The sequence below is a fragment of the Rhipicephalus microplus genome, chromosome 3 (genome assembly GCF_043290135.1).
Source record: "Rhipicephalus microplus isolate Deutch F79 chromosome 3, USDA_Rmic, whole genome shotgun sequence".
NCBI lineage: Eukaryota > Metazoa > Arthropoda > Arachnida > Ixodida > Ixodidae > Rhipicephalus > Rhipicephalus microplus.
In genome coordinates, this window is record NC_134702.1 from 200,833,658 (window position 1) to 200,905,746 (window position 72,089).

The 72,089-nt window shown below is 45.4% G+C and overlaps 1 long non-coding RNA gene and 1 pseudogene across 1 annotated transcript; both read right to left on the bottom strand.

The window, feature by feature from the left end:
* Positions 1-24,990: 24,990 nt before the first annotated feature.
* LOC119170065 (uncharacterized) lies at positions 24,991-47,174 on the bottom strand. Its single transcript, XR_012894136.1, has 4 exons — positions 46,886-47,174; positions 44,535-44,653; positions 34,309-34,418; positions 24,991-26,637 (listed from the first exon to the last, which is right to left on the bottom strand). It is a non-coding gene; the product is annotated as an uncharacterized LOC119170065 (long non-coding RNA).
* Positions 47,175-54,973: 7,799 nt separating this feature from the next.
* On the bottom strand, positions 54,974-66,661 carry LOC142804096 (uncharacterized; annotated as a pseudogene).
* Positions 66,662-72,089: the final 5,428 nt, after the last annotated feature.

Below are 72,089 nucleotides of genomic sequence, written 5' to 3' on the forward strand. Positions count from 1 at the left end.
TTGTCCGCCATGGGGTGTGGACTACCACACAGTTAACATCTGAGTTGACACCTGTGTTCCTTAATCACGTTTATTGCGCCACATCCTCTACACATGGTCTCTTCCAGGGTGGGGCACACGTCAGCTCGGTGACCAAGCAGGCCACAAACATAACATATATCGATCTTTTTCTTGTAGAGCGAACACTTCACCAGGGGACCATGCATGATGAAATTTGGAACCTTGTGACCGTCGAAGGCGGTGATCACCGTGCCGGTATTCTTAATTCTTTAGCCGCAAGTGCCAAGGGGTTTCTTGGGTTGGCAATATTTCTCTCAAGCTCCGCCAACCCGTAGGCAACCTCGATGTTTCTTATCAGTCCTTTGCACGTATTGTCTCATGCAGCCTCATAGGTGTTGATCTCATATTTGCAACCGCCCAGGTCTATTGATTTTATTCTCACGTACCTCTCAGCATTTTCCTGCTAAGGTGTACTCGCCACTATTATTTTCTGGTTGACATTCGGGCAGATTATGTCTGACACCGTCTGGTCCAAGCCCAGCCCTGCAGCTTCTATGATGGCTTTGCCTACCTTGGTGGATCCCATCTTGCTAATATTAATGCTGCCACGTGGTCGTAGGGTGATCTTGAAGTGATCCTTAGGCATGTAGGGCATGCGGGAGGCCCTGGTGACCCTGTTTTTGACCCGATTGCAGTTTTGAAATGTTCTAGACGCCACGTCCGTTTCAGGCCCAGCTCTGGCCGAGTCCCCGCTAGCAGCGCATGGTCGACATTTGCTTAGAAACTGCTGCTTCCCAACCCATACTCTTCGGTACACTCATCGGGAGATATGCTCTCCTCGTACATCATTACTTGCATGTCAAACGCGCAGCCACTCGTCCCCCGACGAACGTCACTTGGTGCACGTCCGTGTACGTTGACCCGGCTCGGCGTAGGCCTACCTTCAAGCACGGCGTCGTCGGCACAAAAAAAGTCACGTAAAATGACAAAAAGTTCACCCACCATAGAAAATTGATGTAGCCTTGTTCTTCTCGATATTATGCATCGATCGAGGTAATCCATTCAATGACACACATTGATCAAATGGCGAAAACATATGTTGAGAAAGGGAGCCGATATTTTCCTTCCACAGTGTTCGGCGCCTAAAGCACCTGCTAGAGATGCTTCTTCAAAGAATTTTCCCGTATCACCGATTAACCAACTCGCCTCACAAAGACCAACATGGAATTTAAGTGGAGAGCTGCTCAAATCAAGGCATTAAAGGAATTGAGACACCTGCAGATGCCTACGATACTTGCACATTTCAACGAATACGCCAATGCAACAATCAACTCCAACGCAAACAGCATAGGGCTGTGTGCAAGCAGCATAGGGCGCCAAAGATCATGGTTCTTCATGTCACGACCTAACCACCACATCAATTAGCACGGCCTCAACAAGAACGCCGGCGTCCACGATACCTGGAAGACTAAATATAGCCTAATTTTATTAGTAAAAAAACGTGTATTATAATGTATATTGTTCTGCTGTACGACCCCAGTGGGTGCCGTCAAGAAATATAAAATGCACCCTCGCTACAGCCGAGGCTAAGTTGGGCGTGGGTGGAACTTTGTGTGAGTGTCGCTCCTTTTGGAGTGCTCATTGCCTTGCAAACACTTCAGCCATGGCAAGCTCACAATGCGAAACTAACTAGCCCAATACCTTACTCCTCTGGTTGCATGCTATGAGCGTTTACCTTTTGTACTAGTTCATATGAATCGGGTTCCCTTCTTTTATTCATGTTATCTATTCTGTCCTTTATATAGGTGCTTTGTTGAAGAGCTAAAAAAGTAACTAATAGTTTGCTTTTTTTTATCTGTACTCCATTACAGGCGTTGCAGACGCTCCAGCCAGGACTTCAATGAAGAATGTCCTGCAGTTTAATGAGTACCAAGGTAGCTCATGGTGCCTCCACCCTGGAGAGTTCATTAAAGGTGCTGTATCATTGTCCATTTTCATATGTGTCCTGTGGGGTTGTTGAATTCCCGAACAGAGCTCTAAAAACCTCGTTTCATTATGCAGGTAGTGTCACGTATCCTGTCACTGACTGCTGAAGACAGGGATGCGGCTATGATGGAACAAGACATCAAAACAGCAGCGGATCTTCAACGCATAGTCAGAGGTATGAAAAGACCTTCGCATGTAATCAATGTACCTGCTTCAACATCGCGTGTAGCTTCTGTCTTGACTATATGCACACTTTGCTTGGTGTTGTCTGCCAGACGGCATGCATTTGGTGTTCAAGTTTGGGCAAGGCGTATTACGTTGGCAGTGCCAGGACTTTGGCGGAAATTGAAGAGCCAAAGATCATAACTGTGCTTCAACAGGGTGCCAAGATCTCTCCAACTTGGGGCGTACCGGAAAGCATTCAAGTGGGAGGCTTGGCTACATTACTGCAGCCTTCCGTGCTTGAAAGGTACCTCAACTACTGTGTTTCTTAAACACTTTGCACTTTTGGTGTCTTCAACAAACACCTTTTGAAGAGCCATGTGACAGCAGATGATGTAGTCTGCAGCACGAAAAAGATACGGAGGTACCTTCCTCTGGCGGGCGATGCTGGATCTCCGGGACCGGCCTGGTCACGATATGAGGGCAAATCAGCGATGCGCCTTGATAGGCCTTTCCAAGAGGCGGACGTTTGCGAAACACTACAAAAGCTCAATGGCCGGTCAGCCCCGGGACCCGATGGCGTAACTAACAAACTGCTGCGCAATTTAGACGACAGGTCGATAAAAGTCATAACGGCAGAGATCAACGGTATATGGGAATCGGGTGTCTTTCCAGATCAGTGAAAGGTTGTGTCCGTGATTCTTAATCCCAAGCCTGGGCGCAGCCGCGGGGCTGAGAACCTCCGGCCAATCTTCCTCACGTCTTGCTTGGGCAAGGTGGCGGAGCATGCGATAAATGATCGGTTCTCTAAGCACATTGAGGACGAGGATCTTTTTCGAAACAACATGATAGGCTTCAGGCCTCACCTCTCTGCGCAGGACGCCAAGCTACTCATCAAGCATGATATATTAGATAGAGACACCCGAGATCTTGATCTGGAAAAGGCCTTCGACAAAGTGTCACATAGGCATATTCTAGACTCGATCTCCCGCCTTTACCTGGGAGAAAAGTTTTACAGATTTGTGCAGTCCCTTCTCGGTGATAGGAAGGCCATCATCAAGTTGGGTGACCTAACATCAAAAGCTTACGATCTCGGGCAACGGGGTAAGCCACAAGGGTCAGTTATTTCGCCGCTCTTGTTTAACGTAGCGATTCAGGGCTTGGCAGTCGAGCTTGAGCAAACGGAGAGTATTGGTTCCGCAATCTATGCGGACGACATCGCCCTCTGGTGCTCTGGCGGGTCGAACGGCAGCGTTGAAGAAGCACTGCAAGCGGCAGAGTATTGCGTCGAGAAACACAGTCAGATGGGCCTCAGTCTCTCACCTTCCAAATCAGGGTTGCTCCTATATCGTCCCACTAGAAGGGGACCGAAGCCTAGAGGGTGGAGGCCTCCCGAGGAGACAGATATTAGGGTACGAACTTCATCCGGGTGCGAGATCCCCAGGGTTCGTTCTCTCCGGGTGCTAGGCATGATTATTGAAGCTAACGGTCAGCACGGGCGTACTATAGATAAGCTTACAGGACATGCTGAAGGAGTACTCAGACTCATTGCAAGGGTTTCCAATAAAAAAGGCGGGCTCAGCAAAGATAATCTACTCAGGCTATTTCACGCGTTCCTCATGAGCCATGTGAATTATGTCACTCCCGTGCACGGATGGCAGAAACACGAGATTAACAAGCTGAACACGCTAACCATGAAGTTTATTAAGAGAGCCCTCGGACTCCCAATGCACACATGCACAGAAAACCTAGCAAGACTTGGCATACACAACGCATTGGAAGAAGTGATTGAAGCTCAGCAGACCGCACATATTTCCAGACTCTAGTCTACGACGGCTGGAAGGGAAATACTGACTAAGGTCGGACTCAGTCCGACGACTTCAAAGGATAGGACCATTCAGCTTTCGGATAGTGTGCGACAGGCTATTACAGTCTGCCCTATTCCAAGGATTGTGCATCCAACTTTCAACGCTGGCAGGAAGACGGCTCGCACCTCCGCGCTTCTGCGGTACGCGCATGCGCATGAGGCAGAGTCGTGTTTTGTAGACGCTGCCCAGTATGAGGTGACTCCAATCACTTTGTTGCTAACGTTGTGGACCTAAGCGGACGCGTATTATCAGCCGTGTCAATCAGCACGTCGTCGGCTTGTAAGGCAGAGCAACTGGCCATTGCACTGGCGATTCTCAGGTCGGACAGAGAAGAGATATTTACGGACTCGAGATCAGCCCTTCGAGCTTTCTCAACTGGGGCTGTGTGTGAGGAAGTTGCTAGGGCACTTGAGGGTAAGGTGCTGACTCATCACGTCCTTACATAATTCCCGGCGCACGAAGGCGCCGAGGTAGGGGGGTTGGCCGTGACTCTCAGCCTTCTGCAGACAAAGTCGTATCCCACACTCTCCGTCTTCAGTAGGTACACAGAGGCCTCTCCTCTGTGTCCAGACTGTGGGGCGGTTAGCGACTTTAAGCACATGCTATGGGCGTGCGCCTCTTTGCAGCACCACGCAATCCACGGCTTGACGAAGAAAGCCTTCTCTGCTTTCCTCATGAGCCACGACTGGTTTGACCAACTCCGGGCTGTCCAGAAGGCCCACGATGGGGCGGTGAGGCTTGCCCTCCCTGTCCCAACGTGGGAGCGGCCCACAGTCTTGCCCCTATAAAAGCGGTGTGAAGATTCTTCCGGGCCCGTATAAAGTTAGCTATCTATCTATCTCGTGAAGGACTGCGTGAGCCCCGATAAAGAAAGGACGGGTACTGCATTCTGTTCTCTGGTAAGCAAGCCTAAAACAGAACGGTGCTCAGGAGAAAAGGGTCTTATAAATAGATTATAGCCTACTGCTACAAAACAATACAGATGGTGAAGACATGAAACAAACTGATAACCACCTCTTCTCATACTTTATCGACAAATTCCGAGCCTTATCACAAGCTATTGTCCTCGAGGTGCACTCAGCTGGTGTAGGCATCATTCAGCAGAAGCAGAAAAAAAGCCTCAGTACAACCATAGCACAGGTATCACCTACCCAGCAAAGTTGTTGAAGCACTTCGGCCAGTGTAGCAACACCAGTCCAATCCTCAACTTTGTGGCAACAAGACACAAAATGCAGCTACAAGTCTTCACTTGTTGATTTGGTCCTCGATTTTAAAGCAGCAGCATGCCTTCATCAAAGAAACAGCAGTGCATGAATGCTGCTTTCATCAAAGAAGTACAATGCAGGCAATTTCGCAGTGCGAGCAATGCGCTCTACAGGCCTAGCTGGCTTGAGTATGCATAGCCGTTCACAAAATCTGTATTTTCTGCGCTACTGCAAGTGGCAACGCTGACACCCTAGCCGGGGGTATGTCTTTGTTTCAGAGCGAGTAAAGAGGGAAACGTACCTGACACGACAAACTCAGCTAGGCCCGAGAAATCTGGTCAGCTTCACCCATGGCATTGACCTCGCAGCCAGCCATTTCTAACATGGGGGGGGTGCTAACTCAGCCTTTCAATGCTAAAGTCTTAGGTGGCCGATTTTTTATTTTGTTTATTTGTCCGGGAAAGAAGTGTCTAGATATTGGAGCGAACCAGCCCCAACAAGCACAAGTGTTTGTGCACACGATGATTAAGCTCATCGAAGCGATGATGGCATGCATTCCATCGCAAGAACTGGAAACAAATTCTCCATAAGAAACGAATAAATACCAAAAAGAGTCCCTAGAATATCTCAACAAGTGAGAAACTTTCTTAGAGCCATTCAAAATTGCCTTCATTTCCACAAGTAGGCTATTCATCGAACTGGGACGCATAGTGTACCGTATGCTATTCATCGAACTGGGACGCATAGTGTACCTTATAAACCGTAATATAAGTTGAGATATTTTCAATAAAATAATACCTTAAGCTAAAGTTGCCCCTCGTCTTCTATAGCGGTGTCTAGCCGAAAGTGCGCCGCTGTCTGGCAACATGTAGCTTGCATGTGCTTGAGAAGCCGGACGCGGCCATATTCGCATCCAAATCCAATCGCAGGCTGTTTTTTTCTTCTCTCTGTCTGTTTACTTTGTGCTCGTGATTTGCTTTCGATCTGTTCAGGGTTTTCGCTCTGCTTGATGTTGCGCTGCATTTTTAGTGGTATTTTGTTTTTCGTTCACTGAACATGAGTAGCGGTACGAGGAGGCGGTACTCAGCTGCGTTTCAACTAGATGTTGTTGAGTTCGCTGAAGCGAATGGGAATATGGCTGCTCAGCGCTGCTTTGGTGTATCGGAAAAAAAGCATGCGCTATTGGAGGGCGCAGAAAAGGAAGCTGCAGATTTCAATCCTCAAAAAATGTCGTTTCGTGGACGAAGTGCTGTTCATACACAGCTGGAGGATAACCTAGCAGACTTTGTGCGGGAAGTTCGTGCGCGCTCGCTGCCAGTGACCGTGGATACCATTCACAAGAAAGCCGTGGAACTCGCTCAAAAAGCTGGGCTCACGAAAGAAGAGTTTTGTGCACCAAACTCTTGGGTGCGTCGATTTAAGCGACACAAAGGATTTTCTCTCCGGCGGCACACATCCATTTGTCAGAAGTTGCCGAAAGAGTTCAAGGGCAAGCTTACAAACTTTCAGCGCTTCGTGAACCGGCTTCGAGAGCAGAACGACTACATGATTGGGCAGATTGGCAACGCCGATGAGACCCCCGCGTGGTTTGACATGCCTTCGTCAACCATGATCACGCAGCGTGGCGCCAAGGATGTGAAGCTGTTGTCCACTGGCAACGAGCACTCGCGCTTCCCCGTCACGCTGGCATGCACGGTAGACGGTAGAAAGCTTCCGCCCTCATCACTTTCAAATGCAAGACAATGCCGAAGGAAGTGTTCCCGCCCGGTGTTGTCGTTCGCGCCAACAAAAAGGGATACATGGACGAGGCCATGATGCTCGAATAGATAAGAGTAGTGTGGAACCGTCGGCCAACTGCTCTGCTGCATCTTCGCAGCATGCTGGTGTTGGATGCATTTCGTGGTCAATTAATTGACGCTGTGAAACGCGCACTCGGCGACGGGAAAACGGACCTCACCGTGATACCAGGTGGTATGACGTCCACCCTCCAGCCACTCGATGTTGTGCTGAACAAGCCATTCAAGGACCGAGTGCGGCTGGAGTACCAAGAGTGGATGTCTGGCGACAACCCAAAGACACCGACGGGCTGCCTACAGAGGCCTCTGCTTGCGACTGTTTGTGTCTGGGTGCTTTCCGCCTGGCGTTCCTTGCCAGATTCCATGGTGGAAAAGGCTTTCAAGAAACGTTACATCAGCAACTCGCTGGATGGTACAGAGGACAACGCACTGTGGGAGGCAGCCAGCGACAAACTCTCGTCTCCGGAAGACAGTGGTGCTTCAATCGGACGAATAGGAGCAGTTGTGATGGTGGTTGAGGGGAGCTGCGACGATCGAGGTGCGGTGCGCCCAATTCGCAAATAAATGTGGTTCGGCAGTTTTGGGTTCTTTTTTTTTTTCGGTAACCTGAACTTGTAGGGTCGACCTATATTACCACTCGACCTATAGTCCGGTTTATACGGTATTTTAAGAACTACTCAAGGCATCACAATAGAACTGCTTACTTTACCATTTAAGACACTTATGAGTAAGCTTGCCAAATTTTATTACTCCAAAGGTCCGTTCACACTTAGCCTCAAAGAGACTAAAAGCAGCAGAATTCACCAGAAATTCACTCGCTTCCCAGCCTAAGCAGCTCGAAAACCACGCCCCAAGGCCAACAAAGAAAATCAGTCCGAGACCAACTTTTCGGCCATGCGATAGCGGCTGCAAATTCTACATGCCAGCAAAGGAGTCGGTGGTAGCTCACTCCCAGCGCATTTGCAAACTAGCCGTGTAGCACGACAAAGCTCACAGCCTCGAGAAGAACGCATTCATCGACAGCCTGGTTTGGATTATGATCACCAAAAACACTGGAAGTTGAAGAATGTGCAACAGCAGCAAGTCGGCATGCTCAAGCATGTCTCGCTTTTGCACGGGCGCCTAAATACGCCGCCGCTGGTTTGTCCACCCATGTGGTTTCTGCTGGTGTATCCCCGAAACAACGTTTGAAAAGACGCAAACTACCGTAAATACTCATGTATAATAACGAGGTTTTTTCCTAATAATACTAGCTTTCTAAATTTCCACTTCGTACTATGTGCTTCGTACTATTGCTGCGTGGCTACGGCTTCGTTTTGTGTACGGGTGGCTACGGCTTGGCTTCGTTACCTTCGCGCTCTCGTGTGGCAATGGCGAGCACTAGCGCCATTTCTTTCTTTGTTTTGAGTTTTTTGAGCGTGTACCTTGACAATGGACATGTGCACATGTGAACCTCACTTCGTGAAGGTGCAACCGTGCCAGAGCATCGAAAACAGAACTCAGCTGCATTCAAGAGAAATGTCATCGCAGCTGCCAAGAAAATCGGCAACAGTGGGGCCAAAAGACAGTCCGGAGTCATTGAGGGAAGTCTCCGTGGATGGCGACGACAAAAAGAATCGCTTTTCGCGTGCAACAGAAAGCGAATTGCAGTCCAAAGAAAGGAGCTTTCCCAGAAATTGAACTCGCACTGACAGAGATCAAGAGCAGCAGGCGACGCACTTGCCAGCCAACATGGAGCTGATTCAGATCAAAGCAAGGGAGCTGGCAAGAGAAAAGAGGATGTTGAGCTAAGACTTCAAAGTCAGCAAGCACTGAATCTACCGTTACATGTGCCGAGCCGGATTTTCTCTGCATCGACGAACCTCCATTTCTCAGAAGCTCCCTGAAGCCTTTGAAAAGCTTGTCTCGTTTCAACGCCACGTTATTACGTCGCGCCGCTCGCAGAACTTCCAGCCGAGACAAATCGGCAACGCCGATCAAAGGCCAGTTTACCATATAAACACGTGTGAGGGCCGCAGCCCGTTTTCTGAAGTACATACTTTTTAAAAATATATATCCGCCACACCCACACTTTCATTGACCCACACGTATTCAAAATGCGGGCGCATGTGACCTATTAAACATTGTCAATAGATGGCGTGAAAAAACCCAACCATCATCATCATTATATTGTACAGCAGCAACCACGGAGGAAGGAAAAGGTAAGGAGAGGCCCTGACGTCACTCGTAGTGAAGCCGCGATGAAGCCGGAAGTCGGCCATATTGACTAGGCAAGTTCTCCTCTCTTGTTTACATATGGATGCGAAGCAGAAGGCGCGACTCCCCTGTCTCAAAAAGCACGTGGCCTGCGCGCCGCGTGCACCAGTGCTATCCGAAACCAACGGAACGGATTTCAACACGCTGTCTTGCCTCGATACGGTCAACGAAATCTCTGCGTATGGCTGTTGTACTCTTGCACTGCCGGCTTTTACGATAAACACGGCAAGTTGCAACTTGCACGTTAAGCTTTTTTTTTTCATTTGATGTGTTCTTTGTGAAAATAAAGATGATATTTCGGACATTGCCGCGCGACGAACCAGGCACCGAAATTCGTACAGCTTCTTTCAGATCACTTTTCCCCCCTTTTGTGCTTCTCTTTAGGCTTTATGAAATTTTCGGTCAGGCTGTGGGCTAGACACAACGATAAAAAAAAGAAAAAATGTCATCCCTGCAATGAACCCGGAGGTACGTAATTATGCCAGTAATGTCGGCGTCGGTGGAGTTTGTGTGCGTGGCAGCCCATTGAGTTTGCGCCGGCCTCTTTGTTTTCGCCCCTCTTTTGTTCGACGTGCACTGGTTCCTATGGATATCCCAAAGGCCATGATTTCATTAGGACGAAAGCAGCGAAGACCACCCAAAAGTGCGTGGGAACACGTCTCCAGTGTGATTCACACGCACTAGTAGCTACGGAGAACGGAAACCAGGATCGCGTTAGGGCGAAAGGTGGGAAGTTAGATGAAGGAATGCGTGAGAAAAGGTCTGCGGGAAGCTTCAGGCGTCGACACAGTCGTCAAGGACAACAGGGAAAGGCAGCCAAATGCGAGGGAAGATAACTCCGGGATAAGTGGCTAGTCATTAGAGTAAAATAAAGAGAAGGCGCTCGTTTCTGTCTTCCTTATCTGGAACACAGCTCAGCGCCAAGCGCCAAGGATGGCGAGGAAGGCCATCCGGCGGAAGGCGATGGAAAAGGAGTTCGGGATAATTGGTTGTATGAAAGAGAGGCGTTTGTTTCTGTTTCCCTTATCGGGGAGGCGGCTAAGCGCCTTGCGATATGTGTAAGGGGTGGTTCACGCGCAAACAGACCCTTCAAGGATGCCCGCCCGGTCCCAAAAGCGCCCGTAAAGAAACACAGCATTCCTCCTTTTTCAACGAAAGCAGGATATGATTGTGCATACCACACTGGAGGATTTCGAGTAGTATTAGCGGCACGTCTTGTTGCGTTCGCACTATCCCTCAAAGCTCCACTGCAAGCACTTCGCTGTGTGCGGGGTCACAGCCACAATGCCCAGATGTTGTGTGCCAGAATGCAAGTCACGCGGGTCGCAAGAAGTACCAGCCACCTCCTACCACTTGTAAGTAAATTTAATTATTCGGTGCATGCGGTAGAGTAGACGCCAAAGTTGAATGTATATGATGCGCATAGTGGCAATTCTTCTGTACATTTATAAATTAACATGTTAGTTACGCTGCGTGTATACTGTGCAACACATATGCAATCATTCATCATCAAGTTTCCCAAAGACGCCGTTCGTCGGACAATGTGGATAGAAGCAATTTGGCCCCCGCATATTCGCCGGGAACCTGCAAGGAAGGCTCATGTTTGTTCGAAGCATTTCTTAGAAGAGCATTTTGATCGCACGTCCGCGTTCAAAGTCCGCCTACGAGAGCATGCAGTTCCTACTCTTTTGGTGAGAACGAATGAAGTTTGGAACCAATTTCCCTTATCTTCGAGCAAATTTTTGATTTATGCTCTTCTCTTTCTGGTATACACTTTTGATACATGTATGTCGCTAGCGTTATAGTGGCAAATAATTTTAAAAAGAATGGACTTACACTAAATGTTATACTGCAAAATAAATAAATAACCAAATAAATAAATAACCAAATTGTCATGCACCAGTTGTATTCATCCATGCTTCATTTTTTTACATCACCAAAAATTATATTCTCATGTTAAAAATTAACAGCACCAATTCATACCTGTTAGTAGTTTGTGCACGAATTGGTGCAATGCAAAAACACTTACGGTAGCTTGCATCTGAAAATTTAGATATAATTGTGCTAATTAAAAGCAAAAGTTTTGTAAGTGCCTCTTGTATCATGTATAATGTTTAATTTATGTTGGTATGAAGTGACGCAACACCTGTGCCATTGTTATTTCGTTTATTGTTCTACTTTTTTCGTCCAATTTGCAATAGTAATATTGAAAGTCTTCAATCCCCCAGCTACCACATCCAGTACAACAAGGTGATAGAGTACCTGATTCAGCAAGCACCGAATCATCCTTTGATTCCCCTCAACTCATGCAAGGTGGTGCTAAAGGCTTGCTGCTGCTTGCACAGGCAAACATTTCACCTGATCATCATATTATGCTTACAGGTCGAGTTGTGCATGAAGAATGCACTTGACAATAAAATAATCTGGTCACACTTGGCATATTAGAATTTAATGTGTATTTGTACAAGGCAATGCAAGTAAAGCAATATGCAGAAACTGAGGGAATGAATACAGTTATATTGACTCAACCCTTCAGTTTCAATGTCTCGTTTTATCTGTATTGTTTTGAACAGTTTTTCATGAAGGCATTTTTAACTAGCAGTCACATATTACTATCAGATTGCTGCAACTTTTCATGAAGGCCTCCAAGCTAGCCTCTGCACACCTGAATCGCCTGACTTAGCTGCAGGCCTCCACGAGCAGTCCACACTCCAAGAGGTGGGCATCTCTTTTCCCCTGTCATTTTTTATCCACCTCATTAGCTTACTGCTTTGAATACCTAGCTGAAGAGCAAATCACTGAATAGCATAGGTATTCTTGCTTTCAGGAAGCCATGGATATAGAGCCTGAAAGTGCAGATCCAATCAGTTTACCCGACCCAGCTTCCTCCGACCTAAGTGCCAGTCATTTCAATGTGTCAGCATTTGTACAGGTGAAAATTTACCTCTTTTTTACTCATTAAGCATGCTTGTCCTCTGTTATAGGTACTACTGTTGCAGTTGGTGTAAAAGTAAGAATCCTAACACGTTCTCTTTTTAAAAGCCTCCCATGGATATTGGTGAGAAGAGTGAAGCACAGGCCAGCATCGCGACACCAGGTGCATCCGGCCACGCTGCTGGTATTCAATGGGAGCCGGTCCATGAGCAGGTAAACCACTTCCGTGCGACATAAGTGTTGAACATTATACCAAGTTATATCTTCTCTAGTTGAGCCTGTACTAACATAATATGCACTTTCTCTTTATTTTTGTTGTAATGTCCTGATGGGAAGCAATGCATGTACTAGCCCAACTTAATTTTTCGAAAAACAGTATAGTTAAAATAATTGTTGTTTTACATTGTGACTTTGGCTTGGTTGTAATCACAAAGTAAATGAAGGCAGCACAAATGTGTAACAAACACATCTTACTTAAATTTAAATAAAGCAAATACTTATTGGAATAAAAATAATTGATCCTATTTCTGAGAAACTCAGTAAATAAAGCATTTTTAAGTGGGTGAATTTGAGGCTGCTGCAATAGCATACCAACGAGCTTACAGAGGTATCTTAAATCTCTAATTGCTTTCTGCCTCTGTTTTACTGCTACTGCCTAATTTAGAAAGACTATATACACGAAATGCAGTGTTCATTTTAAATCCATCATGTCTTTCAGGGTTAACAGAGTTTGAAACCTAATATTGTAATTTAATGTTTACAAAATACTTATCTGCACACTTAATTTGGGGGTACTAACCTGAGGGATGCATGTGTGTGGTTTGGTTTATGACTGGAGCTGTGCGTTTATTGGGCAAATGGGAATAATGCTGATATTTACAATCTGATTTGTTAGCTTTGAGCATTTTTTTGAAATGTACCAGCATGTATAATTGGAATATGTACACACAACTGCCTTGTTCAGTCCCAGACACTTGTGAGTTAGTCAAAATGCTGTTAAGTGTGCAGCAGTTCCTCTTAAGACTGCTGGCTAGGCGAGCCCATGCGAATTTCAGCATTGTGAAAATTACAAATAACTGTTTTTTTATTAAGATGCTATGATCTACTTCCACAGGAATAACAAAGGCCACAATGCATGCTGGCAACATTTGAAACACCAAGAAGAAGAAAGCAGGCAAAGGTAAAAAAGATCAACAAATGCAAGCTATCAGATCAAAGCAATGCACCTGTATACACCAAAGGTAACACAATCAGTCCTAATATTTATTTCAGTGAATAATAAAACAAGGCAAGAAAGGGTGTTGAAGTCAAAGTGCAATCAAAGCAATCCATGTAAATTATACATGCTGTGTTTATCAGCTTGAGATACAAATCCATTATTAACTGCAATGTTAAATGAAATTTGAGCTGTGCTCCAAGTAATAGGAAATGGTTGGCAAATATCAATGGGGTCTTCATAGAGCTGACCAAAATATACTAGTACGAGGTTGTCTTAAATATGAAACTTAAATACCATAAGTTCCAGTGTCAACAGAAGAATCAGGAATAAGGAAAAATTATGGCTGAATGTCCAAATTCCTTGGCTTAGTCATATTGTTACTAGAAGTGGTTCAGCCTTTTACAAGTGACACACCTTACCACCGGACAAATTAGAGTGTTTTGTTCTATGTGGTTTCGCTTTATAGGTCGACGCCCCTGAGAAGGCTTTTCTGCGACCTCGCACAGCAAGACTTGCCTCGTAGCAGCAGAGATCAAAGAAAGCAATAAAAGAACCCCAGCAGTTTAAGAGGCGCCTTAAAAAACAAAACGCTGAATTGAAATCACTTTTGAAAACACTAACTAAAGAAAACATTTTGCTCAGAGAGCAAGTTTCAGTGCTTGACACCCTGGGCACAGCAAATCAGCATCTTTTAAAACGACAGATAGCAAAACAGACAAGACAACACCTGAAAAAGTATTCACTTGAGCTAAGGACTTTTGCTCTTACCTTGAACTTTTACTCTCCTCGAGCCTATCAATATGTAAGGCAAGTCTTTGACACATGTCTGCCACATCCTCGAACATTAAGAAAATGGTACAAGAGTGTTGATGGAAAAACTGGGTTTTCCAAATAGGCTGTGACTGCATTAAAGTTGAAGTGCTTAGACACGTGCAATCGAGGACATCAAGCTGTGTGCAGCCTCATTATTGATGAGATGTCAATTAGACAGCAGGTACAGTGGCAAAGTGGTCACTTTGAAGGCTATGTAGACATGGGCACAAGAACCGAAGGTGACTGCTTGCCACAGGCAAAAGCTGCCTTCATGATAATGGTTGTAGCCATTAATGGCCATTGGAAAGTTCCTCTTGGCTACTTTCTGGTTGACCGGATAGTAGGTGAGCAGCAGGCGAACTTAGTTAGGCAGAGCTTGCCGACAGCTCCTGAGGCAGGGGCCATGATTGTTTCAGTTACATGCGTTGGTGCGCCAGCTAACATTTCAATGTTTCAAGAATTAGGTTGCAATTTCACAAATATTCAGAACCTTCAAACAATGTTCAAGCACCCAGCAACAAACGAACCGATAGCCGCATTTTTTTATCCCTGCCACATGCTAAAGCTGGTGAGAAATGCCTTTGCACACCACAAATATTTTATCAATCAGGAGGGAAAAGTTGTATCATGGGCACACATCGAAGCACTTCATGACTTGCAAGATAAAGAGGGATTACATTTGGCAAATAAGTTGCGAAGGACTCACATCGAGTGGCAAAAACAACCAATAAAGGTTCGCCTGGCAGCGCAGGTGATGAGCCTGTCTGTGGCAACAGCTATCGCTGAATGTAGGGCGATGTGCTTGAGGATTTATAAATTCTGAACCAACTGAGAAATTTTTATTAATTATTAATAACGTCTTCGACATACTCAATTCCCGTAGCATGCATCAGGGAGGGTGGAAGAAACCAGTCAATGAACAGAATGTAAATGATATCAAAACATTGTTTGACAGCACAATTCGATACCTTTCCCTCCTGAAAGAGCCTGCAAATATGAGACATTTCATAGGAGGAACAGCTCGGAAAACTGGCTTTTTGGGCTTCATAATATGCATGAAGAGTCTGTTAGCCATGTACGATTTTCTCATTTGTAAAAAGAAGATACTAAAATATTCCTGGGCATAAAATTAGCCAGGATCATTTGGAATCATTTTTTGGCTTAATTAGAGCACATGGAGGGCACAATGACAACCCGACAGCCCAACAATTTCAAGCAGCATTTAAAAAAGTGATAGTCCAAAATGAACTGTCTGATGCTGTTTCTGGAAATTGTCAAGTGCTGGACCACATTACTATACTGTCATGTAGCTCAACCAGGAGGCATTCAGCAACAGAAGTGCTGAATGCCACTGTTCAGAGAAGGCAGCTCTTGTCTGATGAGTGTATGGAGCAGAGCCATGTAGTCAGCGAACATGATTACTGTGCATCACTCGAACACATCAGTGATTTCGGTAGTCGTGCTGTTACCTACATTGCTGGCTATGTGGCTCACAAGCTGGGCTCAAAGCTGATGTGTGCCCATTGTACTGAAGCATTGTTTGGCACATCCAGAGCAGCAGACACTGCATTCATTCAAAGGAAAAGCAAGGGGGGGCTTCACTACCCATCTAAAAGTGTCCTCGAAATTTGCAAGAAATCAGAATCTCTTCTTCGATGGGCTGTGCACATGAATAAATTAGCATCAAGGTCACTCTTGCAGGATCTTGTGCTACAAATCCTTGAATCACTGCAGCATAAAGAACTATTTGCAGAACTGCACTCACACATGTTTGATGATTCTCCACTGGAGAATCACTATGTCCATCTTTTAAGAAGTGTCGGAGAGTATTACCGTAATGTGCGCCTATATCATGTTGGTAAGCAGACAACGCAAACTTTTCATAGCAGTCAAGTGCGCCAAATGTTCACGAAATTGACCCAGTTTAAAGGGCAATAGCACTCCATATGAACATTTACTTTGCATGGTAACAATCTTCACAATGTCTTTGCGATATGCTCTTGCAGTCCAGATCAATGTTCCTTATGTGTGACGTTGCAAGTTTTTGCCCTAATGCGTAAATGCTGCTGAGTATACTCAGATGTTCTGTGTTTGACTCTTATTTATCTGCTGCTTCGATGACATTGTCCACAACGTGCCGGTTGAAATGTCTTCTCTTACGCATCTATGTGATTTTTACAAGCAAGTTTGCACACACACACTTTGTTCTGCTGCATTCTGTGTTTGCCTCTCATTTGAGTGCTCAGTAAATCAATGAACAAGTTTATAACTGGATAAAATGACTACCATCCCATACCTAAATGGGTGAAATGAACCAAAACTGTGTTTTTGGTACCCTTTATGTTCATTACACTGAGATGATTAAGTGCCCTTCAATGCTTCTCTCAGAATTAAGCATACACATAAGTCTAACACTTGCGTGTACTCACAACTGTATTGGTAATTATATTGCACACCCCTTTCTTGAACTCATTCAACTTACTACCATAGGTGGTCTGAGTAAGTCGTCTATGGTCTGAGTAAGTCGGTGGGAGTAATATAAAAAATTTTTTGAGTGTGAGTCTGAGTGAGGTAGGTTCAGGAAAAATAGTCTGAGTCTGATTGAGTACAAAAAGCGCAAGATACATTTTTTAAGTGAGTTCTACTGTTTTTCAACTATCTACTAATCTTCAGCATTACTATCAGCATCACCTGAATTCACGTTTAAACTCATGTATTCTCAAAGGTATTCCAAAGCAGTGTCGTTCATGCCCCATCGCACTGTGTAATAAACGTATTCCAAAGCAGCGGCGTTCATGCCCCATTGCACTGTTTATTGATCGGAGGCGCGAATTACAGATGGACATGCCTTTACCTAACCACCTCTCCAATTCTTCTAGGGAAGTTCTTGATAAACATATCTTATGTTGCCATGCTTTCAAGAAAAATTACCGTAATAGTTTGCGAGCACTCACAACTCGTATTCGAAGGTACTATATCAATAGGTGCCAGGAAGAGAATCAATTACGCGAGGTATTGATGTCAAAGAACAGCGACAGCATGGTTGAAAAAGCTCATTCTAGGCTAACGAGCTCACGAGAAGACTCACTCTAACTCAGACGAGGCTGTTAAGGTGAATTCGAGTGGGTTGAAGAAATGTTTCGCGAGTGTGATTCCGAGTGAGCCCTAAGTGCAAAATATATTCAATAAGTCAGTTTGAGTGGGCTGCACAAGTTTTGCTGACCTATGTTTCTTACATCTGTATTGTTTAGTCTCTGATTTGCATTTGAATGGTACACCTAGACTCTTCCCAAAGAAGACTTTAAATACATGCTGGTAATGCTCATAGACAAAAGTTTTTCTGTCTTATTTTTTAGACAAACAACGCGACAGTTTTTTTTTATGGCTGTAGCCACATATATTTGCGGTGAAATATTTCTGTTTATATAAAATATTTCGTCATTAAATTGTTCATATACTGCTCATTGTGTACTTCACAATTTTACTACATATTTGCTATTGTCGTAAGTGTCATTAAAATGTGTTTTACTCGTTATATTTGTGTTCTCAAATCACTTGGTCAACATCGTTCGAACGGCTTTGTCAGCTTCTGAATGCACAAGCACGCGCATCTAGTGAGGTGCACCTAGTTACCTTGTGCAGGTGCGTGTAGACATTTTAACGAGTTTTGCTTCAATACAGACAATATTGCGGAGAGTGAGACAATATTGCGAAGAGGGAGCGTCTTAAGCGAAGCAGAACAGGAACTTTATTGCGCAGAAGCATGTGGTAACTATACAGGAACACGAAAAGCAAGATTAGATTACAGTCTAAATAAGGGCCTGTGGACCGCAAATGCATTGTTTGTTGTCACAAGAAGCAACACCGCATAACTGTCACTAACCTGCAAGGCATTCATTGAACTAATTCTTGAGCACAGTCGTTATCTTCTATGATGGATTTTCAGTATAATTTTGACGGACGCTGCAAATTCGGAGTACGTACACGCGCGTTCGTTCCGTGGTTTCTAGTTCAGACACCTGGTTACAACCACCACCGAAAAAAATCGCGTAGCTAACGATGCGGCACAAAGAATGGATGCTGTCGAACACCTGCAGTACGCCATGGTTAGGTGCGAGGACCATGAAAACGCGCACACCGCCACTGGACCGCCTGAACCAGCCTGAACGGTGCCGCACCACACTACAGTTGAATCCCGCTACAACGAAATTGACAGGGCGGGCGCAAAATTTCGTTATCGCGGAAATTCGTTGTCACGATATGATGAAATACATACGTGACACGGGACTTGCTGAAGCAAAAGAACAAGCTTTAATGCCAAAAATCGCTCAACTTCGCCTGTTTCCGCTTCTTGCCAAGCGATGGCACAACACGACTTTCGCACGCTGCCAGTAGAGCCATTGCTTCATCGTCGTCCTGCGACCCGATGCAACGCCTGATGATATCGAATGCGTCCAGCACCTGTGAAGTCAGTGGTAGTGCGGGATCACGTTGCGCGATTGTGTCATCATCGTCCGATGAAACACCATCTTCCTGGACGCTCTTTATGATGTCTGCGTCCGTCATTTCCTTGCGCACCACCAAGCAAGAGTCGGCTTGCAAGAACTCGCTGATATGTACGTCGGCGGGCACATCACTTTCCTGCAGGTCTGCCCAAGCGACTGCGATTTCTTCGTCCTGGTCCAGCAACCTGTCCTCATCGCGGTCTGCGTCGCCATCGTAAGCTTCAATCGCAGAATCGGAAGTCTCGGCGCACTGTACTGCGAATCCGGCATGGCGAAAGCAGTTCGCGACTACGGCTCTCCCCGTCTCGCACCACGAAGCAGCGATCATTTGGAGCGCCATGAACAAGTCGATTTTCGTTTCGCAACCCAACCGAGTGTTCAAAATCAGCCTTTGGATAAGGCGCTTGCGGTACGCGCACTTGACGCTTTGGATGACCCCTTGGTCGAGGGGTTGAATGATGGACGTGCAGTTTGGTGGCAAAAACTTGAGCTGCACGTTCTCGAGCTCCGTGTCCTCAATGGAATGTGCGGAACAATTGTCTAAAAGCAGACAAACCTTGCGGCCTTGCCTGCCCATGTCCTGGTCGAATTCCTCGACCCACTCTCCAAAAATTGCACGGGTCATCCACGCCCGGCTGTTGGCCACGTACTTCACTGGAAGGCGCCGATTTCCTTTGAAGCAGCGCGGTTTTGCGCTTTTGCCAATGACCAAAAGCGGTCGCCGATCTGATCCGTCCATATTGGCGCACAGTAGCACGGTGATCCTTTTCTTGCTGTGTTTACCTCCTTGACAGCGCAGCCCCTTAAAATCCAGGGTCTTGTTCGGTAACATTTCATAGAATAGACCGGTCTCATCGGCATTGTATATGTCCGATGATGCGTAGTCCTTAAGGATGCTTCCAAGGCTGGCCGACATCCACGCGGCGGCGCCGTCTTTATCCGCCGAAGCGGCTTCACCACACAACACTTTGCCGACGATGCTGTGGCAGGATTTAAATCTGTTTAGCCAACCTACGCTGGCCTTGAAATCATCAATGCCGAGCATGCAGGCAAAATCCAGTGCCTTCTGCCGTACAATATCGCCGCTAAGGGCAATTTTCTTGGCCCGCGTCTCCACGAACCAGGTGTAAACAGCTTTGTCTAAGGCTTCGTGCACTGGCTGGGTCACCTTCTTATGCTTAGCGGACGTCCCTGAAGCTAGAGCTTTGCCTATCGCGTCCTTGCTCTTCAATATAGTTGACAGAGAGCTCGCCGCAATCCCGAACTCTTCAGCGATGAGTGCCTTCTTCTTTCCAGCTTCAGCCTGTGCAACGATGCGAGCCTTGTCTTCGAGCGACAAAAACTTGCGCTTTTTCGCCGGCTGCGCCATCGTTGATCGCGTTACTGCACCTTCGGGAAACAATCAAACAATGACCAAAGCGTGCGATCGCTCGTTGCGAAGAAGCTACTAGCCCTAGTCAAGCCGCCGGAAGCGGAAGCCGTCGTCCGAACGCATCGTCGCACTCTACCGGGATTTGCCTCGCATCTCCAATTTTGTACGTACGTACGTACACATAAATTGGAAATTCCTGACATTGAAACCATTCTCACAAACGTTATAAAAATTATTAAAAATACTATAAAAATCAAATTATTGCGTGTTGTTTGTGCACAGACACGATTCAAAACGTTTCCGACGTTTCTTCTGAATCTACATGAGAGCGCGTTGCATTGATTGCATCGCCATCACTATCGCGGTATGTATGGCGGCTTTCTGTTGTTTACATTGCGCAGCGAGTCACCGTCGCGCCCAGTATGCACGCTCTGAGCAACATCTTGTGTGTGTGTGTGTGTGTTTTTTTTAAATGTTATTAAGGTCCATGGTTTGTCAAGGCATTAAAACACTTTTGAGAATTTCTATAAGCTGTAATTTGAGTAATTTTGCTCGTGCCTGTCCCGCAAAAAACTTCGTTGAAGTGGAAATGCTGCCGTGAAGTAGTTCGTATTGGAGGGAATTTCGAAGCATTATACCCTATGGGACATCGACGGGGAATGCAAAAACCTTCGTTGTGGCGGAAATTTCGTTGAAGCGGACTTCGTTGTGCCGGGATTCGACTGTACATCAATAATAACAAAACGCCGCCATAGTGCCTAGTGAATATGGCCACGCGTGACGTAATTTCCGCCACATTTTTTACGCCCTGCGCCGGGTGGGCATGCCCTCTCCTTACCTTTTTCCTTCCTCCGTGGCAGCAACAGTACGTCACTAGAATATTTTGTTGAAATTTCTTCGTGCCAAGGTGCTCATTAAAATTTTGCTAAATATTTCAACCTATTGCTTATACTGCGGTTACCTAAAGGTTAAACCAGGATTTTATCCTTCGCGTCTCGCATTTCTATACAAACGCGCTATCCACATCGACTTAGCATCACCAATCTCATGCCTCCATGTAATACAGTGTTATCAGTGTTGTCTGGTTGAGCCGTCTAGTTGTGCATGCCGTATTGTCACTCGTGCGTGTGTGTACTGCCGAGCGTTTACGTTGTAGCACGATGGGCAAACACTTGAATTGCTACACGGCTGGCTACAAGTTAAAGGTGGTCGAGTTTGCTCTCGAGCACGTGAAACGTTCCACCGGCAGAAAATGCAATGCAGATGAAAAGTGCATTCGACGATGGTGCGCGCAAAAGAAAGAACTGCAAAATACCAACAGCAAAAAGTGCCCTTTCCGAGGAAAGTTGTGCAAGTTTTCAGAACTGGAAGAAGACTTGTTCCGCTACGTGACTGAAGTGTGGAATGACGGATATGCACTGACAACAAAGATGCTGCACGTGAAGGCACTAGCCTTGGCACATGCAAAGGACATACCGGCCGGGACTTTCAAGGCTAGTGCTGGCTGGGTGCCGCGATTCATGAAGAGAAAGAATCTCTCTTTTCTGCGAAGAACCACATTGTGCCAGCGTTTGCCAGAAGACTACACCGATAAGGTGCTCAGTTTCAACAAGTACGTAATCAGCCTTCGCCATGAGCATAATTATCTGCTGTCATAAATAGCGAATGCAGATCAAACGTTTGCGTGATTCTACTGCCCGGAAAATTACACAGTGTTTTCGAAAAGAAGGGCAAAAAGAGCGTCACCGTGCGGGTCACCAGAGCGGAGCCCCAACACTGCACCGTGATACTTCCGCCCGTCCGCTTCTGCGGACGGGCGGAAGCAACCCCCGTACGTTGTGTTAACAAAAAAGAATTCCGAACGAAGTTTTCCTTGAGGAAATCATTCTTCGAGCCCAAGAAAAGGGTTGGATGAACAATGAGTAGGTTCTCGACTGGGTGAAGTGCGTCTGGCAATACCGACCGGGAGCGTTGTTAACCAAACAATCAATTTTAGTGCTAGACAGCTTCCGCGATCAGCTGACCGATAAGCTGAAGAAGCAGCTGCACCGTGTCTGCACAGACAGGGCCACGATTCCGGAAGGCCTCACTGGAATGGTGCAGCCTTTGGGCGTCAGCATTAATCGACCTTTTAAAGTTGAATTCCGAAGTCTCTACACTGAATGGATGGCAAGTGGCAGCCACAAGCAGACGCCGACCGGACGGCTGCAGAGGGCACCGCTTGCTACTGTTCTCAGTTGGGTACTGTCCGCGTGGAGCTCGGTGTTGACGGACGTCGTATCCCAAAGCTTTAAAGTAACCGGCACATCAAACAGTTTTGATGGTGCCGAGGATGACTGTTTGTGGGAGGACGATGCTCCGCAACAGGCCATCTCGGACTCCAAGTCTGACGACTCGTTGAGCGACGACGATATATGCTGCAATAAATGTTTTTCGTTCAGTAGCTGGTACATTCTCCCTCTCTCTCTCTTTTTTTTTGCTTCAAGAAAATTACACATCGCGTGTATGGGCCGCACCTTAAAATTGGTCGTCTTTTCTAGGAAAAAAAAAGTGCGGCCCTTACACACATTTATACAGTACCTGGACATGCCATCACCCCTTAGAGTTCACGAGAAGGGCTCAAAACGTCCGCACCACTGGCGATCAAAAAACGCATGTCACATCCTGTTATCGTGCACGGCGGACGGCCACAAGCTCCAACCTTATGTTGTGTTGAAGCGCAAGACAATGCCGAAAAGGGCGAAGCTGCCAAAAAATGTCATGGTGAGATGTCACGATAAAGGCTGGATGAATGAAGACCTTGTCCTAGACTGGGTAAAGGCCGTGTGGTCCAGACGGCCTGGCACCCTGCTGTCTTTTCCATCCATTCTGGTGCTGGGCGCGTTTCGCTACCATTTGGCCGATTCAGTGAAGGGGCTGTTGCACGACTGCGGCACGGAACTGGTAGTGATCCCTGGTGGGATGACATCTGAACTGCAACCTTTCGACGTTTGTGTAATTAAGCCGTTCAAGGATGCGGTTAAGCGTTGCTACGCCGAGTGGATGCGCTCAGGTGAGCCTGCAGTGACGCCAACCGGGCGACTGCAACGGGCATCGCCGGCCACGCTATGCAAATAGATCGTAGACGCTTGGGCAAGCATCCCAGAGGACCTTGTGCATCATTCCTTCAAGAAGTGCGGCATCTCTAATGCCCTCCATGGAACAGAAGACAAAAGTGCAGTTAAAGATGACAGCGATTGACATGGTGGATGTGTAATCAATAAATGTGCTTTTCGCGACCTTTCCTACGTCACTTTATACGCGGGTAATTTCTTTTTTTATTTCGCGTCTCTGAAACTTTTTCTTGTATTATATTCGGGTTCGTATTATACACGGGTATTTACGGTATTTCTTTATAGTGCTTTGCAAGCATAACTAGAATGTGGTATGAAATTTATTGCTCAGAAAACGAGCAAAATGGAATGAATTCTCAATGAGGTGAAGGCGGTGGGAGCAGTAGTATGTACGAGGGGTAGAAAGAATGTGAATGTTTTTGACGCATGTGGATGTGGTTTTTCGACCTCTCTGGGGTTTTGTTTTCACTTGGCTTCTCAAGTGTGAATGCGCCTGGGCGTGTGGGGGCGGGGCGAAGTCCTTCACGGCGCCCCTCTCCCATGAGGGGGCTGTTTCCCCCCTCTGCCGCTTCGTGTGCATGCCTATGTGAATGGGCCACAAGAACCAAGCAAAAAGTTTTTTGGGATCGCCACCTTCCCTCTCAAGCTGCAATCCACACTGCTTGGCTTTGCATTTGTAGCAGTGAAATGGGACTCTTGTAACTAAGTTCTGCACATGAATAAAGCAAGCTAGCATGTTCCAAATATAGCATGATTCTCTCTAATTATCTTCATCTCATAACACACGTGCAATTCCACTGCAAAAAATGAGATAATACTAAATCCTCAAAGTTTATATCAAGCACCAAATCTCAATTGATGAGTTCATATCAGTAAAAATAAAGAGAGAAAATGTGGCAAATGTTGAGCACTTGAACTGTTATGTGAGGAATTACGCTTACTCAAAATAGAAAAAAAAGTTTTTACCGAAAATGTAGGACTGCCACACAGGGTAATGGTGATTTATATGTCGAAGGTTGTGTACCATGGCTGCTCACTCCCAGTTCCCCTGGCAGCATCAACACGTTTTGGAAAATGTTCTCAGAAGCTCCTTTTCACACCTCACAATTTTCACCCACCCTGACTTGGGCCAACTGGTAGTGGCAACGTGCAACATACTGTAATTATTCGAATCTAGGCCGATAGTTTTTTTTTTTTCAACTTTCTCTTTGTCAAACTCCAGGGTCCGCTTAGATTCAAAAAATTTGAAAAACGTGCCATTTTTCATTGAGAAAAATGGTGCACAACTTGCGCCTCCTAGACGGTATTATAGCCATTAGTAACCAAGCCAACACCTGGCTCAAGTACACACGTGAGACCGCCATATTGATCTCTGTGGCGAGTGTCGAGTCGCGCTTTGAGTGGTCTGTGTGGGGCATAGCTCAATGGCCCCATACAGGCAATGTCATTATATTGCCGCTTATAAAAAAAAAGTTGCCCTAGCCAGGGAGTCAACGTCCAACGTTCGAGACGAGCGGGACTGTGGAGTAGACAAGAAAACTTCCGTTGCTGGAGGGGCTGCAGTGTGGGACGGCAACCCAGGAAAGAAGTGTAGAATATCCAATGCGCTTGATGGCACCGAGGATTGCGCACTGTTTGAAGACAGCAACAAAGAAGTCAGCGACGACGACTCGGAATGAGCGCAGCATCGGCAAGCACGGCATCTTTATGTCGCTAATAACTAGAAGCAGTGACAAAGAAACAACGACAAAGAAACACGGCAACAGGACTGTATACATTTCTTGAATTATTTGCATCATGAACCGACTGCTTTGTTTCATCTTGGTGTTCAATAAATGTTTTCTTTTTGTGAACACTGTCTTCACTGTTTTATACGGCCTACATTCAAGTTTTTTTTTTCGTTTGTTTTCCTGGCTTCGGACTTTTGAAGGGGGGGGTATAGGAGCGGGGTCTACCAAGACCTAGAATGATTCCAAATTTTCGACTTAGATTCAATGTTTCCAATGCATTCAATCCCATGGGATCTATGATGGAATTGACTGAAAACAACGAAGCAACCAGGAAAAAAAGCAGCGGTTGGCAACAAAATAACCGGGTTCTCAGTATTACAGTTGCATAAAACATCGGCGATGCTCGACAAACAACAAATGAGCGAACTTGTGAAGTAGTTCCCACCCAATAGCATGTTTCGTCACAAGCAGGAACTTTCGCAGTCTCATAAAACAAGAAAATAAAAGGTATACTGAAGGGCAGTAAAAGAGAAGGACAATCTTTTCTCAAATCAGCAAATTTGCAATACCAAACGCAGTCAACTCTTGCCAGAAGGAGAACAAGAACACATGCACTATGATGATGCAGCTGGCAATGTCAGTACGAAGTTCTCACATCAACTTCCTGTGATGTCATGGATTTCGACATCGTCTATTATGCCTGCATAGTCTTTAAACAGTTAAAATGAAGTACACTGCCTCATAAGGGGGCCCGAGACATTATGTACCAAGTTTCAGGAAACCTCGTAAAACTACTATGGCCAATATACGAAGAAACATTTTAAAGTCTATGACATCACACTGACATTCATATGCAGAGATCTCAGAGCTAAATTTAAGGACGAACCTTTGATCATTGTCTTTTCTATTATAAACATTTGCTACTGATGATATTTGCGACACAACAGTTCTTAAAAAAGTAAGTTATCAGTCTAAATTCATTCACCATTCAATTTTCGTCTCTCTTCAATGCACATGTGGATTCAACATTTTGATGCAATTTTCTGCGTGCGTACGCAATTTCGTCCTTACGTGCAAATGGGAAGACTAACGGGCGCGCCCGCATGTCCTCTCGCCTTTCGTTTTTTCGTCTATCGTGTGGGCGCATAGATGTTTCTAAGAATAGCCCAATATTCCCGCTTAACTCGGCCCGTTTGAACACGATCGGAAAGTACAAAGTGGCGCACGCGCTTTTCGTAGCTCATCGGTTTACCTACAGAACCACTTTGTCACAGGCACTCCAAAGGCTCGGATCAAAATGATGGCCTGGGAGTGAGATTACTTCCCCGGAGTCCACTTCCGATGACTATTACAGCAACAGAGGGGCTCTCAGTGTCTTCCACCTCCAATCCCAGCACAGCATGAGCGGTGTAGCAAAGATCTTGGAAGCCTCTACACTGTCGTTCTTGTCGAAGAACACTCCCCTCGGAATGTCCACCCACAAGCTGCCCTAAGAAACAAACATAGATGTCTTGCCTTTGGCCACTACTTCAGTGACTTGCGAAGTCTTCTAGCTGAGTCAGATTTTCTTTTATAGCCAGTGTTGCCACTAGCTATTCTGCAGCAGGCCAGCAGTACTCAGTCCACTAAGCTGTTGGACGCGACCTTCGTAATCCTCCTCTTGCCCACTGCCATGGCCCTAAAAGAAGCAAAAAATTATGATGACTTAATGAATTAAAAGACAATACATGCACGGATATATGCAAATGAAAGCTGAATCTCGACTCATGTTGATAAAGCCATCAGTACAACAGCACAGCAGTCAGAAAGCCATGCAGAAGCCTGAATTCAAACAGTTGTCAGATGCTCCACCAGCTTTGTTATAATCACCACACAATTGTCCATTTTGAGATGAAACTTTCTCACTGTTTTCTCTTCAAGAATAAAATAATGCCAATGATTAAACAACTTGCCAGCATTTCTGCATGCCATTCTAGGAATATAACAGGCAAATAAATGATGTGTCAAGACTGAAGCTGGCACCATTGATGGCAATTTAAATCAAGTCCAACAAACTTTGCTGCAGCGATTCTCGTAGATTCGCAATTGAAAACCATAAAAGATATAGTCAGAGCTTAAACTGTTTTACAACGACAGCATAATACAAAGTAAGGCGAAGCTGAGGCGTAAGCAAAATCTTTCCTAGTAAGTCACTCCTGTGCTTCCATGTGGGAACGAATATACTAAAAACGGAAGCAAAAGCTCCACTATAGTTGGGTACAATTTTAGAACTTCGAAGAAAGTGACATCTGTACCTAAGACATTTGTACCACAAGTTTGCAACAATGGGCACATTGGCTATAGACTCACGTTTTGAGCAGACAAACAGCAACCCCACTGTCAGAGAACATGGCTAGGAAGATGAACGGGATTATTTCGCTAGTTGAGGCACACTTCGAGCACGCTTCAATTGATTGAAGCTAGCATGCTTCAATCAATCAGGGCAGCGTCTCTTCTGCCTTCTCCAGTTCTATCACACTATACAATGCCAATTTTCGTTAGATTTGGAGATGTGCTTAAGATATGGTCTTTTCAAGTAGCAGCTCCCCACAACACCATTTAAAGTTGTTTCTTAACTTTCCAAAGGAAAACCACAAAGTCTTTGAGTACAGTAAACTTACCTTAATTCACATGTAGCTAATAAGACATTTAAGTTTATTTTACTGAAAACCCCAAGTTGCAACTACAGATATTAACTGGCTAAGCCACTAAGTAAATTCAACAAATACATGCCCTCATAGTATTACTTAAGAGGCTGGTAAACAGGTAACACCCAGCCAACCCCAATGATGACCCTTGAGGATTATTCAAAAGGTGACACTACAATGCACTTAGCACTGTTGAAGACTGACCTCTGCTAGCCAAAAATGCCACTTTTCTACTAGGAATTGATTAGGCTTCAGGCAAGAGTGCCGCAATCGTCTGAATGAACGACTGCCGCAATGGTCCGAATGCCCGCTACAAATGTCTGAACCTCATTACAAAGTCACCAAAGTACATCGTTATATGCGAATATTCATTATAAATACATTAGCAACACTGTATGACCAGGCTGTTCTTTATTTACAGTCGAACCCGGGTATATCGAACTCGCCAAAAACGTTTATTAGTTCGATATATGGCATAATTCGATATAGGCCCTCTATAGGATTCGACACGAAGGTACATAACAATAAGCAAAGCCCTTTATTAATATGATGGCTTACTTGCATGCCCTACTTTGGAACAAAATAGTCCTGGATTTTCTTCTGTGTCAATGACTTCACTGCCTGCGACAGCACGCAGGCTTCTACGTTGTCCAACAAGTCTGAGCAGGTGAGACCACAACCTTCCAAATTCACGCAATAGCGCCGAACCAACACAAGTGCACTAATCACTTCGGAGGATGTAGTCAACGGGCCATCTTCGATTTCCTTATTACTGTCACTTTGGCTCATGGTCTGCACGATGTCTGCATTGTGGTCTTCATCTTGTAGCTGACCCATGATGGCGACATCATCGTCCGCGTTGACGAACTCGTCACATGTCGATTGATTGATTGATTTGTGGAGTTTAACGTCCCAAAACCACCATATGATTATGAGAGACGCCGTAGTGGAGGGCTCCGGAAATTTCGACCACCTGGAGTTCTTTAACGTGCGCCCAAATCTGAGCACACGGGCCTACAACATTTCCGCCTCCATCGAAAATGCAGCCGCCGCAGCCGGGAATCGAACCCGCGACCTGTGGGTACTCGTCACATGTCGATCCATCAATAACTCCCGGGAACTCTACCAGCTCGCTCTAAACTTCAGCAGAAACACCTGCGGTGTCTTCAGTGCTGTCATCTGAATTTCGGGGAGCCATCACCAGGCATGCAAAAGCCGGCATGCCTAAAGCAGTTGTGGATCGTCTCCCTCCTGACATCTGCCCATGATCTACTCAACATAATAGAAAAAGCTCCAAACAAGTCAACCTTAAGCTCCCTGCTGACACAAAAGTTCTGTAGCAGCCTCTCCACCAGGCGCTTCCGATAGCCAGCTTTTACTGCACGTATAACGCTTTCATCCAGTGGTTGCAGTACAGACAGTGTTTGGGGGCAAAAAATGCAGCTCAATGTTGCTGAAGGTCGTACTGCAGTGGTGAGATGAACAATTGTCCGATTTTTGCCTACCAAAGTATCATTCCACGATGATAGCCACCTGCTGAAAAGCTCCCCTGTCATCCATACTTTTAAGTTTGCTCGGTAGGTAACTGGAAGCGACAGCGCATTTCGAAAACACCGCAATACCGTGCTTTTCCCCTTAACCAGAGGTCGAAACTTTTTCGATTCATCTAAGATAGCTGCAAACAGAACGGACACACAAGCTTTGTTTGCCTTGCCGCCGCAAGTCTTGTCGCCACGTCTTGGAAGTGTCTTGTTTGGCAACATTTGCCAAAATGGAGCAGTTTCATCTCGATTGAAGATATCTTGGGCTTGATATCTTGCTGGGATATCTCGCCAGTTTTCCTCGAGCCATTTGTCTACGCTGTCCAAGTCCGCCGCTCTGATTTCACCTGTAACAGCTTTGCCAACGATGTCGTGCCGTTCTTTGAACCATTGGAGCCAGCCTGAACCATGTTGGAAATCGTTCCTGCCAAGCAGGAAAGCAAGGTCCTTGGCTTTCTGCTCGATCATAGGGGCAGACGCCGGGCTGTTTGCGACCGAACATCCACAAACCATTTGTAAATGGCCGCTTCAACATCACAGCAATGCGCACACGCTGGGCGCCACGGGCCCCTGGCCTTTTGTCCGACTTGGCCCTAATGTATGCCTTGTACTTCAGTATGCTCCTTGGAATTTTGTACGCAACGGCGATGTCGGACTTCTTTTCACCGCACTCAATTCTATTTATGATTTCGTGCTTCGCAGCGAATGACAAATTCTGCCTCTTTGCACAAGCCATGACGAGAGAGTGCCAATAAAGCTATCACAGCACCAACAGGCAACACCACCAACACCGACCACGCTGAATGAGGACTCGAGGAAAATAGGCAGCAGCAGGCACACAAGCATGAAGAAAGGAAAAATGGCGCTCACTTCTACCGCCTCCAGGCTTTGGAGAAAGGACGACTGCTTCCGATTGGCTGCAAGCGGGCCAGAATCCTTTCTTGAAGGGGGGTGTTCGCCCATGCACAACCGGGTCTAGACCCCTTTTTCTAGGGTGGCGCCGGCAGTTTTCCCCGCCACCACGAGGGAAAGCCAACTTGCTGGGGCACTTTTGAGGCACATGGAGTTTGATATATCGGTTGTCATTGCTATTTTTGTTCGAAGTAACAGTAACTTTTGCTATATATTCTCAATGTAAATCACTATTTTCGTTCGATGTAACAATAACTTTTGCTATATATTCTCAATTTAAATTTGCCGTGTTTATAAATTGTTTGATATACGGGATAATTTGATATAAACGGGTTCGATATAGTGGGGCTCCACAGTACTTCGTTATAACTGATAATTCATTATACCCGGTTTCGCTACATCAAGGTTTGAGTGTATTCAGATAGGGTATATATCACTGCTGTACTTTCATACAACATTATTAAAGCAGATAGACACTAAACACGGGTATAAACACGTTCCATGTGAACAGTCTGTTCTTTATTAAATTCCATTCTCCTGTGGAAATAATAAAAGCCTGAAAAATAACAATTAGCAATATTCTAAGACAAAAAAAGACTGAGATTGCAGGGATGGTGCTTTTCGTAATGGTGGAATTCAAAGCCAATCAGAAAGGCTGCATCAGCCCTATGGGACAACGAGAGCTCACAAGGTGGCCAATTTGACATGGCAGAATTTGACATGGTCAAAAAGTGCACTGCTCTTATTATTGACTAGAGAAACGTGTTTCGGTGGCTATCCTGAGCACCAATTTTCGTTCTTTACGTTGATGCCAAGATAGCGGCACATTGCGAAAGGAAAGCCACAAAACCTGCAGTGCAGTGGCAAAATGTTCTCTTTGCTTTAAATGAAAGCACAGCAGTGAAGTGTTGTTTCCACAATTTCTACTGCATACTGTGTTCTAAAACTGCATTTAATTACAACATAAAAAAACATCCAGGCATCACCTAAAAGGTAAGCTGAAAAAAAATTATGGCACCTGTGCACTAGCGGTGCCCAGCCTTAACTACATGCGCAGCTGGGTGGCCTTCAAATTCCATTTTTTTTTAAAGACGATAGTCTTTCTTGGGGACTTCTACAGAAACATTTTGGTCTATCTGTCTGTACACTTGTCTGTTTGTCCGCCCTAACGATGGCTCAAAGGGCACCAAACGGCCAACCCGAATCGCAACACCCACCAATATTGCTCAAGGTTCATAGTTGTGCAATTGTTGATTAAAAAGCATATTGCGCATATCTGAGGCGCCATAACAACACTTCAAAGTTTTGTATGTCTGCCTTTATACTTAGAAGAGGCACACACAAATAACTAAGAAATGTAGCATTTATTGCGCTGCACTGGCAGTGCAACGCGATACTCAAAAAGGTGTTTCCAATGCTTTGCTACGACGTCACGATGATGGCACCTACCCGTGGCTTTGCATTCTACACCATATTACCTCCAACACTAGCACGCATCTTTCTCCATGGGCTGCACGCTTTCGTTTTCGAAGATAACTGCCAGATGGCGCTTGTGTCTAATGTGCCTCGATGCGCTCGTTCATCTCCGCTACACGCTCGAGGCACTCTAACGCAGCGCTTCCAGAATACCCTTCACCGATTTTCTTGAGCAGAACATCAAATAAACGTTTTGTTTACTTTCTCCAGATGCAAGACTATTGTCTTTCGACTACATTTGGGGTGTAACATGCAAATTTGGAACCAATTTTTTTGCTTTCCTTCGCTTTCCTTTTCCTGCTTTTCTATTTTTATCTCTTTCTTTTCCTTTCTCTCTGCTTTTTTTTTGTCTTTTTCGAGTGCTTTCTATGTTTTCCCCTGTATTTTTATCTCGTATTTATTTCCTTTACTTCTCTCTATCTTTTTATCACTTCCTTTCTCTCCCAAGTGTCTTTCTTCCTTCTCTTTCATGTGTTTGACATGCTCCACTGAACTGAGCATATTTTTCATTTAAAGCTTGCTCCCGCTGTATTCAGTAGAGGGGACTTATCTAATAATGTCACGGGCTAAGTAGATGCCTGAGGATGACGACGACGAAGCGCTGACCGTGAACGTGCTCGGACTGCAGCAGCGTTGTACGCATTAGCTCGCCAGTATATTCGCCAGTACGCATTTGCTCGCCAGTGTATACTTTATTCCCCGTAACATCATTGGTGGAGGTGCGGGTCACTCAAGGACCCTACGGGACGCCTTGGTCGCTGGGCGCTGCGCTTACAAGAGTACACTTTTTCCGTATCCTATAAATCCGGACAACTTCACAAGGATGCCGACTGCTTGTCCCGTTACCCAGTCGATCCCCCTGACACAAAGGAAGATGAGCAAGAGGCCCTCGTTCTTTCAATTACCGGCTTCACCGACATAGCTGCTGAACAACGCCGCGACCCCTCTTTGCGTGCTATTATCAATGGTCTGCACTCTCCCCACCCTGACCACTCTTTACAACTGTTCGTTCTTCACAACGACATCTTGCACCGCTACAATGCCCGCCCTGATGGTGCTGAGCTTTTACTCGTTGTTCCTGTGCATCTTCGCTCAGACGTTTTGGCCCAGCTGCATGATGCTCCCTCCGCTGGACACCTAAGGGTGTCACGCACGTATGACCGCATTCGCCGCCGATTCTTTTGGCCTGGCCTCTACCGTTCTGTGCGACAGTTCGTTGCGGCATGCGACCTCTGCCAGCGCCGCAAGACACCTGCTCTGAGACCTGCTGGTACCCTCCAGCCCATTGAAGTACCAGATGAGCCATTTTTCCCGAGTCGGCCTTGATCTTCTAGGACCTTTTCCCGTGTCGGCCACCGGTAATAAGTGGATTGCTATTGCTACCGACTACGCAACGCGGTATGCCGTTACACGCGCCCTCCCCATCAGCTGCGCTACTGATGTAGCCTATTTCCTTCTTCATGACATCATTCTGCGTCATGGTGCTCCTCGTCAGTTAATCACTGACCGCGGCAGCTGTTTTCTATCTAAAGTAGTCGACGAGCTCCTGCGATCCTGCTCTACCCACCACAAGTTCACTACAGCGTACCATCCGCAAACCAACGGCCTCATGGAACGCCTCAACCGTACCCTGACGAATATGTTAGCGATGTACGTCTCCAAGTATCACAAAGATTGGGACATCCACTTACCTTTCGTTACCTTCGCATACAACAGTTCACGTCATGATACAGCTGGATTTTCCCCTTTTTACCTACTGTTTGGTTATGACCCGCCTTTGCCCATGGACACCATGCTCCAATGTGCCCCCTCATCGACTGCTTATGCTCATGATGCCCTGGCCCGAGCGGACATCGCCCGCCAAGTCGCCCGGGATCGTTTATGTGCCTCGCAGCTTAACCAAAAGAGTGCTTACGATCACCGGCACCGCGACGTACAGTACTCTCCAGGGTCACTCGTCTTGCTGTGGTTACCATCACGTCGTGTTGGTCTCTGCGAAAAGCTAATGTCCCGTTACGTTGGCCCCTACCGCGTCATACGAAAGGTCACCAGCATGACCTATGAGATAGCTCCACTTCATACCACGTCAGTACCAGCTTCAGTCTCGACCGATATAGTGCACGTCTCACGGCTTAAGCCATACCGCTCACGTCTCGAAAATTGATCGCACCGGGGGGGTGCTTCTGCCGGCGGGTAATGTCACGGGCTAAGTAGATGCCTGAAAATGACGACGACGAAGCGCTGAACGTGAACGTGCTCGGACTGCAGCAGCGTTGTACGCATTAGCTCGCCAGTATATTCGCCAGTACGCATTTGCTCGCCAGTGTATACTTTATTCCCTGTAACATCATCTGTGACGCTTACCAACCTGCGATTTTTTGCAACATTACACAAACTACAGTAAGCTCCAACAGTTTTGCTGCTAAAGATGAAAAAACTTCTAACAAATTCACCATTCCATTGCCCTACTCCTCCTAATACTGAATTTTTTTAGTTGGCAGTCTGCTTAGGTAACACTATGGGCAGTGCAGACGAAAATCTATGATCTTAAGAGACAGTTGTTCTACTACCACGTTTTGATACTATTCTTATTCACATTGCGAACACCATAGACTGGATTTTTTTTACTCATAAGCCACATAAGGCTTCTTTCGACTCGGCCTAACTCCACATCACCACCAGATCTTTCAAACAAGTCAATACGTCCAAGCTCAGTTACCCTTTCAGACCCACCAGAATCTGGCCATCTACTCCTTGAGGTTTGATGAACAGGTGCATTAGCTGGATCAAAAGTTCTGGCACAGCACAGGAAGACCACTAGTCACTGTCGTCCACTGTCATACCTGTGTACAAACCAAACATGTCTGTTAATATGTAGTCTGCTGACACAATACAGGAAATGTCACTCATAACACAAATGATATGTTATGTAAAGAAAAATGTTCAGATTAGGCAAGTCAATTCCTTGAAGGACACCTGGGAGGCATTAACCAGACAATTTAACCTCATCAGCCACATACATATTGCCGCATTCAACCTGCACGGCTTAAAGAAAGAAGATCTCAAGCAGCAAGAAAGCAAGACAAGGTTCTTGCCCAATCTTCTTTGAGTGCCATGCATATGATTAAAGCGAGCTCTCCTATTTCAGACTTCTGCTGTTTCTGCATCATGAAAATATAAATGACTAATTAAATCTGTGAATTTATATGCAAGAGCCAAAAGAAAAATTTAAAGTGGCAATGTTTACAAGCACAAATGTTTACTTATTTATTGTTACCTGTAATGCCACTTCAGCAATAATTTATTCATTGCATAGCCCCGTACAAGTTTAGAAGTACTGCATGACCATCTAGTTTTGCTAGGTACAGATTCGCCTAATAAAGAGTTCAGTCTCTACTGGGTTGACTGCCATTGTCTTCACTGCCACAACTACGGTGGACTCTTGGTAAACAGAAATTCCTTAAACGGAACTGCTGCTTAAATGGAACAAGCACTTTTGACACGATTGGTTTTATTCTTGCATTCTGCACCACTGATCATCTCACGGATAACACTAACTCTTGTTGAACAGAACATACTTTACTGGTCCCTTCAGATTTAATTTAACGAGAGTCCACTGCACGTGACTGTGAGTTTGCAATTTCCTTTGTCATCCTATACCTTTTGATTCCACCGACATTTCCTCAGATGGTCAACGTGGGAAAGTACTCCATCTCTTCAGTCGCAAATTCACAATAAAAATCTGACCCTGAAAACTGTGCCTTCAGCAAACAGGGGTGCCCAGAAAAGTACCACAACTTGCCTCATCCAGTTCAACTTGTGCCAAGATAACAGCCTAGCCTTTGTTCCAAACAAAGGCTAGGTGTGGGCACGGCGATGTGAAATCAACTATGCTCACCAAGCCCGTCCTATTTATTGCCCAGGTGCTGCTGATCGGTGGCGTGTTGTCTGGCTCCGCTGGACAGCCTCCATCGCCTCCGTTCCTTGGCTCTGCCTTCTTCTGGCTACCCGCTTCGCGCATGCCTGCTTCATCCTCCCCCCGAATCGAAGCAACTTTTGATCACCTGGCCTATCAACCGTGTGAAAACTACGTGACGCTTCGGTCGACTACGTCACCAACGACAGCAGCTATAAAGCATGGTCTCCAACGCTTCTACTTCAGTGGGCACGGCGATGTGAAATCAACTATGCTCACCAAGCCCGTCCTGTTTATTGCCCAGGTGCTGCTGATCGGTGGCGTGTTGTCTGGCTCCGCTGGACAGCCTCCATCGCCTCCGTTCCTTGGCTCTGCCTTCTTCTGGCTACCCGCTTCGCGCATGCCTGCTTCATCCTCCCCCGAATCGAAGCAACTTTTGATCACCTGGCCTATCAACCGTGTGAAAACTACGTGACGCTTCGGTCGACTACGTCACCAACGACAGCAGCTATAAAGCATGGTCTCCAACGCTTCTACTTCAGTGGGCACGGCGATGTGAAATCAACTATGCTCACCAAGCCCGTCCTGTTTATTGCCCAGGTGCTGCTGATCGGTGGCGTGTTGTCTGGCTCCGCTGGACAGCCTCCATCGCCTCCGTTCCTTGGCTCTGCCTTCTTCTGGCTACCCGCTTCGCGCATGCCTGCTTCATCCTCCCCCCGAATCGAAGCAACTTTTGATCACCTGGCCTATCAACCGTGTGAAAACTACGTGACGCTTCGGTCGACTACGTCACCAACGACAGCAGCTATAAAGCATGGTCTCCAACGCTTCTACTTCAGTGGGCACGGCGATGTGAAATCAACTATGCTCACCAAGCCCGTCCTGTTTATTGCCCAGGTGCTGCTGATCGGTGGCGTGTTGTCTGGCTCCGCTGGACAGCCTCCATCGCCTCCGTTCCTTGGCTCTGCCTTCTTCTGGCTACCCGCTTCGCGCATGCCTGCTTCATCCTCCCCCGAATCGAAGCAACTTTTGATCACCTGGCCTATCAACCGTGTGAAAACTACGTGACGCTTCGGTCGACTACGTCACCAACGACAGCAGCTATAAAGCATGGTCTCCAACGCTTCTACTTCAGTGGGCACGGCGATGTGAAATCAACTATGCTCACCAAGCCCGTCCTGTTTATTGCCCAGGTGCTGCTGATCGGTGGCGTGTTGTCTGGCTCCGCTGGACAGCCTCCATCGCCTCCGTTCCTTGGCTCTGCCTTCTTCTGGCTACCCGCTTCGCGCATGCCTGCTTCATCCTCCCCCCGAATCGAAGCAACTTTTGATCACCTGGCCTATCAACCGTGTGAAAACTACGTGACGCTTCGGTCGACTACGTCACCAACGACAGCAGCTATAAAGCATGGTCTCCAACGCTTCTACTTCAGTGGGCACGGCGATGTGAAATCAACTATGCTCACCAAGCCCGTCCTGTTTATTGCCCAGGTGCTGCTGATCGGTGGCGTGTTGTCTGGCTCCGCTGGACAGCCTCCATCGCCTCCGTTCCTTGGCTCTGCCTTCTTCTGGCTACCCGCTTCGCGCATGCCTGCTTCATCCTCCCCCGAATCGAAGCAACTTTTGATCACCTGGCCTATCAACCGTGTGAAAACTACGTGACGCTTCGGTCGACTACGTCACCAACGACAGCAGCTATAAAGCATGGTCTCCAACGCTTCTACTTCAGTGGGCACGGCGATGTGAAATCAACTATGCTCACCAAGCCCGTCCTGTTTATTGCCCAGGTGCTGCTGATCGGTGGCGTGTTGTCTGGCTCCGCTGGACAGCCTCCATCGCCTCCGTTCCTTGGCTCTGCCTTCTTCTGGCTACCCGCTTCGCGCATGCCTGCTTCATCCTCCCCCCGAATCGAAGCAACTTTTGATCATCTGGCCTATCAACCGTGTGAAAACTACGTGACGCTTCGGTCGACTACGTCACCAACGACAGCAGCTATAAAGCATGGTCTCCAACGCTTCTACTTCAGTGGGCACGGCGATGTGAAATCAACTATGCTCACCAAGCCCGTCCTGTTTATTGCCCAGGTTGGTAGTTCCTACTGCTCGGTACGATCTAACAACAGGTTCCTTGTTATCCTGCCGTGCCCACGGACATGTATGACTATGGTGTATGACTGCCTTCTGGTTTGTAAACTCTTGCTCTGCGGAGATATTGAGACTAACCCTGGCCCGCAAGCTGATACTTTAAAGCTCATACTAGAAGGACAGGAAAAAATCTTTAACTCGATATCTGAATTGAATGCACAGTTGCTCGCATCAAACGAAGCTTTAGCCGCACTTAACTCTCAAGTCGCCGAAATAGCCAAGTCTCTTCAGAGCATGAAGTCTATACCCTCAAACAATGTTGCCTTGGATGACACGCTAACGCTTCTACGTTCATCTGTTACCCAACACTCTGAAAAGCTTGTTGATCTTGAAGATCGCAGTCGGCGTTCAAACCTTGTGGTGTTTGGCATATCTGAAGTAGAGAATGAATCCGACGCTGATCTTCATACTCGAGTAATCAGCGAAGTATTTGATAAAAAGTTGGGTGTGAAATGTGCCTCAACTGGCAGAATTCACAGACTTGGAAAAAAAGGTGTAAATCGTCCAGAGGGTGTAAATCGTCCCGTAATTTTGTACTTGCAAGACTTCAACGAAAAAATGAATATCCTCAAAAACGCAAAGAAATTGAAAGGCACCAAGATTTTCATAGAAAACGACTACTCTCGGCAAACGCTCCGAAAAAGGAAGTTGCTGCGGGAAAGTGCCAAACCAGATAAAGACAGTGGCAAAAACGTGTACCTTCTCAACGATAAGCTTCACATTGACAATGACGTGTACATTTGGGATGATGTAAAAAATGCGCGTGTCAAAATTTATTCCACTGGTCGCCCCAAAGTCAGTACATGACAATCTACTGCCATCCCCGCGTATAATTTTTGTCTTTTGAACATCAATGCAAGAAGCATTGTAAATAAAGCTAGTGAACTCGAATCTGTCCTGCTAACCCATGATCCTGACGTGACCGTAATATCGGAGACTTGGCTACATGATGGAATACCCGATTCTGATATTGTTCCCCCTTCCCACCACATTCATAGGCGGGACAGGCCTTCGCACGGTGGAGGCGTTGCTGTTGTTCTTAGGTGTAACGTAAGTGCTGATCCGTTAGATCAGATTGACGGCCATGAAAGTTTATGCCTGCGTATAAGCTGTAATGGCAAGTCATTTATTTTAATTGCGGTTTACAGGGCGCCTTGTGCTGATTCCTCCTTCTTGACTAAACTATATGATCATATAATCAGATTCTCTAAAAGTAACATTATTATTGCCGGAGATTTCAACCTTCCAAATATTATCTGGCCCTCTTTATCTTCCCCCTCTTCCGATGACCACTTGGTTTTCGACATTATGCTTGCATGCAATCTTAACCAAGCCGTAAACATTCCTACGCGAGTACAAGGAAATTCTTCTTCAATTCTTGACCTTGTGTTTTACAGTGCCACCTTGTCTGAAACAGATGTTGCAGTGGTAGACGGTTTGTCTGATAATAAAATTGTAATTTTTACGTGTCAACTGGGTGGACGATTAGGGCATGATTCCGACAAAAAAACTGTAAAAGACTTCAGTAGGTCTAACGACGAAAGTGTTCTTGATTATCTAGACTTTGAACTCGACAACTTCGCCGATAACGATGTTAACTTACTATGGGACAAGTTCCAAACAATTTGCCATTTCTGCATCGATAACTTTATTCCCGTGAAAACAAAGAAGGTGCGCCGCGCAAACCCGTGGATAAATCGCGATATCATTCATTTAGTACGCAAGATCAAAAGGTTGAAAAAACGTAAGGTAAACAATTCGGTATCCAGAAGCCTGCGCCAAACACTAGTGGATAAAATTCGTGCGAGTAAGCAATTTTTCTATTCTACCACCTTGCCTAATTTTATTAAAACTAATCCTTCAAAATTCTGGCGTCACCTAAATGCGAGAGGGCGTGACGACATTAATCGCATAATAATAGGAAATCAAACTATAACCGATAAACAGCTGATTGCGAATGAATTTAAATGTTTCTTTCAATCCGTTTATTCTGATTCAGTGCCTTGTAATGATATTGGAGAGATACGTAATGTAACCGGACTGAACTCTGACTTTATCAGTTATGAAGGAATAGTTGCAATGTTACTTAATCTTAAATTGAAATCCTCTGTAGGCCCTGATAAGATTCCAAACATGTTTCTCTATCGGTATGCCGAATCCATAGCTAAATTTCTAGTTGTTATATTCCGTCTTTCCTTTTCTGAAGGTGTTGTCCCCGCTAAGTGGCGTATTGCACGTACAGTTCCTGTTTTTAAAACCGGCGATCGAGCCATCGTTACTAACTATCGCCCTATTTCGCTTCTCAATTCCTGCAGCAAACTCATGGAGCATATTATTTCCAACTATCTGGTCGACTTTTTAAATTCCCGCAATATTTTAACACCCTTCCAGCATGGTTTCCGTAAGGGCCTATCTACTACCACTCAACTCGTTTCTATTGTGCATACCTTTTCTTCAGTTCTCGACAAGTCCGGCCAAGTTGACGCAGTATTCCTAGATCTAAGCAAAGCATTCGATAGGGTTTCGCATTCAGGTCTTCTCTATAAACTTAATACACTTAATGTCCCGCATCTTCTAATAAAGTGGATTGCCTCCTACCTTGAACATAGAAAACAATTTGTTGATGTCGGTGGTCACGTTTCAGATCTTGGATCAGTTAACTCCGGAGTGCCTCAGGGAAGTGTCCTGGGGCCTTTATTATTTCTGGTATATATAAACGACATAACTTCTTGTGTGCACGAAAGCGTTGCTATTCGTTTATTTGCGGACGACTGTCTTCTGTACAGAGCTGTTGAATCAACTAATGACCAAATTACCCTCAACGACAGCCTGAATTTAATATCTAATTGGTGCGACACTTGGGGAATGAAGCTTAACCAAACTAAAACGGTGTACATGCGCATAACTAATAAAAAATGTCCTCTTATGTTCAATTACTCTGTAAAGGGAGTCGAAATTTCTCAAACCAATAGCTTTAAATATCTTGGCTTAACATTTACAAATAATTTAACCTGGTCAATGCATATCGATAAAATCTGTGCATCAACTCGGCGTAAGCTTGGCCTCTTACGTCACAAACTAAAACAATCCCCCTCCCATGTTAAACTTCTTGCATATAACACGCTAATCAGGCCTCGTCTTGAATACGCGTGTATCGTTTGGGACCCGTTCACTAAAAAAGACATAAACAAACTTGAACAAATTCAGAGGCTGGCTGTACGATTCATATATAATCGTTACCGCCGACATGACTCGCCTACCTCTTTAATGCAAACTAACAACATCATGACCTTACAGAGCCGCCGTAAAATAACAAGACTAAAATTTCTTTATCAGCTTTGGAACCGTAAACTTGCACTCGACCCCTCTCCTTATCTAAACCTTTTGCCCCATAGACCCACCAGGAACTTTCACCCTTTTAAATTTAACTCGATTTTTGCACGCACAAACATATTCAAACATTCCTTTTTCCCGCGCACCATAAGTGATTGGAATGCCTTACCATCTGAAATCTTCTTATCAAATAATGTTCTTCAGTTGTTTAACCAGCTCGCAGAATAAATTTGTAACGGTGCCTTCATCCTGTGATTGGTTTCCCATATCTAGTTGTGTAAAATCTGTGCTACGCTACTGTTATGATCATTGCTGCCTTGCTTCTTGCCATATGTCTGCCTTGCCATATGTCTGAAATATGCACTGATTAGTCCTCTCCCGTTCTCTGGTGTTTTCTTCGATTGTTCATTGCTTATTTCTTCTTGCTCTCAATTTGTATTTCTTTTTTTGTTTAAATCTGGTTTTCATCATTGATATACAAACAAACCACTCCTGCTTGGGCCGCCCTAGGCCTGCAGTATTGTATAAATAAAATAAAAAAAATAAATAAAATCCATGTTCCGAAATCCACCAAACTCGACCGTAGTTCCTTGCCAGGGTCCAGCATGTCAGCAACGCCTGTCACAAGTCAAGTATGCTGTGTCATTAGAACTGTCAACCAACCCTTCATCATCGCTGCTGCACACCTACAACACAAAAGAAAAAACTTTAAAAGCAAGTTCAGCCACCCAGTCAAAAGGTAAGAGCATTGCAGGAATACATGATGGGCTCCTGCACAGTGTTAGGATCGGCACTTGAGCCAAGTAGAGAGGGGTGTTTGCGGTTCTGCGAACACGTTGCCGAAAGGAAGCGGGCCTGCTGACAGCCGTCCAAATATGAGTATTGTCTTAAGAACCTGAGAGCGAGGGGCATGCTGTTGCGGCGCCGCGCCACAAAATTTAAAACGACGACCGAAATGGTTTCGCTCGAGACAGCCTCCTGAAAGAGATGGCGGCGACAGCATGGACGACAATTCAGCTGCGCAGATTGAGCGTGGCGAGCGGGGGTCCTTTGATGCTTCCGGCAATGCGAGCGTGGGTGGCCTGGCACAAAACGGCCTCATCATCCAAAGGAAAAGACAACCTAGCACCAGAGGGGACGTGTGGTTGCTACGGCTTGGTCAAAGACGTCGAGGATCGGCATAATCATGCCCATGGGCAACATTATGCAGCACTGACTTCATCGATCATTCCTCTGCACTGTAAAACGGCAGCTCGGCCTTGCGGTAACGTAGTTTCAACTATTTAGGCAGCCGAATGAGCATTTCCATTTTTCTGTGCTGCCCTCTGCTGCTTTGGTAGAGCTCCTAGACAACCAAGAAAAGCAACACTGCAAGAACAGAAGGCTCCAAGATGAAGGGGCATCTCGCAACCATACCACCAGAGTACCAGTGCATACCTCACTCCCTCCCCACATTGCTATGACACGAGCGGCACATGAAGCAAGCCTCACACAGCCATTGCCTGTGCATACATAACGTAGTCGCCGATGTCGTGTTATGTTGCCGAAGTGGGCGTAATCGCAACGACAGGCTCGACGCACCCATCACTGCCGCTAAAAAGGATGAGCAGGCTGAGTAAGAAACCGAAACCAGACCAGGTGGGTTGCTCTGTACCCTGTGACTTTATTGGAGTATTTATTCCCAAAGCTCTTGCAGCAGCATCTTCACAGTGTACAAGCCTGCAGTTAATTCTCCAGAAATTTTGGACTGCGAAGTTGTTTACTGGCACTTTCAAGGGGCCCTGAAACACTTTTTCTAGTAACCATGGAATGAATCCACTGGAAGAGCTTATTGCCTCACGAATCCCATGCCGCAAAAATTTTAAGAATCCATCCAGTGCGAGTGGAGTTACGAAGACGTGTCACATGCTGCAATTGCATTCTCTCTTCTGTCGTCCCGATGAAAATGCTGGAAGCTAAGCAAGGAGGGGTGGCAGGGGCGAAGAAATTACGTCACCCCCCGCCTCGTGACATTGAGTACTTTTTTTTTTCTTTGAATGCGAGACTTTTTCAGTGTCATCGCACGTGCACGCGTGAACAAGTGACGGCCTCTTGCAGCGATCTCTCTAACAAACAAGCGTGCCATGTTAAAATCAACCAATGGCTGATAGATGGGTTTTTTACGAGCAATTTTTGAACGTCTTCCATGATTTTTCTAGAGAAGAGAAAGTAATTTTAACTGGCTTTGATAATTTATTGTGAATTCCAGGCCGCATGCTGTGCTATAATATTTGGTTTGCGTGTTGTGAGGAGCCTCTACTACCAATTTGCAGCGTTTTCTGACCATGCTCAAAAAGTGATGCAGGGTCCCTTTAAAGGATAACTAGAGAGAAAAGAGACTCTTAGCAAATTGTTAAATTACCCTTTCAGAATACTAAAAGCCTACCTCTCACCAAGACGGAGCTCTTCATAAGGAAGGAGATGTGCAAAAGACAATACAGGTGGTGATGTCACTATGAAGTTTGAAAATCTCATAACAACTTGGCATTATGTGAACATAGACTCCTACTAAGGGCCACATAGTTCTTACAAAAATGAAGTACATTCTGCTTAAGGAAGCTTGAGATATATCATACGAAGTTTCCAGAAATTTTGTTTTAACAATATGGGTAAAATACAAAAAAAAAGACTTCGAAATTGCCGACATTAATGTGCAATGATTTAGGCTTAAAAACTTGATATAAAACACTCACTGCCATCTTTTACTTAAATGATGAACCTACAACTAACAAGGGACAATTATATGCTCATATGTTCAAAGAACAATTTATCAGCTTAAAAGTTATTCATTTTTCCCCTTAAAAAAGCCTTGATGGAATGGATTCACTATAACAGCTTATTGCCTCGCGAATTCAACGCAGCAAAAATCTTAAGGATCCATCGAGTACAACCGAAGATTTGTCGCACGCCATAATCGCATTCCTTCTCTCGGCCCATCAAGTGATTGAGTGAGTTCGAGTGATTGACATGCTGCTCATGTCAATCGCTCGAAAGCAGCACGGCGAAAAAGCACGATTCAAGGCCCTGACAAGGTAAACAAATGTGCAAAACATGCGACAAGTGCACTGCCAAAATACCACCATTTAACGCCAAGGCATAGTTTCATAATGTGGAGTGCCACTTGGCTAGATAAACTTCATAAAAAACAGCTTTCTTATGTGAAACCTATAGCTTATTCACAGTATTAAATAAATCACTGTTAGCTAAAAATTATTCGAACCCTAAAAAATGCTGTCAGATCCCGACTTCATGGAGAGCTGGTGTGAAAAATTTTAGGCGGCATTACCAGATAAGATTTTTGTTTTGACTGTTTCATCACTTTCTGCGCACGCTATTACGGTAAAAGCAGCACTCTTGGCGTCTGAATTGACATGAGAAATAAGAGCCTTCTGATCTTTATTGTCAGTGGGAAGGCCTGGATGCACTCAACTGTTCACAAATGATTATGGCAGTGGGTTTTTTCCAAATCTTTACAAAGCCAAAGCCATAAAATTTGGAATGGATGTCACATGGTCAGTACTCACTCACCTTGCGAAGTGTAACATGCAGATTAGTGACAGAGGGAGCACAGAATTCTCTTTTCCAAAAACTTCCTTTTGCATTGAAGCTAGTATCCTTTTTTGCTGCTTCCTTCCATGTCTTCAAACCTGTTCAAGATCAGAAAATAACACAAATCAAAGTGCACAGTCTAGCAGTACATTCATGAACCACCCCCCCCCCCCCAACCTCTGGCTGTCTGTGGGACACTTTTTGGAATAATTTACACATATAACAAAAATTAATATGGCTTGTATCATACGTACAACAAAATGCTACTGGGTACACTGCCGTCCTTAATGAAAGGGAACACGTGAGCGCGTGGCCTGCGTTCTGCGGTGGCTGCCTACAGGACCTTCATCAACTGGCAGCAAAAGAAAAGACATTGGCTTTTGGCGTCATCTATTGGCAAACAAAACAACAAGTTATGGCCGTTGTACAAGCACTGCAAGATACTATAGGCAGCCGTTGTGGAGAGCAGATGACGCGATTGTGTGTTCTCTTTTATAAAGAACGACAGTGTACATCACCATGTAAAAAGAAGAACTCCCAATGAAGAACTTTAACGAGAAAGCTGCCATATTACCAAAATCAGTAAACAGCCGTCAGCAGAGGACTTTAAAAATCAGTCCTTAAAACAAAAATTGTAATGAGTAAACTTGCCATACAAGCAGAATGGTTTATTTCTTTTCAATAGAGCTATAAAGCCATAATTAATTAATGCATTTATGTGGTATAAACTGCATTTCAATGTTGACCAAAATGATGGTTTCCTCAAGCTCGTGATGTTTTCTAGTAAATTTAGAAACTTCAGTGAGCTCAAAATATTTTTAACACCAAATATACCGTCTGTAGAGGAACTATTCATTACTCAGATATTCATGCGCAGCGCCACATTACAGGAGAAAAAAAATGCAAACACTGAACATGTCGGCAAAATCTTTGGAGGCGCACATGGCAGAAAAGTTGCACTAATATTATTGAGCTTAGAACACGCTATACAAGTGCCTTTGCTTAGCATTTCAACTAAATTTGATATTGAAACAAAGAATGATACCCTGAGGCTAATTTTTTCATAAAAACAACACCCACAAGACATGCTGCGAAATTCTAAAGGCTGTTCATGTGACCAAAAGCTTTTACTCTAACAAATATTCTGAAAATTTGTTGTTTTCAAAGCAAGAAATCGCCATGCTTTCTTTTTTAAGCACACTTGAGACCGTCGCCAGAATGGTTGGGTTGTTTGTCACGGAATGACCCCAAATGCGAAGCTACACCTTTATGAAATACACCACAACCGCTGCTCACGAATGGAGAGAATCATGAAGGCTCGTTTCCTTGTTTGACACAACCTGAAACTATTAATGTATAAATCATATGAAAGTTTTGTTAACGCACCCCTTATGTAACGTCTCCTTCGGGAGACCCCTAAGGTAAATAAACTGAACTGAACTTAATGAAAACCAGTAGATAATGAAGAGAAGAGAGGTATGGGGAACGTTAATTATGCTGTTTCAAGCATTGTAGTGAGTAAGGTGGACGAAAAGACAACTTGCCACTGGCAACCCATGGAGGGGCAAGGGCATCAAGTGTGTAACCGGAAAGTTGCACGTTCGGTCCATGGCAGAGGAAAGCAGTCTTTTCAACCACTTCTATTAACTACATATCACGAAAAACATGTCCCTCAACAAATGACAATAGCTGTGCTTGCCGCGCCTCCCAAGAATCAGTTCTGCATAATCTTCTCGATTTGAATTCCGCTGAATATGATTAACCTTATCACCATCAGTAAATCATACATTTTCTCGGGAACTCCAAGCCGTCTAAAGGGGCCACGACATCACCAGAAAACTTCGACTTTCGGTGCCATCGTGGGCGTGGCCACCGAATTGATATGGGGTTAGCGGGGCTATGCTTCCCCTATGCAACTAGGAGGCATTGCCCTAAGTATCATGTCCCTCAAGGCTTGAATGAAATTCTTGTCACTTCATGTCATCTCAAGAGGACAGCGCCTTGCACTGATAGCTCACTGTAGGCACGAATACGCGCATGACTACCACTACTGATTCCGCAATGTTATAATTACATTATACGGTGACGCCCTACAACATGCTCGTGCAAATATACGCAGAGTCATGCAGTTGGTAACCACAAACTTACAAGAACCGAAATATGGACGAGTTCGTAAGATTGCATATTTGAGCAGGTGGCGCAGAAAGAAGAGACGCAAGCGAGTAACATGACACGTGACAAACACTCGATTCGCGTGTTTCTTGTTTGTCTGCTTTTTAGCCTACCTGCTCAAGTGCGCTATCAAAAACCCGAGCTATCTGGTCACGTACCTGAGCTGCCGTTGTCAGAAGACGACGCTGCTCGGACACAGCATGACGAGTCCTTGCATGCTACAGCCAAACTGGTTCTCTGCTACAAACGCGTGATGTTTACGCGCTGCACCTAGGCGCCTCTGCATATTGCACTTGTTCGCGTACGGCGCGCCGCAGTACCGACATACAAAGACCAAAGCTTTCTCCATTCGAGAACAAACAGAAACACGTGTGCTCTCGGAACTGTGCAGATTGCAGTGCTTTGAACCTACCGACTGGCTTTTCGAAATCGCTGCGAGCGCGCATGTTTGCGCTTGCTGGCATGGAGGAAGCCTCCAAGATTGTCGGTTGCCGCAATTGCCAGACGAGAGAGCGCATGCGTAGTGTAGGGTCCATGGTGCGGTGTTTCGCGCGCATTTTTTAGTCTTTCCGGATGGCTGAGTTAGCCAAAGCTGTCACCTGTGCACTTCTGCATGCGCGAGCTATCCGCGAGCTGAGAGTAAATTGGTGTACGCGTTGAGAATGTTGCAGAAGTATTTTTTTTCTTTGGGCGAAGCTTCTTAGGGCCGAGTATTGTTATCTATGACGCTCCTAAAATGAAGCCGAACACTTGCAAAATAATAATAGAAAACATCCGTGTATATTAAAAAAAAAACATCGCAGCATATCCACGGAGTGAATGATAATGCGTGAGGCAAAGCGTCCATCCGTAAATCAGTTCGTACGTGCGTCCGTAGTAGTAAACAACAAGGCAGCCGACGGTTTCCTAAGTGGCGAGGGCTGTCAGGCCATGCCTAATCGCCACCTCGTCAGCGCGTTTGATGGCCCGGACCTGGGTGTCCAGGATTGTGGTAGTGAGGACTCTCTCCCTGGCATCACTTGAAGGTGACCCATCCGAGCATCCATGCTTTCGTACATGCGTCCGTCCGTAAAATGGCGCGTCATCTGCTACGGTACTTTCGATTCGGGGTATATCCATTCGCCGCTTCAAGGTGCCCGCTGCGTGGTGCAGCAGGGAATGAAACACATGCTATTCCATAACGTGTTTGTTGCCGCTTGACCACGGTGATTTTTCTATAGAATTATTCAGCGAATGAATGCATGATATTGGCCCGACCGGGCCGCGTTTGCTGCCACCGGGTGGCACGAACCTTTTCGAGGCAAAACGGTTCGGTTCACCCAATAGCCGCTTAAAACCGGCTTGACTTGGCTGAAAACGTATGAATAGACGGCGACAGAATCGCCGTGTTGGACATTTCTTGGGGGACGTTTAGGTGGTGGGAACGAAAGGTCTAAGGTTCCTCACTAGCTTGTGAGGATCTTTACCGTGCGGTGGTTATTTATCTGTGGTCTATGCTTGGCCGGGAGGCGAGTTTACAAAGGCGAGCGGATAAAGCCACCCAGAATGCACCGCGGGCCAACACTCTTGGAGGCTATGCATTTCCGCCGGCCTAACTGTGTCATCGCGCTGTCGCTCCCCGCACTTTCGTATAGTGTTGCAGCAGCCTAGCGGGGGGTCGCGCTCGCGGAAGGAAGCCCTGCCGCGCGTTTACAAAGGCGAGCGGATAGAGCCACCCAGAATGCACCGCGGGCCAGCGCTCTTGGAGGCTATGCATTTTCGCCGGCCTAACTGTGTCATCACGCTGTCGCTCCCCGCACTTTCGTATAGTGTTGCAGCAGCCTAGCGGGGGGTCGCGCTCGCAGAAGGAAGCCCTGCCAAGGCATATGGCCTTGCAATCGGATGCTCGCGAAGTAATCGTGTGCGGCTCGTCTGACCGAACGTGCTGCGCTGAGTTAGATAGTCGTGAATAAAGCGTGTGCCCCCACCTCTCACTGTCGCAAAGCCGCGTTATTCAGGACGCAATAAAGCCGAGTCGCCACTACGCCTGTTGCCAAGTGCTCGGAAGGAAGCCCTGCGCCGAGTAGGATACTCGCGAAAGAAGCGTGTGCGCCCACCTCCCACTGAACGAACGCCCTACGCCGAGTTGGATACTCATGAAGAAAGCGTGTGCCCCACCTTTCACTGCCGAGTCGCAAAGCCGCGCCGTTCAGGATGCCTTGAAGCCGAGTCGACTGACTACGCCTGATACACCTAGGCCTGCTGCGAAAAACGCCACACCGGGGATTACTGCACTCCACTTGGTGAGTTTTTGGCGATTCTCAGCATGTTGTTATTGAAAGCGAGTTTCCGATACTGTCGTTTTGAATAAGGCTACGAACTGTGCTCGGGCAGCAAGGACAGAAATGTAGTGGTGATACATGCGTGCGATCGTAAAATCCTTGAAAGCCTGCGCGCAAAACTTTGTCGTGCGTCACTACCACAATGTCGAAACTAAAAGTAAAGCATGCAGCCTCAAGACATTGTATTTATTCGAACTAATTTGAGACAAGAGAATTAAACTTATCGGATGTTTTTTTTTTTTCATGGCTTCACTGCAATACGGCCCCGTGTTCAGGTGAAGGCAAGTTAGACTCGCAGTTATGCTCGCCCGTTTGTGGTTGTCGCTTTTTTTTCGCCCCCCTGTGTTATTATGTGATCTGAAGATAATCTGCCACCCTTCTCTATGAAACTGTCGAGTGCACTCCATGCGGCTCTACTCTGCATGATGTCTCCTTTGAGAGGTTTCTTCAATAAAAGATTGTATTAGGGCAAAGCTTACTAAAATCACAGCTGCCAACTGTTGTAACCACTATACCCATGCAAAAATAAATATGCAATACATGAGATAATAATTTATTAACATGAAAACTGTCCCATGAGAGAACACTGAAGGTATTTACAGGAGAATGGCACAACAAAGATAACACTTTATGTGTCAAGCATAGACATACGTGAATGTGCACATTGGTGAGTTCATGTATGAACAGTCATGGTAATACCTTTGAAAAGCAAAATGAACTCTGCTTGCAGTGCAAGCTGAAGGAAAAATGAGAAGGGAGACAGGAAAGAGCGTACTCTCTCCTGTCCCCCTTCTCGTTTTTCCATTAGCTTGCACTGCAAGCAGAGTTTTCAAGTATGAAACCAACTAGTCTGCAAAGAATTATTGATTCAATAGGCACAAAGTCTTTGTTAGAATTTCAGTGGAAGCGGCATAGCAGGCACGTATATTAAATGGACACTATCGACACGATGCTGTCATGCCAATGTGTGTAAAGTACACAGATGAAGCATGGTGCATACACAGGCAATATCAATTTGACTTTCTGTTGACCAGAAAGCACTATACTGCACTTAGGCTCAGCCATCTTGAGACTAGAGTAGGGCTCTGTTGTTTTGAGCTAAAATTGAAAATGCAAGTGGCACATCGGTACTAAAAATGTGGGCTCGGTAGTTGGCCATCATATAATGATGCACTGGATGATGTGGTGTTCACAGAAGGGCATACTATTGCTGACAGCACAGGTAATTTGCCGGGTTAACACATAAGTGTGCATTGCAGGGAACTTGGTGGTGACAAGTGGTGTTCTGGTACAGTTTTGTACATTGAGTGATGTGGGCCGACAGCACTGAGGACCAACCCACCACATCTAGTGGTGACCTGCAGGTTACGGCATTGAAATCCCGGCCGCGGTGGCAGTCTCGATGCAGCACATTGGAATGAAAAAGGGTGAGTGCACTATACAATGGGACGGCGTGTCATAACGCAAAATAGCTCAATCAGCCGCTATCAAGCAAGGTATCAAATAAGAATAAACAGCAAACAGCAAAATGGAGAAGATGAATTAAAAGAAACCATGCTAAGTTGTCAATACACTGTAATGTTGCTAATTAGACGATTCGGAGCAAGAAAAGTACGGTTAAAGTCTAAAAACGCGCCCGACTACACTTTCTGGAAGCTAATAGCAGTTTCTTGAGGTGCCTTCTGGGAGAACCTCATAGGGTACTTCAGTATTTCGCTGTAAAACCTTGTAAGGCACGAAATAGAATCATAGCCCAAAAACCTTCTCCGAAAATATGTCTGTGCCCCAACGGGTGTTTCATAAATGATATTGTTACTGGTAGATGACTGAACACAGGTATGTTTACAATATATACAGTCACAGTAATGCGGGTAAAAACAACTGCGATAGCGAGAGCAGGCACCACCTAGTCCTTCACTTTTTCGTCCTCTCTATGTGAGCGGCACATAACGTTACCCTCCGGCGGTGAAGGCACCGACTCGGTGCAGTCAGAGAAAGACGGTATAGAGGTGGTTATTATACATGTGCGTTGCGGCAGCCCGGTGTATGACATGGCTTCAGACGTACAACATAAACAATGTTGGTACGGGGTGAGTCGACGAGGACAAAGACAATTCAATTTCTTATGTCACGACGGTCACTTGGCGGTGCATAGGGTACGGTTCGGATGGCGGGAACAGTAGCTTTGTAAAAAGCCCAATACAGCGTGCTGGAGACCACAGCACAGGAATCCTTGAGGCAAGTGAGTGTTTATATGAATGCTCTCGTAACGAAATCGTTGGCCCGCTTGCGAGTCGGTTAGCCGAACGCACACAAGTTGACGTGTATGGTCGGCATGGGCTATAGCTTATTGAGCGTATTCAGTGGGTGGGCATGTTGAAGGAGGCATCATTGGTGTCCATAGGCAACATTGGATTTCAGTCAAATAAAATAAAGGCGAACAGCCAGCTGCCTCGTGTTACGACGTATATGTTACACAAGACTAAGACACCTTGTATGTAAACCATGTACGGCTCCGTTGAGGTTCGGGCACGGCACGAAAGTTCTTTATGTTGGCGTGCAACGAACTTTCCGAAAAGGATTTTTTTTTTATTTTTTGAAGCACATTGGATGAAGCACGAGCCAAAAAAAACGAGCGAACCTCTTTGAAAGAACGTGTAACACGGAAGTTGATGACGGCGTGTATTTTTGCTGGATCAGCTCGTTTACTTGCAGCGTCAACAAGATGGCCAAGCACGGCGATCTCCAGGCGCAAAAAGCAGCATTTTGAAGAGTTGAGTTGAAGATCAGCAATGATCAGCAGACTTGCAATATGGCCGACAAGTTTTGCAGGTGACTAATGAATGTAAGGGGAGAAAACTACGATATTGTCCAGGCAGCAGAGAGGCACGTGGACCACTTGAAACCCCCTCTGTAGAAAGTCCATCACACGCTCAAAATGTTGCTGGCGCATTACACAACCCAAAGGGCATGACTTAACTCCCAATCATTTTCATCGACAGCTATTTGTCAATAGCCCAAACGAAGGTCGATGGAAGAAAAGTACCGTGCACCAAAAGGGAATCAATGGCGTCGTCTATTTGCAGCAATAGGCAGAAGTATTTTTTGATTTTGTTGAAGTGCTGGTGAAATGCCGGTAGTCGACGCAGAACTGCCAGGTGTTGTCTTTGTTTTTTACAAATACTATGGGCGACGCTCAAGGGCTCGAAAATGGCTCCATGATGTCCTTAGAGAGTATTTCATCAACTTCCGTTTGAATGACGCTGCGATCGGTCGCCGAGACATGCTAAGGGTGACGATGAATGGGTGTTCTGTCCGCGTTGTCGATTCGATGCCTCACTAGATATGTTTGTCCAAGTTTGGGTGAAGCGAAATCAAAAGTCGCGGTATGACTCCTACGAAAGGCGTAGGTCCTGGCTTTTAGAAGGGTCAGGGTTCGGGCAGGCAATCATGTTTTCGAATGTGTCATCAGGTGTTGGGCCAGCAGCAGGGCTGCCTGGAGGCGACTGTGGGGCATCAATGGCCAGAGCAACAGGGTTGTTTGCGTCTAAAGGTGATATTGTGCCCAGCGAGATACCTTCAGGAAGCAGTTGTGCGCAGCGTCCAAAGTTCAGGACAGGTGTGCAAAAGTTGTTCGCAGAAACAGTCACAAGATAGTGAGGCAAAACTAATCTTCGCGTCAGTAGAACGTCCAAGGAGCAACGTCCAGAACAGCAAAGAGAACTGAGGTGTTGTGGTCATCGAAGCTCACATGCGCAAAGCACATTCAAAGGACGGTAGGTGTATGGCTATTGGCTTCGCGAACAACAGGTGATGAGGTGCGTGTAACGACTTTACGAAGACAACGAGAAAGCTGAGCACTCATCAATGATTATTGGGCCCTTGTGTGGATGAGCGCTGAAACAGGCATGCCCTCTGCATCTACATCCGTAAGCTTTTGTCGAGATGCCAGAGTTAACAGAGGATTTCCGAGTCGATCAGTCAAGGCAGCATCACCTTCCGGGAGCTGCACTGGTCTGTTTTCCCGAGAAAGGACGGTGAGGGGGAGCGACGGGACATAAGCAATTGAGAAAGTCGTTGGGTCTGGGCAGACGGCGACGGCTCATAATTGGGGTTGATGTTCGGGCATTAGTGTTCAGTGGATTGGCGTGCAAAGGGGAGGATGAAGTGTCGTCTGGACGGCATGGTGCACGAAGAGACGATGGCCGACGATAGCGACAATAGAGGGAAATATGACCGGCGCCATTGCAGTTGAAGCATATCGACCCGTCTTCTCGCGTGCGCCACTGGTTCGAATCATGGTACCCGGAATAAGTCAGTTGTGGCTGGTAGTATGGAGCAGGGCTGACGTAAAACGACTTTGGGCACATACAGGCTGGATGCCTGCATTCGCCAGTTCTTCGCGCACGGCGGCCTGAATTAATGACACTGTCGGGCGGGCCTCCTCGTGAGAATTAGCCTGGGGAGCAGATGGAGTTGCTGCCTCGATATTACGCCGCACGAGACGCAGGAAGTTTTTGGTACAGGGCGGCGGCTGGATCTAGACGTCTTTGCACGACGACGTGGCAGCAGTGGTAGGGAGCTGAACAAATTGCTGCGTAACATGTCGGCTTTTTGCTTCTTCGAAACTTCAGCACTCCCTGATAATGTCGTAAATGGTGGAGCAGTCTTTGTACACGAGCAAGTGAAGGGCGTCGTGAGCGATGCCTTCATTAATGTGGGTGACTGTTGGCTTCGGCCATTTGGCTATCAACTTGCCGGCACAAGGCTAAGACATCTTGTATGTAAACCATGTGCAGCTCCTTTGAGGTTTGGGCACGGCACGAGAGTTCTTTCTCTTGGCATGCAATGGGCTTTCCAAAAAGGTGTTTCATTTTTTTTGTTTATATACGTCTTTTTTTTTTTTACGTAGGTTTAAATTCTCCTCGTGTGTCGAACCACACGTTGGCCCTACCCCTGAGGTAGTACCTGACGTTTGCAAGCATCAAAGTCGAATCCCAGCGATTGGTCTTGCTGCTGCACTCTTAGTTGGCCAGCCACTTCTCCACCTGACTGTTATCAGTCCCGCAGAAGGGGCCTGGGCCTCGGAGGTGGGTCACGACAATGTGACTGGGTGCATTCGGCATAGCGGGGGCTGGATCAGCAGAATTGTCTGCCGGCATGATGGACTGTCCAAGAATACGCCCGCTGCGAAGTTCCGTTGTGTGCTCCTGATGTGTCCAGCACCTCCACCTAAGATGTTACGGGGAGATGACAGAAAACGAGTGTATTTACAATATTCATAGTAACAATACTGCGGTTAAAAATAACCACGATGGCCAGGACAGGCACCACCTAGTCTTTTAACTTCTTCGGTTTCTAGGTAAGCGGCACATAACTATACTGTCAGTGTCCTGGTTTTGGGACATTAACCCCACCGCCACTCAAAAAACGCAATTGAAGAGCTCGTTACTCCTGACGGTAAGGCGAAACAAAAGTCGCTCATGGTGGAATGGCACAATGTTACTGCACAACATTGATGAGTATCTGATTGTGACTTGTGAGGGCCACACCTGGTGGATCCAAGAGACTGGTGGGATTAGTGGGCACCATTCTTTAACATCAGCTTTGACAAGGCTGTATGCATGATACTCAGGTAGTAGTGCAGAGCCAAATGCTTCTGCCTGTGGCTAAGGTGACCAATTGTAAGGTTATGATATTACAGCTAATGCGAGGAGTCGTTCTCGCTTTGGTTCAATCAAAGATGAAGCATCAAGTGCAGCGGTGGCAATGAGCTGCTCCTTCGCGTAGATTTAGGTTCACTTTAAAGAATCCCACATGGCCCAATTCGATCCGAAGGCACCCACTGTGCGCCCCGTCGCGGTGGTCTACTGGCTAAAATACTTAACCGCTGACCCGCAGGCCGTGGCATTGAATCCCGGCTGTGGTGACTACATTTCCGATGGAGGTGGAAATGGTGTAGGCCAGTGTGCCCAGATTTGGGAGCCCGTTAGAGAACCCCAGGTGGTCGAAATTTCCGGAGCCCTCCACTACGGCGTCTCTCACAATCATATGGTGGTTTTGGGACGTTAAACCCCACATATCATCAGTCGCCCACTGCGGTGTGCTTCACAATCATATCATCGTTTTGCCACATAAAACCGTAGAAATGATGTTTGAAACCAAGTTGGCTCTGTGCCTAGAACTGTCGTGAGCCCAGTTGGTGGGAGGCAGCTGCCATTCAGTGCAGCCTTGCACCAGGCACATTTTTCTCTATGCTGTGGCTCAAAGAATGGGGCCTCTTCTTTGCTCTCTTGGCAGCTGGCTCAACTGCTGGGCGCCCTGTAGGGACCCTCTTGGACCCCCTTGTAAGCCCTGGCCTACGCCTAGCAGTGCTGGTCGGTTGCACCCTTATGTGACGGGCCCGGCGATGTCTTGCTGCAGCGGTAGCCTTGAATGCCAGCATCAGTCCTGTCCCATCGCTGCTGTTCTGAACACGAGCAGGCTCCTCTGCAAGGGCCCTTCACAATATCAAGGTAAGCTGGATTGTGTGCATTCATAGAATGCACACGCCGCAACTGGACCTCCAGGAACTCGTATGCATGTTCTTGGGCCTGCACCAAAAGTGATGAAAGAAATATACTTCAAGTGTACAGCACACCAACAAGAACTGCACATTTATTTTGATCCTCTCTAACTGCAGACAACTGCTCGAGAATAAAGTTCAAGCTCAGGAGTCAGTTTAAGTTAAGGTTTTCCTGTCACCTGTTTTGACTATTCTGTTAGTGGAAGTGCTGCTAATACCAACAATTGGTGACCTGTAGCCCAAACATGGAACAATACGACACCAATAGTGTTGAAATCTTGAAATTGCCCTCAGAATGATGACATCCACCAATATGAAATTGTAAATTTGTGAGTGCGGTAGAGCACAATAATATGCTTACAGGAATAAAAGAAGCCTTGACTACTGTTCAGTAGCATTCCCTATGTTTAATTGAAAAGTACTTCAGGGCCCTTTCAAGGGGCTTGTCCTACCTGGGCAAGTTGGGCTGCATCAGGCACCGACGGTACAGGTGCGAGGTGTGTGGCCTCTTGCGTGCTGGTGCCTTGCAATGCTTGGAGTTCGTCTGGCTCCTCCTGCTGGGCACTGGTACCTGCCGTGGTTCTGGAACTACGGCTGGGCTTCTCCTCTTGGAAGGGTTCGAAAAATATCCTGGGGGGACACTTCTCGCCCAGGGCCAGCTGTCCCAGTTGGTACCGGTCGTCAGTACTCAGTGCCGGAGCATTCGGAAACAGTCCTCCGTACTTTTTCTGCACCAAAGCCTGGTGCTTACAAAATGCACCTTGTTTACCAAAGAGACATGTACATAGTCCTATGTCAGCATAGACCTCATAACTGGAGCTGAGGTGGGTCGCACTAGGCACAATGTACTGTCCCTGGCCTACCACTTGGATGGCCTCGGCTGCATCTTTCGGCATTCTCGACAGCAGCCGCTTGTACAGTAGTTGATGGGCTGCAACACGGCTGTAGGCGTGGCGGAGGATACGGCTTTCAAAGTATTTCTCCCACACCAGAGCCACAGAGTCTACGAGTGCGACTGCATTAAATGCTTCGACTCTGTTCAGGATAATGTCTTTGAGCACGCGTATGGTTGCCTCCGCAAAATTGTTGGTGTTGTGGCCCCTTGTCAACACGTCCAAACGGTAGAGCTGCACCCACTCTTCTTGTCGGCGCAGGAATGTCAGAACTCTAGACACGAAGGCATCGTGTTGTAGGGCCTTCACTTCGGCAGTGGCAGCTTCAAGTTTTTCTGCTGTGTCTGCATACATGACCTGCAGATAGCAGGAAATTTTTCAATGAGGTGCTCGTATTTGGATATTTTCGCTTTTTTTAAACTGCACCATAATACAGATTCATGCTTCACTGTCTGCATTGAAGTCACTTTGTGGTCTGCACATGCTTGCCCCAGTTCAAAAGGCCAGTAAACAATCCCCAAGGACCAAAAATCAAAAATATCTGCACCTTTGCTCCGTGAACATGCTGCCTCCTCAAGGATTTCGCAAATACTTTATTAAGGAATTCACAGGGGTTAGAACATTGGTTTCAGCTAGTTTCAAATTTTCGTGCGGTCTCGCCACCCTTCTCTTTCAAAGGGAGGAAAAAGCGTAGCCTGCCGTCGTGACTGGCTTAACCCAATCGATGAGCTGCGTGCTTCGTCAAGTCGCCCATCGGCGAACTTGTGTCACTGCTCATGAAAGAAGGATTGGTCAGGTGTATGAGAGGAGCGCGGGAATTGTTTTTCTAAATGGAGGCTGTGCACGGTGCGCAGCGCTGTAATCTGGAAATTGATTGCCGCGGTCTGCTCTACGAATTGCCAAGCAGTGGTCCATAAAAGTTGATGCTGCTGACATTTTCTGTACGCTTGTGCGAATAGGGAATTTTAGGTTCGAAGTGAATTCCAAGCGAATAGTGATTTTGGTCGAATAATATCTAATTGAATTGTAATAGTATATATATTGCATATTATAAACAAAAAGGAGCATATTTGTCATGGCCAAACAAACTTGCACAGATCTTTAAAAATTGAAACAGGGCCTATGCAAAGGCCATTTTTTTTTTTCATCAAAGGAAGTGGCAACAACTTCGAATTGTAGCAGCATTCGACTTTTGGTGCGGTCCAAGTAATAGCCAGTAAAATATGCTGCGTTTCAATTTTTTTTTTTTACTTAGAGCATATAAATCTGTGTAACGAGCTTTTAAACTGAAAACAACAAAAAAAGCAGAATCAATGTCATTGTAATTCTTTATTAAAACCTTGGAGTGGGGCTTTGCTGCAGTGCGAATTTCTCTTGATTACGTGTTTTCACGGCTTAGCACCAATTCACTGCAGTGAAACCACTTTTACATCTGGTCTAATATGCTTGGATAACTGCTTTCATGGTTTAGCATCCCTCCACTGCCGTGAAACCACCTTTACAGAGTGTTACGTGTGGACTAATATACACCTATTTTGTTCGTTTTTAATAATTCAAAAATTTCAGCAATTTAACTTTGATTCAAATCAAATTTGAGTACTGCATTATTCATTTGAATATTCAAAGCATTTGAATATTTGTACAAGCCTCATTTTATGGCATTCGAAATCATTTGAACCCACCAGACGTTTACTGGTGTACTTTTTAAATGTGATTAAAATGGACACAAATACTGTCTGCGTTTTCATCTGCAGATTAGGGAATCTTGTGCGGCATACACTCCAAATTATATCGCGAGGAAGTGAAGGTAATTCATGCACTAGCCTTGCAGGACAGCTGTGCTTTTTATGCACCTATGCTGCTATGCCAGCGCCATCATCTTGGAAACATGAAACGAATGCTAAAATAGCAGACCATTGTGAATTTGTTCACTAAGTGCAGATGCAACGAATGTACCTCGTATCTTAGAGCTAGAGTTACAACTAGATTGCAAAAAAACTTGCCAGTTGGAAGGCAGACATGAATCGTCTCCTCTGGTCTTTGTCGACAGAGTTGTGAGATGTCGTCAGCCAGCGCCACTCCGCTTGTGCCACATGAAAATGGCACAAAAGCTGCCTTGCTGACGGCCATGTCTGCTGTAGGGCGGCCTTCTCAGCACTCGAATTGTCACTCATGAATACCTGTGGGGCCTGGCAGACAATGCAATAAAGTTGAAAGCTGTTCATAGTTATAAAAGCATAGAAAAGTCGTGGCTGTTGTGAGAACAATTTTCGTGGGTGAATAAAAAAATATAAATAGCCTTGGCTAATAATTTTCTATTGAATTTGAGTTCGCTATTTGCTTTTCAATAAACTATAGAGAGCAGTAACATTTATGGTAAGTTTCAAGGTTAAAGACAAGTGTAAGTTTGCATCTGTTACCAGTATATTAAAAAGAAGAGAGAGTTCGGGCAATAGGTCCACGAACTCACTCATTGGCCAACTCACACGGACTCACTCAGACTCACATTATGAGTCTGAGTCTGGATAAGCACTATTTTTGTGAGTCGAAGTCTGAGAGAGTTTGTTTGAAAAAAATTTTAGTGAGTGTGAGTCCGAGCGGGTTCGGCTAAGCAAAATTTTGGAGAGTCTGAGTCCGAGTCTGTCTAAAGCGCAAAATATATTTCTTGAGTGAGTTCCACTTTCTTTTGCCGACTTGAGGTTCCACCTAGACATTTTCAGCATTACTCAGCCTTACCTAGATTCACATTTATACTCACATCTATTCATAGGTATTCCAAAGCAGTGTTTTTCATACACCGTTTCAATATTTATTAATTAGACATTTGAATTATACAAGGGGGCACCTTGGCAGTCCCAAACTAAGTCTTCCAGGGAATTTCTCGACTATTATATTTTAACATCTCCTCCAAGAAAAATGACTTTACTGGTTTGGAAGCACTCGGAACTCGTTTTCGAAGATGCTGTGTGAAGCGGCACCAAGAAGAGCACCGATTACATCAGATATTGGTGTTAAAGAGCATTGACACCACAATCAAAGAAGCTAATTCCATTCTGATGAACTCATGAGTTGACTCAGTAGTACTCACTCACACTCAGGTCCGCCCCGCCACGGTGGTCTAGTGGCTAAGGTACTCGGCTGCTGACCCGCAGGTCGCGGGATCAAATCCCGGCTGTGGCGGCTGCATTTCCGATGGAGGCGGAAATGTTGTAGGCCCGTGTACTCAGATTTGGGTGCACGTTAAAGAACCCCAGGTGGTCTAAATTTCCGGAGCCCTCCACTACGGCGTCTCTCATAATCATATAGTGGTTTTGGGACGTTAAACCCCACATATCAATCATCAATCAATCAATCAAACTTCTTAGCAAAAAACACATCGTGTTAGTGGAGGCAAGTACGGTGCCTACACCAAAGTATTGCGTCGTTTGCTCAGCTGCACGCGCCGCTGCACCAAGCCGGCACTGTCAGTGTGGGAGGGGTGGGAAAATCGTGAACCAGCGCTGTACCTCTTCTGCACCTTTAGAAATGAATGGCAGGGTTCAGAGGTTGTCAATGCTGCACCGCTGAAACGAATGGCAAGACGCAGAACATCGTGAACTGGTTCACGTGGTGCAGGCAAATTGAACAGACTGATATATTTCATGAATGAGCCTGAGAGAGTTCCACAAGCTATGCTGACCTATGGTGTGGGCACATGTTTTAGCTTGAGAAACGCTTATCTAGCCTGAGTGAAATGCACAGAACAGGCACACTTCACCCACAATGATGGTGTCACATGGGAAAGATTAGAATTCATAGCCAAATGTGTGATGATGATGAGAGCATGTAGGTGATTTCTATAAATGCCCACAAGAACCACAAAGGCCCTCTCCTGTGGCTTAGTCTGTGCAGTATTGTTGACTTTTGTTTTTGTCACAAATAATTTCTGTCCTGGTACAACTTTTTATTTTTTTGGTCCAGCTTAATGGAGCTATTTGCTATTGTGTCATTACTTACACTATGCGAATTCAGAAATGTCTTCAGAAGTAGTTACAGAAGTTCCATAGGAAACTACAGGTTTTCCCGCTCACTTTGATCCAAGTGGCAGCTTAGATAATCTGCACGCCATTGAAATAATCTGAGCGCCAACCTCTTTAATCCATGTGCCAAACATTTAATCCAAGCCCCAACATATTTAATCCAAGTGCCAACTCAATCAGGCCGCGTGCCAGTGATTTTAATCCAAGTGCCACCATGTTTAATCCAATCGCCACTGGCTTGAATTCAGGTGCCAGTCAGTTCTATCCATGCACAAAAAGCACAATACGGGGCGTAAAAATGGCAATGCATTTGAAATGCAGTTTCTACAATATAAAATACTATAGTCGGAAAGTAGAATAAATCATTATTATTAGTATTCGCCGCTAGTATTCAAGGAAACAAAAATTCCGTGGTTCGCTTGAGCCATGTTTGCAGTGCTTATACTGTGCTATGTAGAAGTTTGTAGATGAGTGCTTGGCCCGGGTGGAGTCATTTTAATAGCAATGAAAGAAAAAAGCAAGGATATTTTGTGTTCGTCAACAAAGCTCATAATTAGATTTGTATAGCATTACATGTCTGGGCCAGGTCATGTAATGCGGCAGACATAATATTGTTATTGGAGTGCCGGGATGCATAACAAGATATGAAGAACTTGACTGTGGGCAGTGATGAGTCAGAAACAGGTACACGCTCAATAAATTAGGGCAGAGCAAATTAGAAATCATTTAAGAGGCTTTCGTCCTGCAGGGCACATAAGACGCAAACTCGTGACCCTGATGTGGAAAACGGAAGTCATATTTTATATTCATATTAGTTATCTTTTATTCAAACAAAATTATGTGTATTCGATGAACGCGTGTTTCAAGCAAACACGCTTCAGGAATACTAGCGTTGTCTTTTTATATGAAAACAGGAGTTTCCCTTTTTATGCTTTTATAAAAAACCTAATTCCAAATGAATCGAAACAAATGCAACTTGAGTTTTAAATGGTTGTTTCTGATTTCAAGAACGAATGAATATCAAGTCAAATCAAACTTTATTTATTTACCATACAAAAACTGGAGGGTCGCCAAGGCTAAAAGCCGCGAGAAGGGCTTGAAAAAGGGCCCTGGTGACCATCTGTCTATCACCGTTATCACCGGGCTGAGCAGACGACTGCGAATCCCTCAGCGAATAAGTAGCCGAAAGCAGTCTGCTTAGCAGACGACACGAATCTATGCATATGGGATGGTGTACATGGTTAGCCAGAATAATGCAGTAGCGACGAACCATACACTGACTCTATGAGCAAATACTCTTAGTACCCATAAATGCAATCAACACACACTGTTCTTTTTTTATTTTGAAGCTATGACACCAAAATGTTAGGAGGAAATAGCAATGCGCACTTCATTTCATAAGCGCAAGCATGCATAGGTGAAGAAAAAGTTCTTCCTGTGACTTCATGTTTACGTTATTTTCACATTTATACTGTATAAAGCGGCAAACTAGTGTTTCTAGTGCGTGGATTAAAATGACTGGCACTTTAATTAGTCATTGGCAATTGGATTAAACTCACTGACATGCGGCCTCATTGAGTTGGCGCTTGGATTAAATGTTTGGCACATGGATTAAATAGCTCGGCGCTCAGATTATTTCAATGGCAAGCAGATTATTTAAGCTGGCACTTGGATTACAGTGGGCGGGAAAACCTGTAGTTCAGATTATGAATTATAGTCAAGCCACGCATTGAGCACTGGCCTCTACATTTTCTTCACTAGTTGCTCTTGTAAGTTTGTGTTAACAATGCTATTGTAGAGAATTGGGATGGCATTAATATATAACAATTCACTGTGCACAAAATTTACAATTTTGTGCCTACTTCCTTACTTACTGGTTGGCCTCCAAAGCAGAGAGGATGGGCTTCCTTGAGGAGCTTGAAAGCAGCCAGGTAGCCATCAGTGCTCTGCTCCTTGTGAATTAGTACTGCGAGTGGGACAGCACCAGCCTTGGTCGCAGTCAGCACCACTGTTACTGTGCATTTGGTGGTGTCGCATGAGGCAGTCGAATCAACAAAGACGATCTCCCTCGCCAGCTCGAGGTTATGAGCTCGTCGCATGATGGGGGTAACCACGACCACTGCCCAGCAGGCACTGCTGCCACCACGAGTCACACTTATGTGAGTGCCTGGAAAGTTATGTGGAATGGCAGGTGGTCTTTTAAGAACAATCTTCAGGCTCATGACTTTTAATGGCCATTTTGCTCTCTGTACAGTGCAAAGTGTTCCTGCAAAGTAAGTTTTTGTTCTAGCTTCACCTTGCCTTTTAAAAACGTCTTGCAGGCTTTTTTCAAGCGATCATAACATTACCTCATTGTCGGAGTTTGTTGCCTCACAAATCAATTGCAGCAAAAATATTTTGACTCCTTGAAGTACGAGTGGAGTTCAGGTTTACTGCAATCTTTTTGTACTTCATTTATTGATTCTCCACGAGCACACTGTCAGCTACACAGCGATTAATGACAAAGGGAAAGAGGCTACATCAGCGAGCATTGTTACAAATTAGTATCAGATAGAGCAGGGAAGATGAGCAAAATCAAGAGAGCATGGACCCGTGCAGGTGCCCGCATTCCCTTATGAATGCGGAGCATTTCTTTGCGTACTGCATGCACTATCTATCTAATCTATCTATCTATCTATCTATCTAATCTATCTATCTAAGCCCTGCCGCGGTGGTCTAGTGGCTAAGGTACTCGGCTGCTGTCCCACAGGGTGCGGGATCGAATCCTGGTTGCGGTGGTGGCATCTATCTATCTGCCTGTCTATCTCTATCTATCTATCTAGCCGCTTACGTCTGGGTGCTCACGTGATAATCTCCTTAACTTGGTGGGAACCTAAATTAATATGAGAGGGTTTGATGATTATGACACGCTGGTCAAAACACAAATAACATTATATGTATTGGTAAACACTTCTTGTTAAACAGTTAAACAGTGGCACATACCTTGCCACAGCTGTTTGACACTTGGTATCTACCCAAAAACGACGAGAACACACATGGGCCATTGTAACGCATGAACGTGAAAGGGACTCTGAAACACCTTTTTAAGTAACCATGGAATGGATTCACTAAAAGAGCATATTGCCTCACGAATTAAACGCTGCAAAAATTTTAAGAATACGTCCGGTATGAGGGGACTCGCAAAGATTTGTCATGCTGCAATCGCATTCGCTCTGATCTCATCCCGGCGAAAGCTCTGGGAGCTAAGCCGGGGGGGGGGGTATGGCATGGGCAAAAAAAAAAAAATGTCACACGTGCCTTTTGTCATTGAAAACTTTTTTTGTTTTTTTTTTTTTCGCTTTGAATACATGGTCTTTTCTGTGTGATCGCGAGCGCGCGTGGGGACAAGTTGCGGCATCTCGCGGCGATCCCTGTAAGGACCGAACGCGCCATGTTAAAATCAGCGAATGGCTCATAGATGGCCTTTGAATAATTTTTCAGCTTCCTCCGTCATTTGTTGAAACGAGAGAAAGCAATTTTTAGCTGACTTTGGTCATTTATTGCAAATTCCAAGCCGCGTACTGCACTATAATATTTGGCCCGTGTGTTCTCGGGAGCCTCTTCTACCAAATGGCAACATTTTCTGACCATGCTCAAAAAGTGTTGCAGGGCCTCTTTAAGACAAAGCTGACAGCAGCAGCGTTTACTCGACAAACACAAAGAAAAATGTCAGGGTGCGAGCAGGGCCCTGCCGCGGTGGTCTAATGGCTAAGGTACTCGGCTGCTGACTTGCACGTTGCGGAATCGAATTCTGGCTGCGGCGGCTGCATTTTCGATGCAGGCAAAAATGTTGTAGGCTAGTGTGCTCAGATTAGGGTGTACGTTAAAGAACCCCAGGTGGTTGGAATTTGCGAAGCCCTCCACTACAGCGTCTCTCATAATCATATGGTGGTTTTGGGACGTCAAACTCCATATATTAATCTATCAGGGTGCCAGCAGGAGTCGAACCCAAGCATAATGCGAGGAAATCAAGAATTCTACCACAGAGCCATGCTAGATCTCGGAACTATTTTTCAAATAGACCGTAACGTTCGTAAAACGTCAAATGTGGTTGCAGTGCTGGCTATGCAATCTCATAAAGATTACATATTTACTCCTATGCTACAACCTTCATGTTGTGTAAATGTGCATTGTAGTTAGGTGCCATGCGCAGAAGTGGATTTATGTACCAGTGTCCAGGGCTACCATCCTTGCAAGCACAAACCCTTCATATCAGCTTATCACTTCTGGTGTTGCTAATACTCATGTTACTAATAGCACCGTTGTGCAAGTGCAAACAACTGGTTATAGAAACATCTGCAACTGTTCAATATGCATCTGTTCCTGCAACATTTGTACATATATTTAGCATCATTTCATAACATGTCGCTGAATAAAAAAAGTTACAACACGGCCACCTTCCCTCCGCATGCTTCACATAATGTGAAGTCCCAAAGTATATGGGATCTGCTGAATTTTTTTTTAGTTTCGCATCTGTCAAATAAGGTGTTCTCTGTTTCGGCTCTACTTCTCAGTCTTCAATGGTATGGCGCCAGGACCAGGATAAGATAGGTTTAAGATACCTGACCATCTTCCTGAACAGTGAGAGCAATCGGTGCCACCAAGCTAGGCGGAATGTGCCGCCATGCGAACGAACAGAAAGGAAGCGGAGCAAGCTGTTCAAAGAAACATAACAAGCCGTTCATCCAGTGATCAATATATGTCATAATTCAGTGTTCAAGCGGCTGTGTGTCTGTGGTACAGACTGGGAGGTGCATCAGTTATAGGCCTCGCAAACGTGTCAATTCATGTAAAGATTGGTGTTTGTAGTAATTTAGCCACACATTGTGCTAGGCATGGCTGCAGCATGCCTTCACCTGTCGGATGTTACAGTCCTAAAATGCTGTTGTCAAAGGCTCGCACTGGAGATATTTGAGGCTTTTGCCATCCACCAAAGGGGCCATAGATGTGTGAGCACTCCGCTACTTAATCTGTTTGAAAAAAAAAAATCAATTTGATGTGACGCACATGACTGAAGATTTGTAATCTAACCATTTTTTTTTTCTATCCGTGTATCCTTGATCTTGTCAATTAAAATTTTAGTTGACAGTCAGCACCCATTTTTGTATCGCCTTCCTTTGTCCCATTCTTGCGCTTTACGCTTCTTTTCTTTTTTTGTTTTCTCCCAAGTTTAAATGGCCTCTCTAGATTGACCTGTGTGGCTGACACTCTGTACAGCTCTGGTTGCTGCTGCTGTCATGCTTTCCGAAATTTCAACACTTCCTTTAATGACATTTACAACTAATCCTTTCAAATAACAGCCAAGAAGGACAAAATGCCTTTGACAAAGATAAATACTTACATTGAAACATAGGCCGGCCTGTTTGAGGCATCTCATTTCTTTTTTTCATGTTTTATATTTCACAATTTGTTTCTATGGGCTGACTCGCGAGCTTCATTAATGCTGGTTCCCTGTGAATTGATGCTCATGCAATGTGTCAGTTGGTCTAGATTGCCAACTTATGCCTTGAACCAAAAACCTTTTAAAAATAAGTCAGTGTCACTCTCAAAGAAAATAAATAACGTTTTTGTTATTTCTTTTATCTGGTCATGTATATGTTCTTCTTCCCCCCTTTCTTTTTCATCATTTCGGTTTCCCTATCAATCTGATCTGGTTTCGCCACTTGAAACTCCGACCGCCTGTGCACCTCTTGGGCTTTAAGTTTGCCATACTCAAGGTTACTCCAAGAATTTGATGTTTCTGATTTCACAGGAACATAAATTCATCAAAAAGTTGTGGGTTTCAAAGTAAATACATCATTTCTTACTTCCCAAGAAAATAATGGTAAATGTATGCTCTGACTGGCAGGTGCAGTGTACAACCAAGCCACTGGCATGAATCACAAGTAGATGAGGCTTTGTGCTGAATGTGTCTGTAATTTGTCATAGCTACAACTTCACCATTCACACATCGAAAATGAGTGCTTATGCTTATGAATACTGTTTTACGTAGAGGACAGATTCTACCACAAGTTTAGACATACCTTGAGCTGCATACAAAGAAGCCTTTTCCTCCAGTTTCAGCACTGGGTCGATGTAGGTACCACCAAAACAGACCTCCCTCAAAACGCTGTGCCAGTGGTAGACCGTTCTTTGAGGCGGATTTAAAGCCGCATTGGCCAGCTTCGCAGGGCCATCATCTTCCATAGAGAGCTTGCTCTCATGCAGTCTCCTTGCTTCACTAGGGGTCATGCCTTCGCTGAAGTAACGGAGGAATGTTTGCCTTGTTGACCTAGTGCCGCGAAGTAGCCGCAGAGCATCCGCTGAGTCGGTGCTGTGGCTGTGCCTGTCGTCGATTCGTATCACTGCAGAAAGAGGCACCTCTCTCTGCAGATACTTGTCCCTGCGTTTGGTGTCAAACGTAGCCAGCTTTATTTTTACGTCAACTTTTGCCATGCACTTGGCATTGCGTGGGCCACTCTTCTTGTTCTTTGTGTGATGCCGGCAGCGCCAAATTTTGTGAAAAGCCATCCTGCATGACACACATGGGTGCAAATGGGGATAAGCTCTTTCATAATGCACTGCTTTGTAAAATATAATTATCTAAGTAAGAATAACTAGGAGTACAAAACTCTTTTCACAGTTGCACTGCTGAAATAGCTATGCTTTTATCACATTTGCAGCTGGCTGCTCGTATGTTGTATTCTGTGCAATGGCATGGCACCGTACGATTGTATGAGCACCATATGAGTGGTTGTCACACATCTCACTGGGGCACCCCAGAGGTGCTTCAGCTGCCATGCCATCATGAAGATGATGGTAGTGTTGAACAATCGTTTGGCTCGGTGCACGCCAGGAAAGGACTCTGTCTGTACAGACTGTTGACTGAACGCAACAAAGAATTATTCAATACTCACAATAACCTTTAACTTCAGCAATTATGACAGATTTTGGACTCCACAACTTGGTGAATATTTTTTGCCCGACTTGACAATGTGTTAAATAAGTTGTAGTTAGTATTGTTTGCGACGGTCCCCTCTTCCCCTCCCGAGCCAGAAAAAAAAAAAAAGAGGCATCTAGAATTTGTGGCAGAATTGCATAGAGACGGGCAGTATATGAACGTGACATTAACATCAAGTTGGGTATTTATACCAAGAGCCTGCTACAACACATGGCAAGTTCAGCTACCACCCTTTTCAGCATCGCTGGTTAGGCCAATACTTGTAGCTTTTGCAGAGCCTGCTAGGTGAAATGACACATAATGTTGCAATCTATATGCACCAAGCAAAGTTTTATGGTAGGGCACATGCTTCGGTGCTGAAGTTGCCACATTCAAGATACTGCAGTGTGCGCATGTCATTGCAGTAGTGCAAGACCGGTTGCAGCAGGCAAAGTTTCCGAACAGATGGTAGTTATACATGAATATTGTGAGCTCAACCAAGAGCTAGGTGGCTTTCGTCAACTGCCTCTTCATTATCATTAGCTCAAGCAAATAATCTCTGTTGAGTATTCAGTTATTGAGTTAAGATGGCTTTTTGGGCAAGTTGGTATATAGTCTTGGTGGGAACCCCAGCAGCATCAACAGAATGCAGAAGCAACCAAGGCAAAAAAAGACAGGGACAGGAAGGACGCTAAGCTGCCAAGTGGCGTGTCTACTACACTGTTGGTATTCCCACCTAGATGTTATTGGCCTGGAGAGATTTTAGGACTATGCAGCTCTTATCTGTGTTGTTCAATGAGCACTAAAATTTACAGCAGTAACTTCGAGACCCTGCTACATTTTTTAAGTAGTCATCTAATGGCTATTTAAAGGAGTTCATTGTCGTACGAATCGACTGCCGCAACAATTTTCAGTGTCAAGTATGGCCAGAGTTAATGGGGTTGGTCGCGTTTTTAAGTGCTTTCTGTACTAGCGAGCGGGCTGAAAGCTACACAAGCATGTATAAAAAAGACAAGATTAGGCAGACCTGTTCGCCAGCGCGCGTCGCCCCCCCCCCCCTTTTTTTTTTTTCTTGGAATGCTAAGCTACTTGCAGCGCGACGAGCGAACATCGCCGCATATTGGGACGGCCACGGTAACATTGCCCATCACGAGGCGTCATATCAGCCAGTGGCCGTCCACTTTGAGTTTATGGCACGGTTAGGTTGACAGCATCATTGGGGGGAGAGAAGAGCGAACGATTTGAAGATGTTTAAGAATTGTAAATTCTGTTTCATGTCCTGCGCTATGTTTGGCTCACATGCCCTGAGGAGCCTAGACTACCAATTCAGCACAATTGAATATGATGCGCAAGTAGGCGCGTAGAGGACACGGGACAGAGCGCGTTTTTTCGCCATGGTGAAAAATGGTCAAGCACTCATGTTTCGATCGCCTACCACTTTTTTTTTTTTTTCGCCGAAAGACCGCGAAAACGTCTTGGCGCACGCTCAGCGTTAATTGTGTGCCTCTTCGGTCGAAATGTTTCAGTATGTAGCAGTTTTCACATTTCGGCGCAATTGCCGCAGCAACCTCATTACCGCAAATGGAGCTGCCGCCATGACACCAATAAAATCGCCTTGTAGCGCGGCGCGGAATTTCGAAACTATGATTTCAGCTGTAAGCCCTGAGTAAATGATCGCTCAAACGGCTGTAGTGCAGTAAATGGCATCGACAAGACAAACCCACCTTTCCCCAGCACTCTGGACGCGCCAGACAATCCAAGAAGTGTTGGTCCGTACGCTGTACGCTTCCATCCATTCATTGATGGCATCTTCGTTGGCCAAGTTCGCTCGGAACACGGACTCGTGTTCAGTAGACTGCTGGTCATCTCTTACGACCTCAAGTGGCTGACGCATCTCCTCCATTGTGCCTCGATATTGTGCAACAACGCGATCGGCACTCGTACAAACTTGACGGTCACAACCAAAGTGGTAGGACGAACTTCGTGGAGCGATCGCTTTGGTCTGACGTCACCGCCGATTCAGCATGTACACTGTGGCCAGTAATGTTTCGTTCTACGCCGAAGAATTCGCAGTCATAGACATGAAAATTCCCTATTTCGGGGATTTTTCCCTGTTAACGTTGACGAAAGTTCCAGCATATTTCCCTGCATAACAGTACTCATTTCCGCGCTCATCTACGCAAACACTATAATTACACGTGTATGGTGTACTGGCCACTTTTGAAATCATGACTAGCCTACCCGCTGCCGCACAACAAAGCCATGGCATATTCATTCATATAGTGATAGTACACTGCACATTGCGGGATTCAAGTCTAACACCAATAATGAACTAGAAATCGTTCCGCGTATATCAAATCTCAAGGATTCTGCTAGCGTGGTGCATGCACCAGAACCGATAACAGCAGATGAAGGCGCACTGTGACCGCTAATTATCGGTCGTCATATGAGAATTTAACCATTCCTGAAATACCCTGCAATATTGCGAAGATTTCTTTTGACTCGAAATGACAGGCGAATATTCTGATAAAACAAAAATTTCCTGCACGGAACATCACTGAGTGGCTGCGCCTATGAGACATACTTCACCGTGTGTAATCGCTTTGAAAGGTGGTTTCACTGCCGCATAGGTGCTCTGTGCGGTGAAACCAACCACTTTGGGGATATTCGCAATGCCGTGAAGCGACCTTTCAAGACTCAGTAAGGTTATAGTGCCTGCAACCCTGTTAATTTTAAACAGCGAATTTCATTGGACATTTGTATTTATAGTGGGATCATATCATAACATCCATCTATATTAAAACACTTGTGGGCTCTTATCGCAATAACAACAAAAGTTTATTGAGAAAACTGAGTTCATATGTGTTAAAAAAAAAAATAAAGCAATGCTTTATACCGCACTGCACTAGCAATGAGGTGGCACCTCGCTTCCAATTTTCTTTGTCTATTTGAATAGAACCATCATATGCATCATTTATAAATTTGTTGTACTGTTCTTGGGTCATTTATTCTCAAATCGTACATTCTGAATTTTCTTTAGTTTGGAAATTTTGGGTATACAGTGTTTTTATTTCATAACTTGATAAGACAGATGCTTGGGCTAGTTGGTGATAGGGATTCAACATAATAGTACAGCGCAAGACTACGAGTAGTTACGATGTAACTACAGAAGAAGATACAAGGACAGAAAGAGCGCTGACAACTGAAATTTTATTAACGAAAATGCTGGAAATATATACTCATGACGGAACACCACCGCGCAATGTATTGCATCACAGCAAGACAATCATCATCTCATTATATGGTTACAACGCCACAGCTCAGCACAAGTTCACAATCAATTGTGTCAAAGCCAGAAACTCGCTTTCTTTTTTAGTCAGAGCAAGCGAAGGCATGCTGATACATCGATCACCCAGCATTTGCATTTCATTGGCCTCCATAATCTCTCGTGTTAGCTGCTGACGGTGTTTGGCTACAACAGTGCACTTTTCGAAGTGTTGGAGGGCCCTATTAAGTTTAAAAGCTTGTTATATGGGCCAAGTAGGAAACCTTTAAACACAAATATTTCACTGTGTACAACTTGCAATGTAGTCATATTTAAATCATACATTTTATAGAAACTTGCTTCCACTTTGCTTCAACCCAAGGTAGCGTAAGTCAGAAAAACTTGTGGAGCTTGCTCAGACTCGGATTCAATAAACATTTTTGGGAGCCGTACTCACTATCACAAAAATTTGTTCAGCTGGACTCGCTCGGACTCACTGTCTTTTTCGACCACAATGCCAGTGCTTTTTAACACCGAAATTTCACGTAATCGATGCTCTTATTGGCACCTTTTCTTATGGTGCCTTCGAATACGAGTTACAAGTGCTCGTGAACCAGTAAGGTCGTTTTTCTTGAAAGAGATGACAGCGCAATATATATTCATCACCAACTTTTTTGTTATTAAATGTTTTGAAGGAGAGGTTATCACCAACTTCCTTTAGTTGTCAATGGTTAGGGAAAAATCGAGGCCTTCCACGATGTAATTCATGCCACTGATCAATAAATATTCAAATGGTATATAAAAGACACGGCTTTGAAATATGTGAGCATTGACGCGAGTATGAACGCTGATCTAGGTAAAGCGGATAGTAATACTGAAGACGAGTAGGTATGACCATAGCTTGGCAAACAAAAATCGAACTCAGATTCCCTCAGGAAATGTATCTTGCACTTTGGACTCGCTCGGACTCAGAAACACCAAAATTTTCCAGAGACGGACTCATTTAGACGCACACTCACAGAAATGTTAACTCATTCTGAGACTAGCGTCTCGATCCGAGTCAGAGTGAGTAGACTCCGAAATGAGTTCGCTAATATCTACAAGAAAGAGACATTCCTGGTATAAGAGCAAAAAAGGACACTGCTAAGAGGCGAGGAAATTACACAAGCGCATGTGATATTCGTACAAGCCTATTTCTTATTCGTAAAATGTTTAAGGTTATTGGATTATAATAAAAATGCTTGATTTTAAATGATTCAACCAAATTAGTACTTTTTCAACCTCACATAACTATTTGCCTATCACTAAACCTTGCAGTTCTTGCTTCTTCTGGCTGTTTTG